Genomic DNA, 72,089 nt, shown 5'->3' on the forward strand with positions numbered 1-72,089 from the left:
ATTTACTGCAATGCTTTTTTCCCCTTAGTTGGTCAGATCAAAAGTGGATGTTACTTACTTGTTCTGATTACATTTTCCAGTGAAAATTCTTATGTTGGTCATGGTCACATTCTAAAAAGTAGAATCTGTGATTCTGAATGACAGTATCCACACGGTGCGGTGACTGACAGACTGATGTTCCTAAGGTTGTATTCACCTTATTTTCCATGACAACAAGGGCGGCGCCATTACGCTCATTTTGTCATCTTACTTCCGGCTGAGCGGGACTTCAACTTCCGGCTGAAAGGATCTACGCTAGTTTCTAGCATAATTCTATAGTTGTAACGGTACAATATGTTAAGTATTATATGCTCAGTTAGGGGCTGACATAACAATTGGATTAAGAGGATAGAACAATTTAACCAACGGTGTTACGAACACAATGTAGGCTAAAGCGATCGGAATGTTGTGGTGTACTTTACGATTTACACGTGGAGCACCTGAGGCAATGGCGGAGGGCGCTAAACTTGAAGTGCTCACCCAAGCGCTGTGTGTTCGTACCGTGTGTGTTATGTGTGTTCGTACCATTTTATGGACGGGGAGCAGACTGACGAACGAACACCCTTACCCCGAGTAAAGGCTCGGCTACGATGTTCTGGTAGCTAAAGAAGTCCCGCCGGGTGCTGAACAGGTTGTCAGATTCAGGTAAGCTACCTAACTGTTGTTACCTAACTTACCTATCTATGTGCTTGTTAGCCTAACGTTAGATGAAGTCCGTTCTATGAATACATTTAAGATTAGTAACGAGCCGTTCACAAAATACAACGAATCTTGCATGATTACCATTGGCTACCTATATGTCATATTTCTTATATTTCGTTTACTTTGTTATATGGACCTAAGGGTCTGAAATAAAGAATGAATGAATATTCACGATACTACAATATATTATGGTACATTACAGTCTTACAATAGCTCACATTATTCCTGTAAGGAGGCCAGCTAGCTACATCTCTTATTCAGATATTGATATTGACCTACATAGAGTTAGGAGATTGTGTGTATACTGTCTCGTTTTTAATGCATCTCTCTTTTTCACACTATTCTAAGTATGAGTGCCATCATAAATTAATTAATTCTCATGATCTATTTTAAGTACTAATGTAATAATGTTTATGGTTATTATTATTTCCATAGATGCATTGATGAGTCAGTGTTGCAGTGGACAACTGTGAGGATGATCACAGCCACACGCCCCAGACCTGTGATGCAGACACACAATGGGAGGATCCATCCGTCTCTGACCCAACTACACTTCAAAATCTCAACTCAACCTGAAGCCACCTACATCTGAAATGGGAACACAATGCGTTGAGGCAGTGCCATAGTACATAACTCTGCTGAGAAACGACCACCTTTGTCAGCTCTACACAGGGTCGACATTGATGCAGTCCCGAGCACCTTACCAGTTGCCGAGCACCTTACCAGTTCACACACCAGCAGCTTTCAGCTACACACTTGGTATCAGCTCCTGATGACTCTGATGAAGCTGCGTCTTAAAGGGTTAGTTCACCCAAAAATGAAAACTCTGTCAGTAATTACTCACCCTCATGTTGTTCCAACCCCGTAAGACCTTCGTTCATCTTCGAAACACAAATTAAGATATTTTTGATTAAACTGAGAGCTGTCTCACTCCTCCATTTTTTTTTTTTTGTGTTCCGAAGATGAACGGAGGTCTTACGGGGTTGGAACAACATGAGGGTGAGTAATTACTGACAGAATTTTCATTTTTGGGTGAACTATCCCTTTAATTTATTGCAGGGTGATCTTGCTGAAAGGTTTGGTGTTTCTCAGTCCATTGTAAGCAAGGTGATTTCGTGTTTGCGTGACATCATGGAGGAGAAGTGTTTCAGAGAGCAGTTTCCAAACACAACATGTAGAGCACAATATATCAAAATATCGCAAATGTATATATTGCAATATGCATAATTTTTTTTTTTTTGCTTTAAGCTTTAATCAGTTTATATAATTCATACAGTGAAATTATACAGCAGTGTTTTACTTTTACATTTGATTATTCAGTTTCTGTTGTTAAATAGACCTAATGTAGGATAACCTGAACCCTGTGGTTTACACTGATGTAAAAATAACACATCTTATATACAGTAAAACACTGATGTTCACTTTCACAAGTTGAAGGGATGTTTTCTTGTTACAAAAAGAATGTGAAACACATATGTAGGTTATATAATTTTAAATCTAATTTAAGTTAATTTTATATACTTTAAGCATTATCATATCGCATATTGAATATCGCATTGTTTAATGAGTTATCGCATATCGCATTTTTTTTCAATAACTTAATAACTTCGTCCAGGCAATGAAGTAATGGCAGACAGGCTTCACCATTACCGATCTCCTCTATGAAAGGAAGGTGAAACTTGTCCTCCTTGTGAATCTTGTAAAACAGATGTTACCTGTTGTGAATGTAGTTATTTTTATAAACCTTTACAATGTGCCCAGATGTTACCTGTTAAGAAGTTTTTTTATAAACCTTTACAATGTGCCCAGATGTTACCTGTTATGAAGTTTTTTTATAAACCTTTACAATGTGACCAGATTTTACCTGTCAGTTATTTATTATAAAACAATATAATGTGAGCTCTGTAGATTCCCCTTAAAACTTAAATGAATTAAGTATTATAGTTAGAAGGAATAAGTCACGTCAAGTTTGCAAATGAATACCATCTTGGTTTATTACTTATGAAATTTAAATGGTAAAATGTTTCTATACATGAAGGTCAGTAGAAGGTGTCTCTAGCTTCCTGAAAACATCAAAAACTTCTTACAACTGATTTTACTCAACTTTAATCGTTCATATAACCAATTACCTAATCTCCTATCCTTAACCCTAAATATTCTAATTCCTTATTATTTACAAATATTTTTTTATTGCTGCTCCATCAACTCCTTCTGACAGGAGGACGTAGTTAAATATTCCCATAGGTTAACGTTACCTCTGGCAACGTTAACAATGACGATGGATGAGACAATGTGAGACGAACTGATAGCTACGAAGTTTTCTCCGTGCTCCCAATTTAAAACATTTACGGTATTAACGTTATTAGTCATTTTGATAAAGTTTTGGCTAACTATAAACAATCTTCTAACGACTGAAATAGCTACCGGATGTGCCGTGTCAGTTTAGCGGAAGTCGAATGACAAAATGCGGAAGCGCGAAGTTTTAAAAGTGGGCGGGGCGGAATAAGGTGAATAGAGCTGGTAAGTCCCGCCGACCCGCCCCTTCCGCTAATCCCCCTGGACCTCTAGGTTGAAAAATCGTCAATGCAATGAATGGGAGAAAATAATTATTTTCTGGTCCCGTTTGAATTTTGCCATGAATGTGAACATATGTTGTCTGTGAATTTTTTATATAACTTTTCTTGTAAAGAATGCTACAATTTAGCGGGTAGAAGTTTGATACGGTTAGACTTTGTGTGAGAGCACTTTGTGGACTACAACTCTTCGCTGCTTTCGACGCGTTTGAAACGTCAACACCACTAGCACACGGACACTAGCTCACGGATCCCGCTAAACATGGCTGTGGCTTTGGTGCACTTCACCGTCTTTTTAAGGGAGAGAACAAAATCGTTGAGGTTGGTGAAAACCACGGGTAAGTCTAAATCAACTTTATGGGGTGACGTCACATAGGCGACATGTAGTCTTTCTCGTTATTTCTTTTCCACAACTGCTAGCCGAAGAATCATACCATATACTGTCAAACTCGTAACATGAAAAGTTATATAAAAAATTCACAGACAACATATGTTCACTTCACATTCATGGCACAATTCAAACGGGACCAGAAAATAATTATTTTCTCCCATTCACTTGCATTGGCGATTTTTCAACCTAGAGGTCCAGTGGGGTTTTACGGATGGGCGGGACTTACCAGACTAACTTACTACAGCTGGAATTTTGCCAATACAATTATTGTATTAAACAATTATTTGTTTAGAATTTTTCATCCTCAAAGCTTGTAGTAGGTTTCTATGAGTAAGACTGACTTACTACTGGTGAAATTGTTCAAATTTTGAAAAATAAAAAATTAAAATTAAAATGTATGTATAGTACAGAATTATTTGTAGAGAAAATACAGTAATTCACCTAAAGGGTTTTTTCCATGTTCCAATGGTTGTAGTACATTCCTAGTGACCAGACAGACTGAGATTTTGCATTATCCACCTGTAGTAAGTCAGGCTGGTCACTAGGAGCATACTACAACCTTTGAAACCGTTTTGGTGAAATAGTTCTCTTACGAGAGGTTCTCTCGTATTGCGTAAGTAGCTTACGCATCGGGAAAGTCTTCTTTCTTCGAGATCTGAAGCCAAAAAATTATCCTTAATTTTGTATTCATTGTCAACGCAGTGCAGCAGCCGACAGACCTAGGCAGGCTGTATAAGCGTGCTCATTGGCTGCTCGGCTGCAACTGCTTAAGCCTATCGGTGAGCGCTCTGAACGCGGCAACCAATGAGGGCGCTTCGCGCCCTCCACACCCTTCTAACCGTCAGAATGGGCGTGGCCAGCGTGTATATATTCAGCGCTCACAGGCTAAAATTCTGATTTTCTTGTCTTCAGCGACGCTCTTCGCATCGCTGGATCTTGAGAGCCGCCGCCGTTGAAACCAGCGACCAGCAAGCTTAGGACAGCGCCTGAGGAAGCCGGCCGTCTTCGCCGCCTTCAGCCATCCGTGCCTGCTACGCTATCCGGCGACATATCCTTTACATTATTACTGTTTCTGTGTGTACTAACCTCTCCCTCGAGCTCTCTCTCGCCCTCTCCCTCCCGGCCGCTCAACCGCCGGCTCTCGCCCGCGCCGCCGCCGCGTCAGGAGATGAGGCGAATGTGATAGATACCCGTACTCTCCCTCTGTTCGAGCCGTGCAACTTCGCCGCTCACAAGGGATGGCAGAAGCGGACGGTCTCGGAGCGAGTTTCCTCACCCTCTGTTCGAGCCGCGCAAACTGAGCCGCTCACGAGGGATGGCAGGAGCGGACGGTCTCGGAGCGAGTTTCCTCTCCCTCTGTTCGAGCCGCGCTAACTGCGCCGCTCACAAGGGATGGCAGGAGCGGACGGTCTTGGAGCTCTCTTTACGTTACAAGAAAGCTACTCCGTCCTCGCGCGTCACTCACCGGTGAAAGGGGAACAGAGTGTTTTCGTCCCGCCGTGGCCTGGACTATAACCTCCATTTCTCAGTCCCCTCTTAAGTCAGGCGACTGGAATTGTTACCATTGCAGTATACGAGCCTGTTATAAATACACGCTCGCCTGCAAGCAAACGCCGTCACAAGACATGATGACGCTAACCGAGTACTAATGTATTCTCCCCTGTGGCTCAGTGGCGGAATCCTAGACTGTCAAGCTAGAGACCGGGGTTCGATCCCCGCTCTCGCGGCAGTTAAAGTTTATGCTGTTCGCTTCTCCGAGCTCGCGGCCAATTTTTCTTACATACAGAAAACAAGCCCGCTCTCTCCCTCGTTGGGCCGCGCAGATTGCGCCGTTCAAGGGATGACAAAGCGGACGGTCACGAGCAGCGTTCAGCGTGCGCGCCTCACTCACCGGCGAAAAGAGAAGAGAGTGTGTTAGTCTCGCTACGGCTGGACAACCGCCAATCCTCACACATTTCTCAGTCCCCTCTTAAGTTCAGGCGACTGGAAATATTACTATTGCAGTAAACGAGCCTGTTTTAAACACACGCACGCCTGCAAACAAACGCCGACGCGACACATGAGGTCGCGCTTACTGAAAGCTTATGTGTTTTCCCCTGTGGCTCAGTGGCAGAATCATACGCTTTCATGCGAGAGATCCGCGTTCGATCCCAGCTCTCGGGGAAGTTAAAAATTTATGCTGCTTGCTTCTCCGAGCTCGCGGCCAGTCTTTCTTACTTACAGAAAGCGAACCCGCCTCTCGCACCACACCTTCTCAGGGTGCTCGAGTATTTTTGAGCGTTTAAACACGAGAGAAGAAAAGACGGTTAAATCCCGCAGCCCTGCGGCTGGACCACCGTCGAAGCTTAACGCTCTGTCAGTCCCCGTTGCCACGGCTACTGCAGCTGTTTACCCCGCAGTCAACGAGCCGGTATCTACCCGCTCGCCTGCGCGCATCCGCCGTTCTCACGGCAACCCAGAAAAATTTCAAAAGAGCATATGTCTGGTTGCACGGCTGACGCCGTATGTGTTTCTAGTACAGTGAATGTGCCCACGTTCTGTGCTCACCCCTGTACACAAGCACTATACATCCCGTGTCTCTCACAGAGCCCACTCCCATGAAGCAGGCAAAAGCCGCTTTAGTGTTAAAAGTAGGTCACGTGTCCACTTCTCCGTGCCCACACCTACTCACTGCCCGCTCTGTCACACGGCCTCGCACGACCGGTCATGTTTTAAATGTAAGTCCTGTGCCCGCCCTCGAGCGCTCACACATACTAACTACATTTTCGCCCCGACGCCGACATCGCGCGTCGCGCCTCACCCTATATGTTCCCCGTCCAAAGCCACCGGGACACTGTGTGTAAAACGGCCAGCTATCGCTACGTGCGACCCGCCGTATCTAACCACAAAGAGCGCGCGCGCCGCGCCCGCCCCTGAATGTATGTCCTGTGCCCGCCCTCGAGCGCTCACACATACTAACGAACATTTTCGCCCCCGACGCCGCCATCGCGCGTCGCGCCTCACACTTTATGTTCCCCGTCTAAAGCCACCGGGACACTGTGTGTAAAACGGCCAGCTATCGCTGCGTGCGATCCGCCGTATCTAAGCACCAAGAGCGCGCGCGCCGCGCCCGCCCCTCCGTTTCGAGCTCTCGAGCCCGCGATGCGCGGCGATCGGAGCCCGGAGGCCATTCTGCACCTGGCTGCACACGCAAAATCGTGGGAAACTATTCCAGGCGCATCAGAACGGGTGCTAAGCACAGTAAAACAGGGCTATACTCTGCAGTTCGCTCGCCGCCCTCCGCGCTTTCAAGTGCGTATCGAGACCAGAGTGAATGGGGAAGTAGCACATCTACTTCGAGCAGAAATAGCTACACTTCTGTGCAAAAGGGCTATAGAACCGGTTTCCCCTTCCATGAGCGAGTTGGGCTTTTACAGCCGTTATTTCCTCGTTCCCAAGAAGGACGGAGCTCTCAGACCAATTTTGGATCTGAGACGTTTGAACAAGGCTCTTATGAGAAGACCGTTCAAAATGCTCACAACCAGACAAATTCTCGCGCAAATTCGCCCGAGGGACTGGTTTATATCTCTCGATCTAAAAGACGCGTGCTTTTCAGATCCTGATAATACCCCGTCACAGGCCATTCTTGAGATTCGCCTTCGACGGTCAGGTATATCAGTACACGGCCCGCCTGTCGACACAGCGCGCGCGCTGCATTCGATGCCTGGCCGCGTCCCTCCGGCCGGGCAGCACCGTACCTCTCAAAATATTTCAGAGGTTACTAGGTTGTATGGCCTCAGCCGCAGCAGTGCTTCGGCTGGGTCTTTTACGAATGCGCCCGCTACAACGCTGGCTGAATGCCCGAGTGCCTCACAGAGCATGGGCTTCCGGCGGTATCCGCATCAGAGTGACTCAGAGCTGCGTTTCAGCTCTGAAGCCCTGGTTAGCGGCCGACTGGTACCAGCGGGGAGTGACAATGGGAGCTATCTCACACCGCAAAGTTATCTCGACGGACGCTTCCACCTCAGGCTGGGGCGCTCTGTTCGAGGGCAAACCGGCTTTTGGCCTGTGGTCAGACCGGGAAAAATGCCTCCACATAAACTGTTTGGAGATGATAGCGGTCGAGAACGCGCTCAGGCGCTTCCTCCCATTCATACAGGATCACCATGTGCTAGTCCGCTCGGACGACATGTCCGTGGTATCCTATGTGAACCGACAGGGCGGTGTCAGATCCAGGAACCTGTGCAGGCTGACAGAACGCCTCCTCGTGTGGGCTTACCGCTCGCTGCGCTCGCTGAGAGCCGCGCACGTGCCGGGCCACCTGAATGTCGGTCCAGACAGACTGTCCAGGGACAACATTCCCCCGGGAGAATGGTCTCTGCACCCCCAGACAGTCCAGTTTCTCTGGCGCCTATTCGGCAGAGCGGAAATCGACCTCTTTGCGTCGAAAGACAATGCTCAATGCCCGAAGTTTTATTCGAAGAGCGAGGACGCGCTGTCCCAGACATGGCCCAGCCTCCCGCTGTATGCTTTTCCTCCGATCTCCCTGTTGCCACAGGTCATTTCGAGGATCAGAGAAACGCACCACTCAGTGCTGCTTATAGCCCCGCGTTGGGAAAACCAAACTTGGTACCCAGAGCTAGTGAGGCTGTCGCACTCACCCCCATGGCCGATCCCGGTGAGAAAGGATCTCCTCTCCCAAGCCGCTGGATCGATCTGGCATCCCCATCCAGAGCGCTGGTCGCTGCATGCATGGGCGATCAACGGATACCCGTTGACCTGTCAGAAGGGGTCGTGAACACGATCACGCAGTCTAGAGCCCCCTCCACGAGACGGCTCTACGCGTCTAAATGGTCGGTGTTTTCTAAATGGTGCGCTACTCAAAACCTGGATCCGCGCGCATGCGGGGTCCCGCGGGTGCTCTCCTTCCTGCAAGAGCTGTTGGAAAAGGGCAGATCCCCTTCCACGCTCAAAGTATATGTGGCCGCTATTACAGCGTTCGCTGAGACGACGCTCGGCCGGGCAATGGGAAGGAATGAGCTCATTATCCGCTTCCTCAGAGGAGCTAGACGGATGAACCCCCCGCGGCCCCCCTCGGTTCCCTCGTGGGATCTGTCCTTGGTCCTGGCGGCCCTAAAGGCTTTTCCCTTTGAACCACTTGAATCCGCGGATCTAAAGTATCTGTCGCTTAAAACCGTTTTTCTGATAGCTCTGTCTTCAGTCAAACGAGTGGGTGATTGGCACGCGCTATCTGTTAGCCCTGCATGTCTCGAGTTCGGGCCGAATGACTCGAAAGTCATTCTCAGACCGAGACACGGTTACATCCCCAAAGCGATTGGAACCCCGTTTAGGGCACAAGTTATTTCCCTCTCGGCTCTGCCAGCATCCGATAGTGGGGACAGTGATAACCTCCTATGCCCTGTCCGGGCGCTGAGAGTTTACATCACGCGCTCCGCCGCTTTCAGGCGTTCAGAGCAGCTCTTTGTTTCCTTCGGCGGACGCACCAAAGGTCTTGCCGCCTCGAAGCAGAGCTTGTCCAGGTGGATAGTGGACGCGATAGCAGCAGCTTATGCCTCCAAACACCTGCAGTGCCCTCTGGGCATCAGAGCCCATTCCACTAGAGGCATGGCCTCGTCGTGGGCCTGGTCCAGCGGAATTTCTATCCACGACATTTGTATGGCGGCGGGCTGGGCCTCCCCGTCTACATTCGTGAGGTTTTATAACCTGGAAGTTCCTGCCCTACAGGCAAAAATATTGTCGGTATAAGTGACATGTATGCTCTGCCCAGCTCCCGTGTGCAGACTACGTTCATATGCTGGCGCTATTCTGGTAACTACTCAGGGTGAAGTGTTTGACTCAGACCGGCTGATCCGTTCTGTTTCCTATTTCCCGTTACGCGCTGTTATCGGTGCTGGCCCGCGCTGCTGGCCGCCCGCATTTATTTCTGCCGCACGGGAATTTTTCTCTTCATGTGAGACCGACTATGTCGTTTTCTCCTACCCTTATGAGTGCTTATGTACTGTATGGGCTCGCTCCGCCGGCCCTACTGTTTGTACTGCTATGTTTATAGACCGGCCGCGCCGCTCTATTTCATATGCTGCATGAAGTGCATGTACTACGCTAGCCCGTCTCTCCGACCGGCCACATTTCCCAGCAGAGTGTTTTCCCCGGTTCCCCTGGGATTCATGGGCTGGATGCTCGGCGCACACGGCGTTGACAAAGGGTTCCCGATGCGTAAGCTACTTACGCAATACGAGAGAACCTCTCGTAAGAGAACGTACTCGGTTACTAACGTAACCTCGGTTCTCTCTAGAAGAGGGAACGAGTATTGCGTAACCTGCCGTGTCGCGCCACGAGCTTTTGCGCTTCAGACTGCGAAAACCAGAATTTTAGCCTGTGAGCGCTGAATATATACACGCTGGCCACGCCCATTCTGACGGTTAGAAGGGTGTGGAGGGCGCGAAGCGCCCTCATTGGTTGCCGCGTTCAGAGCGCTCACCGATAGGCTTAAGCAGTTGCAGCCGAGCAGCCAATGAGCACGCTTATACAGCCTGCCTAGGTCTGTCGGCTGCTGCACTGCGTTGACAATGAATACAAAATTAAGGATAATTTTTTGGCTTCAGATCTCGAAGAAAGAAGACTTTCCCGATGCGTAAGCTACTTACGCAATACTCGTTCCCTCTTCTAGAGAGAACCGAGGTTACGTTAGTAACCGAGTACGTTATTTTTTATAAAAAATATTTGTTTACTGTAAATACATTAAGGGAGGTATTGTCAATATTTCACCAGTAGTAAGTCAGTCTGGTCACTGGGGACGTATTACAGCCATTGGAACATGAAAAAACCTGTAGTAAGTCAATCTGGTTACCAGGAACGTATACAACCTATGAAAAAAAAAAAAAAAAAAAAACCTTTTGGTGAAATACAGTAATTTTATTCTAAAAATAATTGTTTACTGCACATACATTAAGGCAGGTATTGGCAAAATTTCACCTATAGTAAGTCAATCTGGTCAAACTCGTGTTGTGGCTTAATTTCTTGATTTCGTTGTGTTGTGACTTATTTTTTTTGTGTTGTGAACTTATGTTTGATTTTAAAATTTCGTTGTGTTATGCACTATTGGGCCAACGTAAATATGATGCTACACAATAAAAAAAATTTGCTAAAATGCTTTGGTACTGTAGTTCTAATGTTGTATGCATTGCATCTATTTCAGTAAAGCGTACTTGAAGTCCACTGTAGTGTAAGTGTAGAAAAATTGCAGTTCAGATTTGACTTTAATTGCATTCGCCGCAGGGCAAATATAGTTCAGTGTAATGCAGCTGCAATTTAGGGCACAACATTTTATAGTTCAGTGAAATACAAGTTTAGATCGATACAATACATAACTGAAGTTCTGTCAAATGCTGCAAATGATTTTTATAATGCACCTGCAGTTTAACAGCTGCAAACATAGACTGCAGTTAATTATGTATAATCTGAGTAAAACGTTATGGTTTGCTATTGCTGTGATCTCATGTGAGTGACTGGTTGTCCTAACCTTGTGCCAGTAATCAGAAATGTTGTTACAAGAGGGAGGGAAATTGATTAAAAATGATGAGGGCTTTCATGGTGACTTTAATGACTCCAATAAGGTAAATGTTGCAATTTTCATGTGCCAGCTTTAAATAAAATGTAAAAACTGTGTAAAGTAAAAAAGGGTGGCAAATTAAACTTTACCTTTTTTTTATTTTTTTGTAATGTGGTAATTTCAACACAGTAGGCTATTAGGCTACTGCAGTTTCCATTTTTACAGTGTAAGTGTGATCATTAAGACGCTGTATTAATGCAGTTTTCACTTTTACAATGTTTTAGTGTGGTTAAAAAAAATGCTGTGTCCAAGACAAGTTACCACACTGTGTGTTAAATGTGTAAGCCTGAATCATTAGGCACTGGTTTTACACAATGAGTAAATCGTCACACTTCTAAGCCGAAGGTTTACCCGGAATTAGCCATATTTAGAATATTATGCCGTAAGTGAACGTAATCAATTACAACACAACTGTCGAAACCATTAGTTGTGCTGTTCTGAATCCATTTCGATGACGAACCTCGACACAACGCTCTGACGTTCCAACCGCTCAGGAGCTGTGGCATGCTGTCTCCATGGAAACCTGTTTAGTTGGTGCAGTGCGTTTGCGTGGTTTGAATATTCCTGCTTGCTAGCACATCAACAATATAAAAGACGTAGCTTTTATGAAATGATCCGTTTACCATTTGAGCTAGATTTACAGAGGATTACTTGAGATGAGTATTAAATAGGCTAAATGCACGGCTTTCTGGAGAGGAGCTTTTTCGACAGGCCTTTTTTCCCTCCCAACTTTGTTGTCGTGTCATTAGCGAGCTAACGGAGGCAGGTGAACAGGTATGTGCGACCGGGTTAAACTGCGAATGTAGTTCACGCTATACGTTGATGTTAGTGCGATCTTACATTTAGCACCCATCATGAATATCAGGCATCTCTTCTTCATATGACAACAGCCATATCTGAATTGTTTTCCCATCAGCGGGGGGAGGATTTTATTATTGATCATCAGCACGCGCTGACCACAAGCATTCGACGTCTCGAGCTGCTCCAGTTGGAAAACGCACATCAAATCCATCTTTTCCTCGGAAAGTTAGCAACACTTTTATCGCAGGAATCCCTTACAATGTGCCGTCAGCGCACGCGCGTCTACTGAAAGCGCGTGTAGAAACTGCACAAACAATTGAACACCACGCAAATAAATTAGTGCTAGATCAAGCTTTGCTACCAGTGGGACGCGTTTGTCGTGGGAGGACCATCCTCTCTTCATCAAAGAAATCACATCAGTCATTTACTGTCAAGGAGCCACAATTATGACAGGACTTTGACATCCGCGTCTGACACATTGACGAAGACACTTAGGACAGATGTTTGTCAGGAAAATGACACCGAGTCAGTCCAGTTTATTTGGAGAAATAGATGACCTGCAGGACCTTACTTTCATCGAGAGACCCATACGCAGGAGCCTGAAGGTATGTAACGTTATAATAGCCTACCATTTTCTTCTGTCAATAAATGACTGCATTTTAAACTATTTGTTTCGTATAATATTCATTGGCTGCAAACAATACCGTGATAATTAGACATGTAATGATTCAACACTTATGTCTAACAGTGGTGTTTTTTTTGACGCTGCAGATGATGTCCTTAGGGAAAGGCAAAAACAGAAGACATTCACGCTATTTGACGTTTTCGCTTATTTTGTTGCGCGCGCCACGACCTTTCGACATTTCGACATTATCGCGTCGTACACTCTATTATCTTTATTTGAAGTAGTAACTGTACTAGCATCCTTTGGGGTGGACGGGGGTTGCCCACTTCAGTCTGCTGAGTGACGCAGTTTCTGTCAGCTGTCCGCATCACTGCTTCGCCTCCTCGTTCTCGCCACTGCGGAATAGAGGATTTCCACTTCAAACCATAACGTTATTCCCATTACTACCTCAAATCCTTTCATGTACAGCGGTAGCAGCGTATAGTTGTGTGAACGTCGTGTTGTGGGTCTCTGTAATCATGTACCCGACAGCAGTGAAGTTAAGCATGGATACTCCCTCATCTCTCAGCATCACGTATGCGGGAATAATGCAACGCCTACAGAGGGGGCGGGTGTTTTCTGTCCCTTATCTTTTTTTAATGGGGAGGTTCCAAAGAAAAGCATCGTGGCTCTGAGAGCCCTAAAGTAATAGACTAGGCACCTACACATGGCTCCCGTCCCCCACACTATCTCTTCCCACGCAGTCCCTCATGCCTCGCATCCTGCCTCCCTGCAAGCCTCCTCACATATTTGGCTGAGTCATCTATAATGGAATCTCGCCCAATTCCTGGCCATTCTTTATTTAAGATACACTACTTTTGAGAATCTTCGCCTTTGCTGTAATGGAGATGCTCAACATTTCATGCTAATAACTTTTATTTCCTTCTTTATTAAAGCGCTGTGTGTTTGGTAAAGTGCAGATCTTGTTTCCCCCATTTGCAGACTGCAGAAGAGATTGACAAGCTCACTGTGGATGAAGATCTGAATGACATAGAGCGAGCAGTCTACCTTCTCAGGTAAAATATGACCCATTTGTGGCACTGGTACTATAATAAATTCTTTTTTTTATGGCTTGGTTTGTTGGTTTTGATTTGTAATTGCTATCTCAGCAATCAGCACCCCTAAAAATGTGTAAATACACTTTTACGTAACCATTTTACATCATTAAAATGTATGAAAGAGGTGGGGTTTAATTAAAAATATTAAACACATGCACGGATTAATTGTTCACTATACGATCATTAAGAATTTTCATTTCATACCATCTTTAAAGTTCATTATATATTATCCATCCTTCTAGTCTCAGTTGATCTCTGTTCCAGTGATTTTCTTTATTTTATTATCACTATTATTACTGACTGATATACAATTTACTGACAACCAGTTGCAATTTTTATTTATTAAAACAAGTTATCTCTTGAGAAAGATTCAAACTTGCAACCTCTCAAGCCACATCATCTCATGCTTAGTTAGGGATACGTTTATTCACTATTCCATGTTTTGCATCATTAGTCAAGTCTCTGGAACCCAGATTGTCTAAGTCAGTTGTGCTCAGTGCTCTTTCTTTCCACTTGACACTTGGTTGGAAACGGTTTACCTGTGCCAGCATTGTTGGCTACAACTGTTTAGCCAAATCTTTATCCTGGGTAAGCTGACCGCACAACAACAACTCAATGCTTGCTGACTGGCACAGAACATCCAGCTCAGTGGGTCAGGGCAGGTAGTGTCATCGCCGCTGTACTAGTCTTATGAATAATGGATCCCTTGAATGGTCTCTCATTGATATCTAGGCAGAGCTAACTAACGGCATGCTCATCTCGAAGGACTTTGGGGAGTCACCACTCTTAAGTTTCCATGTTACTGTCACTCAGATGCAGGTTTAGCAGTGATATGGTGTTATCTGATCATTAAAGTTGAATGGGTCTGGTGCTGATTACTGGGGAAACGGAGTTAAAATTTGATCAGATTTTCCCAGAATCATCTAGATCTTACAATATCATGAATTTATAGTTAGCAAATGGACATGCTCGGTCAAACTTTGTCTTGTGAAGTTGTAGTCAAGACAATTTTAAGAATATTCCAAGCTGTTTACAAAATTCCAAACAAATATTATATCAGAGGAGACCATTTCAATGACTAGATTGTAATTGTCTGCTTGTGTTGCTCTTATACCGGTTTATCAGCATTACGAGAAATGTTTAGACAGCATAAACTATCATGTTTAGACTAGAGGTCCTTGAAAATATATATTCATCTTGATATTGATATCTTTGTACATTTGCATTAATGCTTTTGGCAGTCATTTTTATCTTAAGCGACTAAATTCCTAGTTTCAGTCCCTGCATTCCCTGGAAATCAAACATATGACCTTGATGTTGCTATAGCCATGCTTTATGAATGCTGAGTTAGTATAGTTATTATAAAGACAAATTTTCACTACAGGAGCCTAGTTGGAGCACCATTGTTTTTGAAATGTGATTTATGGAGTCAACTTCTGGATCAAAGTCTAACTGCCATGTTCACCAGTTCATTATATATATACATATACTGTATATATATTGGTTTCTCGGTACTAGAGCAACATAGCAGTAGTTGACCTGTAATCTGGTTACATGATGTATGCCTCCATTTTATGCAGAGATGAAAACTAAAACGCTTGGACCAAATATCCAAAACTCTTTCATGTTAGGCTTTTTGACCCAAAACTCAGACACTTCCCTCTTTTGGAAGATCTGATATTGTCCCTCTTTAACCTAAAAAACTCTACATTACACCTTGCCTGTGCTAATTAAATGCCAGAGTCGGTCCACAGCCACGACTCCCTCGGGTGGCAAACTAGTTCTGAGAACAGTTTAATTGCCCCTGTTCGTTGTCATTTGGCACGTAAAAGCAGGCTGCCAGAGCATCTGTAAGATGACAGGGAAGAGAGTCAGTGTTTGTTAAGAAATGGATGAATGGTTAAAAGAAGAGGTGTTTCTGGTGTGTAGACACCTCATAGATTATGGTTACACAAACATGGTGCCATCTTAGTGAGGCATTTTTAGCATTTTGCAAACTTTAGGATGTTTATTTTGTATTGTATAAACCAATATCATATTTCAGTGTATCAACACAGTTGATGCACTTAATTCATTAATAGCGTCTAGTTGTTTGTCTTCTGTGACAACAATGTAATTGTTTGCTTGAATAATCCACCTTGATAATCAAGTAAATGCTGAGTCAACTGTCAGGCTAACATGAGGCCTAATGTCATGATATTGTTATTAATCTCACTGTCGTACACAATGCTTTTATATTTTAAATGCCTTGCATACTGTCAGGTTAACTTCAGTAGCATAAAATGTTATGTTATTTAATTTTTGTATTTAATTTTGAGTTTTGATCAAAGTAATTTTTAAGCATTAAGGAGCAGTCACATTAGCAGTATTTCAGCGAAATTTTGCAGACAAGAAAAATCCATTGTCACACAGAACACACTTTCAAACCAAGCAGCTGTCTGTTGGTCAGTGCTGCGAATTTGCATGACCAACTTGAACACGAGTGAAATCTGCATGGGGAACTTTTTCACCCTCAAGCAGAACTTCTAAACTAAAGGTGAACTTGTTATCATTTACAAGAGGCACATTTGGAAAAAGAATATTGTATGTAGTTAAAGTTTGCATATTATTGGGCATAATACACAAATATGTATACTCTATGCTGCAACAATATGAGAGATCATAAAACTCTGGAATTGTGCATTTCAGTGACAGTTTGAGTAATAGGTAAACACTTTGAAAGTCTAGGTTCTGCTGACCCGCTTTAAGGTACAGTGAGTGAGAGATTTTTTCATTCTGGTGTGCTGATGTCAGGAGCAGCATCGCATGCGTCAATGCTCTTTCTGAGAGTCATACTGATGACTCTGCAGGGTTTTAGGACATGATTTTTGTTGTTTGTCAGGAGTCAGGACTTGTTACTTCTTAGGGCATTGTATATTCCAAAGGTTTGGTTACCATGGCCCTGTTAGCACTGCTGGTAGAACTACACTATCGGGTTCTAAAAGCATTTTTTGTGTATGTATGTGAATTGGTCAATCTTCAAAACATTGATACTCCAGGTACAAGAGTATTATGGAATGAAGGATGTGCACAATTGAAAAGAAAGTGTTATTCTTTTGAAATTATTTTGTAGGGAATGAAATGTTTGTTCACAGCCAGACTGCACACAGCTTGTGTTCTTCACTTTTTTCCCCCAGCATCATCATTGGCCCTGTTGGGGTTGGAAGGATTAGAGAGGCTGCCAGTTGTAAACTAATTGCTAAGTGGGCTTTGTTTAGGTTTCATTACAGTCCTGCTGGCTCAACAATCAACTGCCGACTCATTTCTTTTGGTGGGGGAGAAATCAAACAGTGTGTCACTTTTTGCCACTGTGTTGTCTGCTCGAGCTCTTTCGTACGGATGGACATGGTTAAAAAAAAAAAATGTTGTCAATGCTTATGCGTTCTCTCGCAAATGTTTTGTGTTTCCCCGAGGAACTTTGCCTTCCCTTGCAAAAACGGTAGCGTTCCGCTGAGAAACTTTGTGTTCGCTCACAAAGAGCTCAAAAGGTTTACGAGTGAGTGAAGTTTCTCGGGGGAATGCAAAACGTTTTTCGAGAGAATGCAAAAGCATTTACTTTTTTCTCATATTTCTTTCCACCACTATTTAGGGGCTTCGTACTTCGCTCTCTCCCAACTACGTGAGCTCAGCTAGGGTTTGAAGTGAACTGTTTCACAGTTTCCTTTCCAAAATAGGCCTTTCTAAACATATTTTGTCATATAACCACCCCATAGGAAAGGAAGATTGTAAAATGAGATAATTCAATTATTTCTCCTAGCTAGCAAAGATATTAAATGGAGAGTGAATGGAGATATTTTTGGTTTTTATATTTTCTTCTTAGAAATCTACCAATGTAATCTCACATTTGTCTCCTCCTCTAGGAATTCAGATTTGCCAAACTCTGATAAGCAGTCAGAGATTTTTTGATAAGAATTCAAACATTCCTCACCAGATTCTTCCTAAATCAAATTATCCAAGCCAGTGATATTTCTTTATTTATTTTGCTCTATTCATTCAATTTTATAGCTCCATTGAGTATGTTAACAATTACCTCATTTGTTTCTATTTTTCTATTCATTTTAGAAGAAACATATCAGAGATCTCCATTAACTCTCTTGAGCTATGAAAAAGGAACTTCTAAATTCATTAAATGTTCTTCTGGGTTTAGGCCATTGGATATCATTCACTCACCAGGGAAATCTAATTACAAATGCGAGCGTAGCTCTTTTTACTTTCTGACCACTTTCCAGCTAGGACCTGTCCGGAACAAACAGAGACTCGAGGCTCACGGCAGTGGGATTGTGTTTCCAAACCATTCAGCACCTGGTCTTTAACTGGTTATCTCTTTCATCCTCCTGTAGATACCAGCTGCTTCTCTCTATGCGTGGTACCTCTGTCGTTTAGTGTATAAACACAGGCATTGCTAAGGTGCTGCACATTATTGACCATATTCAAGAAGTGCACAAAGCATGACCACATTACTCCCTTCTTAGACAAACTTGGCAGCAGGTCAGGCTGGTTTCTTGGTTATTAAATAACCCTCTGCCAACAAAGGACACAGAAGGACAACTTATCCCTGAAAAAGTAATGAATACCTGTTTATAGTTCATTATTTAGAACAACAGCACACACAAGAGACTGATAGACATGAGAGTGTTCAGACAGAGAAGGACGTCTGGGGGGTTCAGCTGGACTAAGCTTCAGAGGGTTCTGCTTCAATGGTAGAAACAACTACAGCACAATGGTTCTGACATGTGGGCATTTTCTTCACCTTTATGGCTACATCACTTGCACATTTCATCTAAAATAAAATGGCAAAATTGTTTAAAAAGAAAATTGAAGGTGCACTAAAAATGGTTATTTTCATGGCTATGTTGTGCTCTCTTTTCTTCCTAATCAACCAAATGTTTTTGAAACTTACTGACATGTATTGGTGAAAAGGTTTATTAGCGCATTTTGAATTGTTAGAATGATAATGGTGGCCACTATGAGGGGGCGAACCGCCTTATTTAGAATAAAGTAGCTTATTTTTAATGTATTTTTTTTATTTTTAAGCTACTGATATGGCTGGAGTATTCATCCCATGTGACTGTACATAATTTCTGTCAAAAGTATTCATGAGAGGTCTAAAACTAGGTCTAAAGTGGGTAAAATGATTTTGTGCACCCTTGAAGAGTTTTTGGTCAACTCTTTTAAAGTACCTTTAAAGAAGCTCTTCATATTGACTGCTGGAGACAAGATAATGGACCTAAAAGGAAAAATCACAAGTTTTATCACTCAGTGAAGCTTCAATGCTGGGCACAGCAGTAGTTCACTGGCACTTAAAGCATTTACATCAGAGGCATTTAGCAGACACTCCAATGCTGAGCAACATACAAAAATGGCTTTGGTTTCACATCAAAGACCATTGTGATCAACAGATGGCAAGCACGCAACTCGGAGCATCATTTGCTACAGTAGGTAAGAAGTGCTTGCTGAACAAATGAAACCAAGTTTGAACCAGTACAAAGAAAGCTCATATACATGCAATAAAACTAGTGAAAACAAGTAATAAAAACTCAGTGAGTGTTTTAGCGCAATTTTCTGACGTCATGGGATCACAACACTAACGCCGCCTTCACACTGGCAGTTGAAATCAGCTCCGATACGGCAGCGAAACGACCGGAAGTCATTCATTTCCTATGGAGATTCGCAGACCGCATGCGAATGGGTCCGAACCAGGTGCAAACGAGTGCGGTGCGAAAAAAATCGTGTCCGTTGGCCATCCGGATGCGTTAAAAAAATTGAACTCTTGCGAAAGGCCACGGACGGTTTCTACATAGATATAATATACATAGACGCCCTATTGGCCGCTTTGGAACGTTGCTGCGATACGTCAACGCGTCCGCCATTTTGTGGAGGGCAAGACTGCGCTGTAATCAAATGCAAGTAAACTGCTGAGCTGCGGTTTTTCTGTATAAAAACCAAAAAAAATTACATTTATCAACCGATTTCGGTGGTTTGTATGTGGTGTACAAAAAAAGTTCCATCTGTAGTTAGTTAAACTCTCGATAGATAGACTTATATATATATATATTTTTTTTAATAAGGAATGGCCAAAGCTCTGGCTTGTCATGTATTTAGCTTTTCATTCTTGGATAAGAATTGTGAACACCCCCATACTGAGATATAATTTAATTTTCACATTAAATTAAATAAAGTTTTCTTATTGTGGGAAAAGCATATTCTGTCATTGACCCGATTTTAGCAATAACAAAGATAACTGATGGATCATTTAGCCTATGGTAATATGATATGGTACAACTACAGTGCAATGCAAATAGTAAATATAAGATAAAGTGAGAGGTAGGCTAATAGTAAATAGTTTAGTCAATAAAATAAACAAACAGTATACAGTAAATAAAATAGTAATGAAAAGTAATATCATAAGTACTAATATAATAATAATAATAATAATATATTGATAATAGCATATAGTTTATGTATACTATAATAATAGCAGTAGAATATGAAATATCAATTACAGAATATAGACAATAAAAAATAATAGGTTAAATAGTTACTATGAATAGTAAAATAATTTGACAGCATAACTATAATAGATTGATAATTGTAAGTGGTATATTATTATAATAACAATAATAAATAATGTAAATTTATACATTTTAAAATATTATTACATAGGCTATATAAAATAAAATGACGCAACCCTGTCTCTTTTTGTTAAATTTCAGTTTTTAAAAGGTATAAGAAGCTATACAAATCAAGAAATAAAGTAAACGATCCAGTCAAACATACAGCAGGCTACACTGTTATAATAGCCTAAATATATTAAGTTATGAAACTTCACTTTGCCCTCAGCCAAAACAATCTGCCAAGGAACAAATTATAGATTAATGAAACCAAAGATCGCCCGTTAGATAAACACAAGACGAATTATTCTCACTAGACTGACAGCGACGAACGTCAGAACTCAGAAGCGGTGTACGACATGCACTATAGCCGAGGCAAGGCTGTTCTCGGCGGGGTACATGAGCGCTGAACGCCCGCGGGGATCGCTGGATCTCACAACTCCGAAACCGTCAGATAACATTTTTAAAAAGGCGCTATCTTTATAAATAAACCACAGATTTGAGCTTTAAACAACTACATTGTCGACTGAAAAACTCTTAAAACTACATTTCGTGACACAATAACAGTAGTATTTTTAAATTTCGTGGCCTTTCTCCTCTGATAATAAAAATAGTAAATGAAATGCAACCAGAAACAAATTTTCAGTTTTGCTTGAGAAAGGTAATTCCCTGAGACCTGTTTTCAATTGTGTGGCGATTTGTAAAGCCCCAAGCAGCACAAGAAATAGGCATTTTTCTCAATTCTCGTTATGAGAGGTATGGGAAAGTTGCCCTCCGCAGTATGGCGGCGCCGTTGACGTACGATCCAGCGGCCAATAGGGCGTCTATGTATATTATGTCTATGGGTTTCTATCCGAAAATCCCAACGGAAGTTAGCGTTGCTATGGTACTGATAAACAAACCTGGATTCTTAACTTTAAATAAAATAAATAATGATTTTATAACGATTAGTTGTCATGTCATTTTTTTATTTTCATGATGTTTTAACGTTATTAGGGCAGTTAATACAATTAAATAATTCAATATTTAAATATACTCGCTTCCGAGGCTTCCGACCACTGATCTATATAATGACATATATATAATGTCATTCTATTCACCTTATTTTTAACGGAAATACGGACGCAGCCAGTTGACGGTATTTTGTGCGAGACTTCCGGTCACTGGCGCGCTGATCACTTTTCACCATATCGGTTAATTAAACAAGTGTTCCTAACAACTAACTCATCGTCATGGCTTCGGGGAAGACCGGGATTGTTTGTGCAGTTAGAGGTTGTCATAAACTGATACAAAAGAAAGGTTTACTTGGAGCAGGAGTGTTTTAATCATCGAAATCATTTACATTTTAATCAGGCGCCCTACGACCAGAGACACACTGGCTGCGTGGCGTTTCTGTTGCGTGGCGTTTTACATGTCTTTGCACACCAGTAACGTGTCTGACGCGGCACTGCTAGGTGACATATGATAAGCCTCATTCATTGGTGATTATATTCGACATAATGGGGAGAGAGTTGTGGAAGGCCTTTAATGTTAAACATATATATAGCAGCAAAGACAACGTCGGCAGTATTGACGGCAAAACAGGCTACAGAATATTTCGTTCTGTATTGACAGGTGCAATATTAGAAAATCGATTTTTTTTCATTGCATTTATATCTGCATTTGTCAAAACCTAAAATTTCAAACATCAAAATGTAATTTATTAATATGTATTCATGTAAAATTAAATACAAAGATCTTTTCCTATTCTATTTTGTCTGGAAACGCTTCCAAAACGCTTGCGTGTCGCGTGAAAAATAGGCGTCGATTCTATTTATAGCATGCACGCGTTTTCCGCGCCTGTGAGACGCGCGTGTCACGCAGGCAGTGTGCACGTTCTAACCTGTTAACATGGGAGCCGAAATAAAAACGGACACGCAGTGTGTCGCCGGCCTGAGGAATCCCTTCGCCTGTGGTTAAAAGCTTTACATTTGAAGAAACCATCGAAACGACCGTATGTTTGTTCTTTTCATTTCGTGAGCACCTATAGAAGACCACCCGATACCAGAAAAGTGGCTGGGCTATGAAGTCTCAATAAAAACCATGATAAAAACTCCAAGGAGAAACAAAATCATTATAGTAACCCCTGTATAAAATCTAGTGATCATGGCATAATGGCATGATCATGGCATTTATTTTGTATGATTTACAACTATTTATAGCCATCTACTTATTGCTATCCATCCTATGCTTTGGTTGCATTCTTATGGCATTATTAATACATTTGACATGACAAAATACCTCCATATTAGTCCAGCGTTGGCTCGACTATGTTTAGGGCGGGGCTGAAGGAGCCGGTGAAGTTTTGGCACTCTGCCAGCTAGATGCATGAGTGTTTTCAACCAGGTCCGGTACCCTAACTGAGTGAGGCGGGGCTTTAGTTCTTTGTAGTATTCATCTGCTACGGCATGTGTAACATTTTTCTATCAACTCTGCATAATCCTTCGCGATCGATATGTTATTTAGCCCAGGGAAGCGAGGAAACGGAAGTGCCGCACAAAAACCGGATATTGGACCCATGTTTACTTCCGCGTTCGAAAATAAGGTGGATATAGATCAGTGCTTCCGACGCTTTTCACCGTTGTGTACGACGTCCGCTGGGGGCGTATTGCGTATTACGGAGCTGATTTCAACTGCCAGTGTGAAGGCGGCGTAAGAGATAGTAAATCTTTTCCTGGATTTTTTTTTGTGCGTTCCCGAGATTAGACCTTCCTTAACATAATGCCGAAAACCCGAAGTCTCTAGGTGGTCTGGTTGAGGAGTAGATAGAAGTACAAGTTTGGTGCGCACAGACAGAACAGAAATCATGAGTTAACAATCGCAATTTTGTCCGGTGGAAAATTGCGCTAAAAAGCAATCAGAAGTTTACAAAAATATCCAAAAACCACTAGAAAAATGTTTGAAATTTTGTTGACTTTTTGTTGACTTTTTGAAATTTTGTTGTGTACTTACTGAATCCCAAATGTACATTACTGTCATTAATTACTCACCCTCATGTCGTTCCAAACCCGTAAGACCTTCGTTCATCTTCAGAACACAAATTAAGACATTTTTGATTAAATCCGAGAGGTTTTTTAACCAGCCATAACCAGCAGCGTCATTGCAACTTTCAAGGCCCAGAAAGGTATTAAAGACATCGTTAAAATAGTCCATGTGATACAGAGGTTAAACATTAATGTTAGAAGTGCGACAAGAATACTTTTGTGCTTCCAGGTTCTACGTCAGAACACTGGCTCATTATTGGCCAGCTCCTGCATCAGCATCACTCGCATACATCATGGTGCTCATGTGAACAGCGTCGGCCAATAATGAGTCTCATTGGATTGCTTTCCATCTGCTGTGAAGGTCTCTCATTCATGAAAATCCACGCTCATTCATGGCGTCATCAAGCAACGCATTTTAGTCTTAGTCTTGACCCTGCATATGAAGATTGGGATTGAATAATTGTCCTTAAATAAAAAAAAAAAAAATTCTCTAATTTCCCTATTTATGCAGCCAGCAAGGAAACCCGTGAAAAATCTTGGTTACCATGGTTACCCATTGTTCCAAAGGGGAAAATATCTTGTAGATTTTTGGAAGAAAACATTGCAAAAAGTTTGTGTGGACAAGGAGATTTACACTTTTAAATAATGCCAAAATAAACGTGACTTTCTGATGAATTAGAAATTTAGTAATACCTCTACAAAAATGAGTCAATAAGGGCCTCATTTTTAATTGTACAATTACAAAATAATTTTCAGCAGCATTCAACACACCTGGGCCCGTATTCATAAAGATTTTAAGAATCCTCTAAGAAAACTCTTAATTTAGCTTAAAAACTTTTACGTAGGAGTCTTAGCTTAAAAGCGATTCGGGACCGATCTAAGAGCAACTCTGAGTAAGGAAAAGACAAAAACTTTCATCTTAGTAAGGAGGCGGGGTTGACCCCATTGCTATGTATGACACAATCTTTTGAAGACTGTGATTGGTTGGTTGTCCAAGAAGGAAAAAAAAAAGTGATTTTAAGTATAGGGTCTATTCTAAGCCTTTCCAATTTTTCCTATTTGATCATTCTCTCTCTCTCTCTCTCTCTCTCTCTCTCTCACACACACACACACACACACACACACACACACACACACACACACACACACACACACACACACACACACACACACACACATTATATATGTGTATATAAATCCTTTTTTTTTATTTACCATGCTGTTAATTTCCTATAAGGTATTTGATTGGCTTAGAATGATAAAAAATGTTCCACTCTTTCCAATTACACTGATTGCTGGCATGTCTATTTAAGTGGTGGTTTGAATGTTGGTTTTAATGTTTTAAACATGGAATTTTCCCAGTTGCCAAATATCGTAATGTAGTGATTACTTTCATTTCTGGCGCTATGGCATTTCTGCGCTGTGTCGGAGATGTTAGCGCGTCTCTAATAAGATCAGTCACAAACATGATCCCTGCACGATCTAATCTATAGCGTCTTATTAACTCACTGTTATCCATTGTCTGCAACACATTTCTTCTCCCTCTTCGTCTTTCTGCCATTTTCTCCGCTGCTAAAGAAACTCTTAAGCCTCTTAAAAGTCCTCGTCCGTGCTCCTAACAATTTTGACCTTAAGACCTCTTTTAAGGGTTAAGATGCTTTCTGAATTACTTTTTTCTTTACTAGGATTTTTTCTTTAATTTTAAAAGTAAACGCCCACATTTCTAAGAATTTTCTTAGAATTTTGTCACTAGGAGTATTCATAAAGATTCTAAGAATCCTCTCAGAAAACTCTTAATTTAGCTTAAAAACTTTTATGTAGGAGTCTTAGCTTAAGAGCGATTCGGGACTGATCTGAGAGCAACTCTGAATAAGGAAAATACAAAAACTTTTATCTTAGTGAGGAGGCGGGGTTGACCCCGTTGCTATGTATGACACAATCTTCTGAAGACTGTGATTGGTTGGTTGTCCAAGAAAAAAAAAAAGTGATTTTAAGTATAGGGTCTATTCTAAGCCTCCACTTTGAACTTACATGCGTAATTTTTCCTATTTGACCGTTCTCACACACACACATTATATATATAAATCCTTATTTTATTAACCATGCTGTTAATTTCCTATAAGGTATTTGCTTGACTTAGAATGATAAAAATTGTTCCACTCTTTCCAATTAGGCCTACACTGATTGTTGGCATGTCTATTTAAGTGGTGGTTTGAATGTTGGTTTTAATGTATCAAACATGGAATTTTCCCAGTTGCCAAATATCGTAATGTAGTGATTACTTTCATTTCTGGCGCTATGGCATTTCTGCGCTGTGTTGGAGATATTATCGTGTCTCTAAAAAGATCTGTCACAAACATGATCCCTGCATGATCTAATCTAAAGCGTCTTACTAACTCACTGTCATCCATTGTCTACAACACATTTCTTCTCCTTCTTCGTCTTTCTGCCATTTTCTCCTCTGCTAAAGAAACTCTTAAGCCTCTTAAAAGTCCTCGTCCGTACTCCTAACAATTTTGACCTTAAGACCTCTTTTAAGGGTTAAGATGCTTTCTGAATTACTTTTTTCTTTACTAGGATTTTTTCTTTAAATTTAAGAGTAAACGCCCACATTTCTAAGAATTCTCTTAGAATTTTGTCACTAGGAGCTACTCTTTGCATTAAGATTCTTTATGAATACGGGCCCAGACCTTTTTGGATTTTCTAAGTTTTGGTTACCTGGACTTTCAATGGTGGGACTGAAAAGTCTCAGGTTTCATTAAAAGTTTTGAAGTTTTTGGGGGTTTAGAATGACATGAGGGTGAGTAAATGATGACAGAATTTTCTTTTTTGCTGAACTAAAGAATTGCAGCAAGCAAAGCAACATTATTACAAACATCATAATATATATCTTAAGAAATTTCAGAACTTCTTAAAAGGTTTTTGTGAATCTGGCCTAGTGGCCTATGCTTTTTTTTCCTGATCCAGTTGAATAAAAGAAGCTAAACAATACAAGCAATTGAGCATCAAGACTGTAGAATCTCACACCTGAACAAGTACATGTCTGACTTTGCTTTGCATATTTTAAGTAAATATATATGTAGTACATAAATGACTTCTGTTATACAGCAGAACTACAACAATTTAATCGTTTTGATATGTGACAAAGCTGGTAGCTTTAGGCCATCATCTGTTGTTATTTATATCATCAGCCATATTTCTATGTTGTTCAGTTCTGGTGAGGATGTCCAACGGGCCAGTGTGATCATAAACCTGCCATTCCTGGTGCGTCAGAACCCAGCAGAGACCTTCCGCAGGGTGGTGCCAAAAGTCAGGGTAGGCCAAACCATGTTTCTTTCATTGATTTTTGGATTTGAGATCCTATGACTTCTTGATATGTACTGTTTGTGAATGATCATACAAAGCTCCCTCTTCTACTTCCATCAGGAAGTGCTTCATGTAGCTGGGGCGGATATGCAGCTTGCCGCAGCAGGATCTTTCCTGACCGTCCTCCAAGATGACATTGTCCTCATCCAGACACACACCCACTCAATCTTGCAGATAGTTCTACTAAATCTTGACCACAGGGACACAGGTTGTCATTCTTTAAGAAAGCTTGTAAAGCTCCTGTAGAAAAGCATATATTGCACATTTGATTATTTTTAGATTTTCTTTTTAATTGACTGCTTGAATCCTTGAAAGTCTTGTGATTGGAAGATGATTTAACGTACACTACTGTTCATAAAATGGGGTCAGTAAGATAGTTTTTTGTAAAGAAATGAACACTTTTATTCAACAAGAATGCATTAAATTGACCAAAAATGATAGTAAAGACATTTATAATGTTAAAATATTTCAGATTCAAATAAATGCTAATGCGCACCTGTTCATTTAACATTATAATAATAAGAGTTAATCAGCATATTAGAATGATTTCTGATCATGTGACAATAAAGACTGCAGTAATGGCTGGTGAAAATTCAGCTTTGCCATCACAATAAATTACATTTTAAAATATATTCAAATAAAAAATCATTATTAAAAATTGTAATACTATTTAGTATTTTTGCTCATATGCAACCTCGGTGAGCATACGAGACTGCTTTCAAAAGCCTAAAAAAATTCTTACTGACCCCAAACTTTTGAATGGCAGGGTATGCGAGAGTAAAATATGCACGTTTCTGTATATCATGGACACTGATAGATACTTCATCTTTATTTTTAATAGTGGTCAGCAATGCTTGGTTGGAGACTTTGTTGTCAGCAATCGATGCTTTACCAAAGGAAACTATCAGGCAAGAGGTAATGACAACTGCATTATTTCTCCTGCCTATCATTTCTAAACCTATGGGATATGTCTTAGGGATCAGCTGTTAGTGTGAATTAAAATTAAGTTTGCTTTGGTTGGTTGTTTGCACAGATTCTGAGTCCTCTATTGTCGAAACATCAGCTCTCGCAGTCTGTCCCGGCACGTCTGGCCAGCTGTCGCATTTTAGGAAAAGTTGTTGGCAAGTTTGAGTCATCAATGTGAGTTCTACAGTTGAAACACCACTTGTCCAATCAAAAAAGATGACAGAAACAAACTGTTTTTATAAAACTCCTAATATAGAATAATTTTCTTCATAAAGTAAAGATACACTTAGCTACACTTTGTTGCTTGTTTGCTGACTACCATGTCTACCATGGCTTCTCTCTGCAGAGTGAAGAAGGACCTTTTGCCATTGATCAGGTCGCTATGCCAGGATGTAGAGTACGAGGTGCGCGCCTGCATGTGTCGCCAGCTGGAGAACATCACCAGGGGAATTGGGTAAAAAGATAAAAAGCAGAGAGACATTTTGTTATTTGAATATCTAATGCTGCTTAAGGCTGATTTATACTTCTGCGTCGGACCTACGCCGGAGCCTCTACGCTGTAGGCAACGCGTTGGTTTTCATTTATACTTCTGCGTCGTTGTCCGCGTTGACGCGCGCAGAGGGAGAATGTGAAACCCGAGGGAGCGGTCCTAGCAGACCAATCACAGCGCTTGCGTCCGCATAGAGTTGACGCGTTGTTACATTTTTGGAGAGGTGCCCGTCAGGGTACGCCGAAGGGTACGCGCACTACACACAGCCTACGACGTAGCTACGGCGTAAGTTCGACTCAGAAGTATAAATTGGGCTTAAGTCTGAATGGCTTACTCCTGTATGGAAGAGTCCTGACCTTGATTCACAGACATTAGATAGAACACTATGCAGAAAAACACAGTATATTGTATAATATCGAGTAAAGTGTATATGATTTTAGATAAGTTAAAGAAATTCTTCATTTCCTTCCATTTTATTAACAACTTTATTGTTTGTGCTGCTCCTTCCGAATTTGAGAGATTTTCACTGACATGTTTAAACCTAGGGATGCAAGTCTTTCACAATGTGACAGACTGATGCGTAGACTTAAGCACTTTTTTTGTTAAACTAAAGTTTAGGAAGAAGTCTAACGTTTTATGCAAGCTTCACTGATTTGTTCTGTCCTAGACTGGACCACACTAAGGTTGAAGTGCTCCCTGAACTGGTTGAGCTGGCCCAAGACGAAGCCAGTACTGTGAGACTTGCAGCTTTCGACACCATCATCAACCTCTTAGAGATGTTTGACAGTGGTAAGCCACTTACAGCCCTTCTTGAATTAGTTTGATTCTTATGTTAGTTATTTTATTAAAATGACAATTCATGTAAATTCTTTAATTGATATTTTAATAAAAATGTACTCTTCATACTGTATGTGGATCAATATATTGTTAGTTATTGTTTGTTTTAATATATGAAACTAATTTTTTAAAGGATATTACCAATGTTTATATCAGCTTTTCTGCTGTGGAAGTCAGACAATCTGAAATACAGTTAAATTACAGAGAAACGGAGAGGTGTCACACTTGGGTGAAAGCGTTTGCACTTCCTGTTGTTTCACAGAGTACTGTTTGAAACACATGCTGTGTACCTGCTCATATCATCAGACGCAGCTCCTTTTTATTTCCGTATCTTAAGCACTTTGTTTTGCATGCTGGGACATCAGAATCAGATACGGGCAAGTGGCTCTTTTGTGTTGAAACATGTCTCACACTCTTTCTCTGTCAACATCTCACCCTCCCTTTTTTTCTATCACCCTCTTTCACAGATGACAGGACTTGTGTCATATTTCCCTTGGTGAAGGCATTCTGTGAAAAATGTTTCAAAGGAGATGAAGCAGTGCTGGCCTCCTTGTCCTTCCAGTATGGAAAGCTTTGTCACGGGCTTTCAGGTCAGTGTCAGTTTTCTTTTTAAGTCTTTCTGATATATTTTAGGATTACAGTCATGGATTCTTGTACCTTTTTTTTTAACAGAGTCTTTTACTGATGAGCAACACCTCTGGTTTCTGGAGTTTTATAAGAAGCTGTGTTGCCTGGGTCTGCAGCATGAAAATGGGCATTGTGAGAGCCAACCCTACCCACTGGAGCTAGAGAACAAATACGCCCTAGTGCGCAGGAATTGTGCCTACAACTTTCCTGTGAGTTTCCCTGCCTTACATCCATAACTGTTTCGGCTTGAAGTCTTTAAAGGTGAAATGTGTTTAAAGTACTTTGTACTATCCCAAGTATATTTGCAGAGCCATTTCAAGAGTGTAAACACTGTTGCTCTGTGGTGCTTTTAAAACAAAAAGTAAAAGTATGCACTTTAAAAGTTAGATTTGAGTCAGACTAAAGCAATAAATTGTATTTTTAAAATGTCATGTAGGCACTCAAATCATAACAATCTAATTTTTGCGATGTCGGATTAATACACCTACTGTAGATGATCCAATTGTAGCTTGGCTTCATCCAACATGTAAACAGGTTAATTCAGAATACGGGTGGTTTTGGTATTGAGCACTTTCTCAGAAAGACCAAGAAGGTATGCGGTGTGTATTTAATCCTTCAAATATTCAGTCCAGGAAATTCCCTGCAGTTTATTGTAAGTCTTAATGAATGCTTTTTAAAAGTTCTAAGGTCGCTTGACTTTTAAAACGTTTTTAGAATATTTGAATGATTTGAAAGCCTTTTGACCAATGAATATCTTGCACAATCATCTATTTTTAACATCTGTCAGTGGAGGCAAAGACTTCTGGAATAGCTCAATAGCTCATTTGAGGAAATCAGACCTCTGACTGCTCCATCATCAATGTCTGAAGTGCTCCTTTGTTGTTAGTGTGGTTATATATAGCAGCAGTCACTCAGAATACGTTTGCAGTCTGAGATGAAGGTGACTGGAAGTTATGTCTAAGAAACTCATTTTAAATAATTCAGAGTGGTTATCATTAAAGGACCAGTTCACCCAAAAATTTTAATTCTATATTCATTTACACAAAAGTCTGATAAAAGTGTCATAAAAGTAGTCTTTATGACTTGGACATAATATATAAGTTATTCACTGATGGTGTTTCCTTCCAGTGGGCTGCAACTGGATCATTTACTCATTGATTCATTGAATTCAAAAAGAACGATTTTGTCACCGTTCATCATGTATCGCTACTGAAAGCGTTAATATCAAGATTTTCATTGAATGACAAATAAAATTTTATTCTGCTCCCTTTTTATGATTTTTTATAATACTTTTATGGTGTTTCTATTTTGTCGTTTTGGGGCTTGACAGCCCCAGTTTTGATTCACTTTCAATATATTGAAAAAGAATTGCCAGTCATTTTTATTTTTGTAAAATGTTCTATTCTATTGTTCCAAAGTTTGGGGTTAGTAAATTTTTTTTTAATGTTTTTCCCACCAAGGCTGCATTTATTTGATCACAAATGCAGTAGTACTGTGAAATATTATTACAATTTAAGAAAAAGTTTTCTATTTGAATATATTTTAAAATGTAATTTGGTGTACTTGTATTTAAAATGTAACTATGATGGCAAAGATGAATTTTCAGCATCATTACTCCAGTCTTCAGTGTCACATTCTAATTGATGTTGATGTCTTATTATTATAAATTTTGAAAACATTTATTCTGCGTAATATTTTTGTGTAAACAACATTTTTTTTTCGTGATACATTTTTTTCAGGGTTTAAAATGACAGCATATATTTTAAAATTGTAAAATATTTTCTGTAACAATGTAAAAGTCATCAACTTATTGAATCTTTGCTGAAAAACATTTTTAGTTTCTTTAAAAAAAATCATAATGACCCCAAACTTTTGAACATTAGTATATGTTTTTAAGGTTACTTTCTTGAGCAATTCATGAGCATATTGTTGTGTGACTCGATTTCTTCTCTATTTATTTGCAGGCCATAGTGTTATTTGCAGATCCAAACCACTTCCTGTCTGAATTATATCGTACCTTCTCAAGTCTCTGTCATGATCCTGAGATTTCAGTACGAAGGACGGCAGCTGGTGGTTTCCATGAGGTACACATTTTCTCTCATTTTTGTCATGGTACACAATGAGCTTCACATTTTGACAAGTAGCAATGCCTCTGTTCAGAATGCACAGTACCATCTTCTCTAATTCCTCTGCATTAGGTGGTCAAATTGCTGGGCCCAAATGTGCATTACGTACACAAAGAGCTAATCACTTTGCTGCAGGATGATTCATTAGAGGTGAGTCCTGAAAAAAGGTTTGTGTGTATGTGTGTGTTTGTTTATTAAAAAAAGCTTTCAGGTGTCTGTAACAGCTTCAGTCAGCACAGTAATTTCTTCGGCACATCGTGTTGTGCAAGAACTTTCTTCACGGAAAGATTCAATCTTTCTCAGGACCTTTTTCCTCATTCAGAGTGTTTCTCTACTGACTGCTGAGTTCACATGAACAAATAGCCATCTGACCTTTAAAAACCTCCTGCTCGCAAGGCCAACTGTGCTTATGTAACCTTTTTATTTGGATGCCCATTAGTTAGAAAAGATACACCCTTTTGGAGTGTGTGAAGCAGGTTATTTGGTTTCATCCTTTATAATGTATTAACAAAAATGAACTACTTGTAGACCTTAAAGGTGAAGTGTGTCATTTCTGCACCACTAGCATTACTAAATGGAATTGCAAAAATAATTACAGGTTTCCCAAACACTTCCTCCTTATGTAATTTGTCACACCATTGACTGCTCAAACAAATAGAGCAGTGTTTTGATTTTGCTCATTTGAATTATTTGATATTTGAAAACGATTTCAGCGTTGAAAGCTGCACACATCTCTTTTAACACCAGACTACCAAAAATTCATGATATGCGCCAGACATGCAATGCCTACGTGTGCGTGTGTGTGTGTGTGTTTGGGGGCGCATGCTCAAGTGTGTAAGCCTTTGCGGAGGTTGCATGCAACTGTGTAGGATGAATGAATGCATTGCACCTCCCTAGCTGAGGCTAGGAGTGTGGTATTGTTTATTCTGTCATGATCCTCTGAGCGGTGTTAGTCACACACTGCATTAGCATCCGCTATAGTGCAAAGCTCCCTGAGCCATCAGACGTACAGTAGTGATTTTCATGATTAATGATGATGGAAACCGAACATTATAGACTATCTATTAAAGTCAGTGATCTCACACCAGCTTATCTCTAATTTTAGAATAGCTTCCTGGAGTTGCTAGAAATGTGTTTCTGAAACATCTGATGATGAGAAGGCTTTGTTGATTTTGTTGCTTTTGAATCTGCAGGTACTGGATGCTCTGTTGAACAATCTTCAGGAGACTTTAGAGCTGGCCACTTCTAGAGGGGAGGGAGCAGGACCTGAGAGCAAGGTACCAGCTAAGTGTGCTTTACTTTTTGATGCTTTTAGGCAGCATTATCTTTTGTGTGATCTGTTAGCATTTTAGCTTGGCCTGAAATGTTTATGGTCCTAGCAGTAATAAATCAATAAAAAAAAGTAAAAAAAAAAGTTATGTTGGAGCTGACATGTAGCACAGTTGCGCTCCGGACGACCCGAGTTCCAGTACTGGCTCGTGGCCCTTTCCCGATCCCATCCCTCTTCACTTCCTGTCAGGACAAAAATGGCAAAAATAAATATAAAATAATAATAATAAATAATTATTATAATTATATGAAATATTCTTTTTTTATTTAAAAATTATGATTATTATTTCTTTTAATTATGTTAAGTTATTTTTTCTTTTGTGCAAAATGGCAAATCACCAGTACCACACACACGATTCAGTGCCACTCATTCTGCCACTCCACTTCAAAGACAGCATGATCAGCTGCTAGCTCAAACTAAAATTATTTATGAATCCTTTCTCATCCTATTCATTCTACCTCTCTTTCTCTTGCTTTCCCTCACTCTTTTTTTCCCCAACGTCTCGTCAATAATTACAGGGAGCGTGGGCTGCTATGGCGTGTCTTAAAATGAATTGTTACCCATGAAACATGCATTTGAATGCATATAAAAATACAGTAAAAACAGGAATATTGTGAAGTATTATTACAATGGAAAATAGCTGTTTTCTACTTTTAATATATTTTACAGTGTAACATTTCTGTGATTGCAAAGCTGAAATTTCAGCATTATTACACCAGTCTTCAGTGTCACATGATCCTTCAGAAATCATTCTAATATGCTGATTTGGTGCTCAAGAAACATACTTTCTTACTGTTATCAATGTTAAAATAGTTGTGCCGTGTAATGTTTTTGTGGATACTGTTATGCTTTATAACTGTGATTAAAAAAGACCCCCAAACTTTTGAACTGAAGTGTATTTTTCACACTCGCCCTTACAGCAGGTGAACATACCGGACTTGGTGCCTGCTTTGGTGGCGGCGGAACAGAAAGAGGCATCCTCGCTGCACTGGCGGGGTCATGAGAAACTCCTGCAGTGCTACTCCTGTCTGCCCCGTGTCATCTCCGGAGACCAGATCTACTTCCGCTTCTTTCAGAGAATGTTCAACATCATCACTACGACTGTAAACTTCTTACACGCACACTCCTCCCTGTACATCCTGTCAATTGTAATTGTGTTTCATCTGTCCTTCTGTTTACGCTGTTCTAGAATGTTCTGCCAGTCCAGCGAGAAGCTGTCAGGACATTATGTGTGTTCTTGCGCTATAACCGCAAACAGGAACAGCGGCAAGAGATAATCAGCAAAATAAAGCAAGGTAAAAAGCAAAAAGCAAGATCTGCTTATTTTTGTGAATGAGATTCAGCAATTGTAGTTGGTCAGGACTGTTTTTTCTTCTGAACTTAAGAGCTTGCTCAAGGTAGAAGCTACTGGAACAGGCTGCGCTATCTGGACCTGTGTGAGATTACAATAGATCTCTTCTCCAAGTCGTATTTTTGCAAACATTTCCTTATTCCAGCGCTTGAGTTGGTCAGTGACCCCGTTGCCAACGTCAGGTGAACAGCTCACATTTTTTTTACATCTGTTATTGCGTCCTTTTTTACTGTGCCATGAATTTGAATTGCTTATTTGAATGCTTTAAAGTACTACTGCTTATTGTTTGTTTTATGTATCAAAAAAAATAAACATTCTGGCAGGTACAAACTCTGTTATATGTTACCCAAACTGAGATCCACCATCAGACCAACAGACAAACATCTACTTCAGCAGCTGGAGTTCTGTGTGCGGAAATTGTTGTGCCGTGAGAAGGATAAAGATGTAGTGGGAACTTTGCGTAAGGTGAGGCTCTCATTACTAAAGTGCGGCGGTCACATTAGCAAAGTTTCTGCAAAACTGAATGGGCAATAAAGGTTTATTGTCAATAGTGTAGCATCACTTTCAAACCAAGCAGCTTTCTGTTGGTCAATGCGGCAAATTCATTTGATCAACTTGAATCCGCAAAATCTTTCGAAATTTTAGATTGTGTGGATTTTGAGTAAAATTACAGGATTTCACTAATGAAAATGTGCTGAATAACAGTAAATGTGACTGCGCCTTATTATATACTGCACATATTAAGTATCATTTCATTAATTAGAAGTAATTACATTTTTTTAAACTGTATTATTATGTTTTCTTAGACAGTTCTGGAGCTGGACAAAATGGACATTACAGAGCCGGTATAGTTGTTCTGACATTTTTTATACACCTCAACACCTATTCTTTCTTTGAACACTAGTGTTGAAATAACTCTTCATATTTATAGTATCATAAAAGGCATGAAAGAGAGCTCTTGGACCAAAAAAAGGAGAAGGAGGAGAATCTTTTACTTGAAATGGTGAGAGATTTACCCTTTTTTAAATCCTTTTATGAAGACAAGCTATCCCAGCAAGCATTTTTGCGTTTAAAAGACGCCTAATGGCCGTCCAAACACAGCCCAGACGTCTAGGCTAAAACAAGGTAAAATTTGGGCTGTTCATGAAAATGTAATAGATGTCTAAACCATAGCGCAAGAATAGACTAGTCATCAATTAGATAACAAAGAAATGAAACACCTTGTACACCTTGCAAAAATGACATGTAACCAAATTCAAGGTTATTTTGGCTAGAAGTAGGTTACTCATAGCCGGACTATATAGTCTATAGTTAACCTAGATGGTGAAATGACTGCTATTGCTTGCTTGGATGCTAGTTATGGTTTCTTCAGTATGGTTTTGTCAGTTTTAACTCTTGACTGATCCGGCCTGAAAAGCCCATGTAAATATGCAAAGTCAAGTGTATTTATTTTCTCAGAATAAAGACAAAAATGAATTTTTAAATGTTGCTACTGTGTGCAACTTGTGGTTTTGTATCATTCAATAACAACCAATAGGAACTACTAGAAAGACAGCAGAGTGAGGCAAAGCTAACTGGAGATAAACAGTCTGAGAAGAAACGTGAGTAACTCTTTTAAACATTGGATGTTTTTCTAGCATACTACTGTAGATCTACTGTATGAATGCTCACTTTTTGGTTTGTAATGCAGAACGAGACAGCAAGTCAGGCCTGTCTGGTAGTAAAGGAATGTCAGCATCTACATCAGGAGCAACATCATCCACTTCTACTGGTTAGCATCCTCCTCTGATGCACAATAATGTTAATGGAGTTATTCAAATAAATAGCAGAATTTTTTTTGAACATATACACTGTTTTTAAAAGTTTGGGATCAGTAAGATTTTTTTTTTTTTAAAGAAATTAATACATCTGTTCAGCAATGATGCATTGAAAAGTTACAGTAAAGATGTTTATATTACAAAAAAATCACAAAATTACATATAAATGCTGTTTGATTTCTGAATGATCATGTGACCCTGAAGACTAGATTAATGGCTACTGAAAATGTAGCTTTACCATCACAGGAATAAATAAAATTTTAAAATATTAAAATACAAGACAGTTATTTTTAAATTGTAATAATATTTCACAGTTTTACTGGTTTTACTGTATTTCTGATCAAATAAAAGCATCCTTGGTGAGCATAAGACACTTCCTTCAAAAATAAAGTTAAAAACTTTTGAACGGTAGTGTACATAAACATGCAGGAAACTACTGCAATAATTTTATTTAACATTACAAATGACATAAAAAAGTAAACATTTTCTAAAAATTTCAGATTTGGAAGGTGTTTTTTTTTCCCCAACACTGATAACATTGATAATGTTTTCAGGTAAGGAGATGCGGAGGGCCAAACTAGCTCGCAGTCGTTCCCTCAGTGGCCATCCTACGACAACCAAGATGACAAACCCAGACAAAACCTTGTACGTAGCATACTCATCTTGTGTTGCTATTGCAGTGGGTTACACCAGCTGAGTTCTGTCTGGGTTTTGAAATTTGATCATGAATTTACCATGACCCATCACCCATCACCAGTAGTTTCCTTGCTGTACAAAATGTATTTATATTCACAATTTTCTCTTTAGAAAAGTGAAGGATTCAGGAAGTTGCCCTGGATCGGGAAAGAGTCCTATGCTACCATTAAATGGTAACTAATAGTATTTCATCCTTTTTAATGACGTATGCTCCTTGCCTTCAAATTTCTGTTATTCACCTGCTCTCGTTTGTTTTCCAGACGATAACCTTCGACCGCACCACTTCAATGTTGCTTCTTCAATCTCCTCCACCCCATCATCCTCCTCCATGCCCGTCCTGATCCGCAGCAACACGAGCAGCTCTGTGGATCACCGGAGTAATGGGAATAAAGACACACAGTCTAGGAAGCTCTCTGTGTACGTCTTTAATCACATTATTAATCATATAACATCGTTGGTGAAATCGCTGGCTATTTTATGATTGTAAACTGGAATGATTCAGCCAATGTGAGCTTAACTCTTTGATGTTGTTTTTCTGTTTTTGTCTGACAGACAGCGGAAGTCGAATTCATTTGGAATGCAGTCTGGGAGAGAGTGATTACCACTTTGCCTTCTGACTTAAAAGCCCCTTTCTATAAGACTTTTCATTCTGCAGCAGCAGCAGTGTCCCTCCATTTTGATGTGTCCATTCTCTTCTATACCAGAAACGGCTTAAGATGTGCTGGGGCATCATTTAAGGTCTGCATTGATCCATCTATGCCTTATTTCTCACAAAAACTCACACCATACATCATAACATGATAAACCGAGAGTTGAGGAGTAATTGAATGTATTTAATTTACTGCCTCATTATTTTGTTTCTTGTATGATAGCATGCTTTGCAAATTCTCTGTTTTATATTTTTGAAGTGGCTAAGAGAAAAAGAAGCACTATGTATTTTTATGATTGAAGAGTTTTGGAACTCTCCATCCCATCCCACCAATGAGATTGTGCCTGGTGCTGCCCAGCACCTGATTGATTAACGCCAACATCTTAGTACCCAATGAATAAAATTCATGTTGAATATGACGTGCTTTAATGAGTTGTGTTTGAACAGCCTGTTGAAGTGCTAATACAAATACAATGCTGATACTGACAAAGCACATCTCCGGAAGCAGAAACAAAAAACGTATTTGTCACATGTAGCATTATACTGTGTGTGGGTAACTCCATCACACTATCAATAAATCTCCTAAATCAACCATTCAAGAAAACACTATACATTTACAGTTATTTTCTTAGTAGACATTGTGTTGTGTCTATATTATATTGATATTTTGGTTTTAAAACATCAAAAACACTACTCACTACTGTTATATTACACAAATACATTTTAAATTCGAAGTTGGTTATTCAAGCAAAACAAGTGGTTAGGATTTGATACAGTCTAGTTTCTTACTGTAATTACACCATAGTTTCTGGTCACCGTGATTTTGCCAAGTAAGACACGTTCCTGGATCATATTTTGTTGATCCTGGAACAACATTCCTGTCCGAAAATTCTAACTCTATCCTGACCCCTAAAACTAACCCTAGCCATAACTTGGCTAGGAAAATGACAGGTGAATAATACTGATGTACAAGCACATAACCCTGGCTGTAAGCCTAAACTTGACAAACTGTAAACTTGTCCCTCAAATCTGATTGGTTGATTGGAATGTTGTTCCAGGAACATGTACTTGGTGAAATCACATACACCAGTAGTTTCTTTATACATATTTAGTTCTTAGTTGGGTCGACAACACGTCCTATGTAGAGGATGGCTTTTGTGGCCTCATGGTAAACGATGAAAATGAAGGGTCGGTTGAAAGTGAGCCTGGGAGGAAGTGGGCTCGTAAAGAGATTGGTGGAGGCGTCGGACACTGAGCCTCCAGTCTCATCCACTTCCATGGTGACCTTCTGTACCACCTGGAATCAAGCGGAATTGGTCAATGCATGCTGGTATATCACTTCTTTTACTACCATTCCATAGAATTGATATGCACATTAGATTTCAGAAATAAACCAGATTCGTTTAAATTATACAAATACAAAAATGTCAAAGAATTTTGTTTTATAATATTATAACATTGTAAAAGTTTGGGGTCAGTAAGATTTTTTTTTAGAAAAATGAATTTATACTTTCAGCAGGACCATGTGACACTGAGACTGCAGTAATAGCATCTGAAAATTGAGCTTTGCCTTCACAGGAATAAAATACATAAATTCCATAATTTAAATTGTAATTTCACAATATTACTCTTTTACTGTATTTTCGATCAAATGAATGCAGCATTGGTGAGCATTAAAGACTCATTTCAAAAACAGTTAAAAAAATCTTACTAACCCCAATCTTTTGGACAGTAGTGTACAGTATATATGCACACACATACACCCTCCTGGTTATGTCAATACTAGTTCAAATCATGGTTCCATTAATAAATGAATTGACATGGTTTTTAACAGTCTCCTTGTATTGTTAGAAAAATCTCACACCTCTGACAGTTTCAGGCTTTCATCGCTGCTGATTCCAGAGAGATCTGCAGTACTCCCAAAGATCTCTTTAATGCCCAGACTGGGCAGACTCATACTTAGTGAGTTGGACTGCTTCAGTGAAAATCTGGGCAACTGAATCTCCAGCTTCCTGAGGAGAGAGATAAAATTGATCTTTTAGAGATCAAAATAAATGTCTTGAAATTGCATGTTTCTACAGAGTGACTAGAATCTGTCAAGCATGTCATATGATTGCTCGCTTTGGCTGCTCAGCATGAGTTTGATGGAAATTTGAGTCATAAAAAAAAACAAAAAAAAAAACATTACTTTGCGAAAATGTGAGAGACTGATTACATGACTCACGTCTTTTTCAGCTTTGCAACCCATCCGCGGAACACTTCACCAGTCATGGATTCGTCAACATAGGTGTAGTCCACATCTTCATCTGGAAGAAGGACAAGCATGGCAATGCCATCCTCACAGGGCAGTTTCAGAATGCCAACCTTTAATATGGGGTCATAGGCCAGGTAGTATTTTCCTGAATGGAGCATCATGGGCACTTGCACAATGTTGTACTTGTTCACAAAGAAACGATCCTCTTGGGTGAAGGTAACGTTGAAGGGTTTCAGCCAATAACCTGTTAAAGATTGAGAGGATCATTTTCAAAGCTTATTGCACTGCTCTCTGAAAAAGTTGAATAGACATTCAGCAGTCAAATGCAAGCTGATTGTTTTGTACATTGTAATTAGCGATGCAACAATATTAAAATTTTGGCCGATAACCAATAATTCCTTAAATTTGAAAGCTGATAACAGATATATTGGCCAGTAATTCTAAATCCAAATTTTTGAGCCTGATTATAAAAACAAAAGTCTCACCAATATAAGCCATGTCCCAAGCACACAATTTAGTGTTCTCATCATCATTTTATGCAGCCCATAAGACCTTACATGTTGCACTTAACTATTTTCCTTTTTTATTTAAGTGATTCCAATCATATTTCAAGCAATTCAAAACCATCATGGCGAACAGTGCGCATCTGAAGTGTCTCCAGCTGAAGGAAAAATCCATTATTTATCGGCTTTATAATATCTGCCAAATTTTCTTTGGGCAGATAACAATCACATTAAAAATGAACATAAATCAGTCGATACCGATATGGTGGCCGATACATTGTGCATCCCTAATTGTAATGGACTATTTTTCTTAGCAGAAGATAATATATAACTACTTGGAATAGTAAGATAAAATATAAATTATGACATTAATCATTTGTTTTTCACTTACCTGTGAAAAAAGTTGCACTGATTAACATCGCCATGCTTTGTGGATCTACATTCTCCACCACGTCTTTGACTTTGTCCCCCGTTTTGGTTCTTACATAACTATCGATACTCCCTTTGGCCAACTGTCCATTGGCATAATTCACATTTTGAACATCTGCATCATAAAACTGCTTAACCTGTTTGCTGAAGCTGTCATCTGCCTTGACGTCCTGCTTCACGAAGAGGCCAGTGGCCTGGATTTGAGCAGTCGTCTCCCTCAGCTGCTTGAGTAGGGTCTGAACTCTTTCCGGCTCTCCTTCTTTCTCCATGGAGGCCACACCAATACCCTGTAGCAGCTCAGTGCGAGCAGCCCCACCAGCCCCAGCTGCTAATGTGGCTAAAGCTAAGGTAGCCCCGAGGGTTGAAACGGCTACATTATCATCACTTGAGCTAGCAATCTTGCTGTAAAGACGGGTAGCAAAGTCGGCATTCATTCGGGCAAGCTCTTCAACATCTGTGGTTTGCCCAAGAACTGACACAGCAAGGAGAGCTGCTCTGACCAAGAGGGAGAAGATGTCCATCTTCATGTTGCTCTGGTGAAAAACAGGCATTTTTATTTTTCATAATGAACAAAAAATAGCTACATTATATAGGTCTCATACAATTAACACTGTAAAACCTGACATATGAAATAATAGTCAGAACAACCTTTTTTTTTATGAAAGTTTATTGAACCTTTAGGCAACATTTTAAAACAAATCTAAAAAAAGGTTTGGATATTTTGATGTATCAGGATTATATGGCTCATACAGCATGATAGAGTGAGAATAGGGAATATGGAAACACCCGAGGAGGAAAGAAAAAAAAATTATTCAGAGGCCCAGACAGCAAAAAATATGCAATTTGGTGCAGATGTTATTTATATGGCCAAAAAGTTAGATACAATTCTGATAGCTTGTAATGTAAATAAATGAGATATTTACAACAATATAGAGTACTACTAACATAAAATGCATATCAATCAATTGTCACGATATCTACCAATAATAGGCTATGTCTTAGTAAGATATTAAATGCTTAGTTTTATGATCAAAGCTCTGCAGTTTTAATTTTAGGGGGCAAAATAATGCAATGAAATTCTGTATAACCGTTAATTCCCGCTATGTTCTGATCATGTTGATCATTTAAAGGGCTTAGAAATGTGATACAGTATGTTATATAGGGCTAAGAGACAATTACCTATATGTATGATTAATAAAAAAGAAAAGAAAAGTGAATTGGAAAACACCAAACTGACTGTCATTGTTTTGTCAAGGTAACGTTACTGATCAATAGGCATGAACTTTGAACATTTGATAGGTCACAACTAGTAAACGAACAGCAATTTGCTATTGATTGGTTCATTTATGTCTCATTGCAATGACATGGCCGTTTCGTTGTAAAAAAATCTCAAGTACTAAGATGTTTTTGTGGTTTGCGAAACCAAATGGCAGATGTATCTTACTTTTAAAGGCTGATAAACATGCAGACCTTTATCTAAAGATTGTAGTAAAGTAATCTGTCATAATCTCCAATCTGTCAATTTACTGTCATTCTCATCACAGCCAAATTAAAAAAAATAAGACAAATAAAACAGCTAAACAAAACAGCATCGTTTAAATTTGGATACAAGATGTGGAAATTTAAATTAAAGTTAGTGAACAGTCGTGATGATTACAGTGTGTTGACAGCGCAGTTACTTCAAGGGTTCTTTTTCGCATACATACTGCGCTAACATAGCAACACTGTTACTAAACATAATGGAAATGTTACATAATTCAATACAGTGTTCGAATTCGCGTGCATTAGATTCTACAGAGATGCAATCATAAAATAAAATCATGCAATCAAAATATGGCGGAGGCCATAATACTTACAGATGTTTGATTCGACGTCAGTGCCTAATATCCTTGTTAAATGACTACAGACAGGTCTGTTTTTAAATCATTCACTGCAAACACAGTAGATAAATTGTCTAAAACTAACCGTTCACATGATGTCGCTATCAATAACAAACAGAACGTACGGAGATTACGCAACATCCGCCCTTTGCGCATTCTTGATGATGTACGTAGTTTACGCATGTCTCACATTCATCGCACATGAGCAACATAAACAAAAATTATTGTTATTTTGCAGTCTTTATTTCCTAACCAGTCAAATTTATTTTTGCTTTGTGTCATTTTTTTTCTAGCTATTTGACAACTGAGTGGTAACATAATAATAATATTAACAATAATGTTAATATTTATACCTACCTATATTAACGAATGTATTCCAGTATAAAATGATTACGACGATCCAATTTGAATACCTTTCTATATAAAATCGTTATGCTGTTCACGAAAAAAACAAAAGATGTCTAGGAAAATTAAAGTTGTTTGGCTGCATTGTCTTTTGTGTTATCTGCATTGTGGGGTTTTTGTGTGTGTGTGTGTCTTTTTTTTACAGTCTATGGTCTTGAGGCATTATACGAAAAAGTAAATATATTACTTTCAAAGATTTATATTTGAGCAACATATGGAAATATACCCCTGCACACTTTGCAAAAAATAAATAAATTATTGGTCATCCTGTTTACCTTACCAGCGCGCTCTGCCAGCGCTGAGAAAAGGAACATAAACAGTAACACGTGACAATAGAGTGGCGCAGCAGGTATGACGTCAGAAACTGGAAGACTCGCCCAACGTTCCTCCGAGATTTTCCTATGGAGTTTATAATGTCCCCCCCGGCAAAACCTGACGATAATTTGACGTTTCTAGTTGATTATTAAAAACGTACGTTTTCAAAAATGAACATAACTGCTTCAAAATTCGCGTTTTCGCTATGGGTTTGTGTAATTTGTGTAAAGTATCGTAAAATAATGTTTACCACATGATTTATTATACACAATAATGTGTATATTATTAACCTTTATTAACCACAAACCGAAGATCTCGAAGGAACCCTCGGCGAATTAGTTTTCCGGATTCTAATGTCATACCTGGCTTCAGGCTAGCTATTGCGGTTGATTGAGTCGTCACTCGTCAATGATTTTTTAATCCAAGATGGAGAGAACGCTGTTCATCGGATGCGTACCTCGGTGGCGGACTGCAAGATAAGTGCAGTGCAATCTCTTTAGTTCAGGGGATTTGGGTTGGAGCAGTATACTTGTGCCTGAAAGTTAAGCATCTTAGCTTGCCTTGAAGTGCATAGCCTACTTGTAATGCAGTAGGCCTATAGGCATTGTCTCAACTTTATTTCTTATAATTAAGACTTTATTTTAAAATTCTGGCTTTAACTTGTCAGATGTCTGTCTTTCTGCATATGCAAGATAGCTGATATATATATAATTTTTTTTATAAACACACCAAATATAATAAATAAAGTAGCAATTGTAAAAAATAAAGTCACAATTATAAGTATTAAAAAAACACTATGGGTTTAATACATTGCAAAACAGTGAGATTTATATAAAACATCAGTGCTGCAGTAATGCATTCAGAAGCCATTGTTAGCACCGATAAGTTATCTGGGGGAAAACAAAGAAATACAAATTCAGCCCCATTGGCTCAGTCCATGTAAGTCTCCAAAGTAATATACGAATGATTGACTAGTAGTAAAACTGAATAGACCTAAATGAAACAAATAAAGTAAGTGAGCGAAAGAGAAAAAAGATCCTTGTTGGATCCCAAAAGGCATTTTATAGTTTATGGATGGTAATACCTCCTTAGTAATGGAATAAAGGCCTATAATTGAACCCTTTTCAGATTAACTTGAAACGTGATTATCATTAGGATGAACAAAATAATATTCATTACAGGGTATAGGCACAGGGATGCTTGTCTTCCATTACCATCTTTGTTTATAGCCATGTTTAACAGTGTTTCTAACATATTAATCCCAATTTAACTTGCAAGTCGTCAGTCACTGGAATTTCCCCCTTTTTTAGAATTGCAAAATTAGATTTTACATGAAGTGATTGATTGATTATTGGCTGTTGAGTTGATACAAATCAGTCCTGTTCCCCAGCATTTTATAATGCATTTTACATATACTATTTTCCTTTTGTATGGCACAAGGATTACATTGCAATTAAGTGCCTTTTAACTGAGATCACATTTTCAGCATCCAATATGATGTTTTTCTGTTCCAGTTCATTCTTCATTTTTTTCCCTCTTTGTGCAAATCAAGTAAAGAGTCAAAGGCTACAATGCAGAGCTGGATCTGCCTTTCCAAGGCTGCCATTGTTGAATGGCTGGATAAGTCTCAATATCCAATGTCTCTAGCTCTACCTGGCGACAGGGATCTCCTTAATGGGCACGTTCTCTTGTGCTTGCTGGCTGGTGCTTGGTACATCTATGTTGGGATCATCATCTACCTGGTAGCACTTGCCCAGGTTCTTGATGATGTTGAAGTTATAACGTGCAGTGTCTGCAATGCTGTTCTCCAGAAGCCAGCCATCAGACCTAGAGTCAGGGTCCCCTAACCTCAGCACATTTTCCATGGCTGTCTGAAGATAACGCACTCCTGTCAGCACAGACACCTATAGAGAAATGAGGGGGAAAAAAGAAAAGAAAATGAGTAGACCACAAGTGACCAACCCACATTGAAGATACTGGGTATATTAGATGGTAATCAAACAATCAGTTCTCATAACCAAAGTGTCGGATGCAGGAGAAATGGGCAGGAATAAAGATCTGAGTGACTTTTACAAAGGCCAAATTGTTATGTCAAGACGACTGGGTCAGATGATCTCTGAAATGGCAAGGCTTGTGGGTTGCTTCCGGTCAGCAGTGGTGAAAATTTTCCAATAGTGGTCTGAGAAGGGACAAACCACAAACCAGCAACAGGGTGTTGGGTAGGCTCATTGATGCATGAGGGCAATGAAGGCTATCCCATCTGGTCCAGGCAAACAGAAGGTCTACTTTGGCACAAGTCACACAAGATTTTGATGATGGTTATGGGAAGAATGTGTCAACACACACTGTGCATCACACTCTTCTGCGTATGGGGCTGTGTAGCCGCAGACCAATAAGAGTGTCTATGATGACCCCTGTCCACTGCCAAAAGCATCGGAACTGAACCTTGGAGCAGTGGAAGAAGTTCGCCTTTTCACCCGTTTTCATGTGGATGTCTGTGTACATGTGCGCCGATTACCTGGGGAAGTGATGGCACCAGGATGTACTGTGGGACGACAATAAGCCGGTGGAGGAAGTGTGTGATGCTTCCGGCCATTCATGTGGACTTAAATTTGACACATGCCACCTATACCTAAACATTGTTGCAGACCAAGTGGCCTCTTTCAGCAGGATAATGCACTGCCACACTGCACACATTGTTCAGGAATGGTTTGAGGAAAACTACAAAGAGTTCAAGGTGTTGATCTGGCCTCTTTGAGCATCTGTGGGATGTCCTGGACCTATACAAGTTCGATCCATGGCGGCTCCACCTCACACCCTACAGAACTTGAAGGATCTGCTGCTAACGTCTTGGTGCCAGATACCACAGGACACCTTCAGCGGGTCGGCACTGTTTTGGCAGCATGTGGAGGACCAACCGCTTATTAAGCAGGTGGTCATAATGTTTTGACTCATTGGTGTGAGTGTATTTATATTATATTTTAAGATAGAAGTCTCTTATGCTCACTTGATCAAAAATACAGTAAAACAGTAGCATTGATAAATATTATTACAGTTTAAAATAAGTGTTCCATTTTAATATATTTCAAAATGAAATGTATTCTTGTGATTCAGCAAAGCTGAATTCTCAGCATCATTACTCCAGTCTTTATTGTCACATGATTTATTTTAAATAGACATCTTTTGTAACATTATAAATGTCTTTATTCTCACTTTTGATCAATTTATTGCGTCCTTGCTGAATAAACATATTCATTTCTTTTTTCTTTTAATCTTACCCCAAAGTTTTGAATGGAAGTGTATCACGCTTTCCACAAAAATATTAAGCAGCTCCACTGTTCACTTCAACATTGATAATAATAAGGAGCACCAAATCAGCATAGTATGATTTCTGAAGGATCATGTGACACTGAAGTTTGGAGTAATGATGCTAAAAATTCAGCTTTGCCATCACAAGAATAAATTACATTATAAAATATTAAAATAGAAAAAAGTTATTTTAAATTTCACAGTCTTAAGGCCCGTTCACATCAAGGACGATAACTATAAAGATAACGATAAAGATATAATTCTAAAAATCGTTCTCCATATTAAAGAATAACAGAGTTCACACCACAACTATAACGATAAAGATATGAGGAACGATATCGTTGGGATCACTTTCAGAACGATTTTTTTCCAGCTGTCAAACGATAAAACACTGACAGCCAATCAGAATCCATTCTAGCAGGTCATCCATTTTCGCTACTTTGAAACCGCAGCGCGGGTGCGCGCGTGCTTATAATAAAATAAAAATAAAAAAGACCGTTATTGTTCGTTGGTGTAGACGCATATATAGTTATCATTATCGTTATCTTTATAGTGATCGTGCTTGGTGTGAACGGGCCTTTACTGTTTGTACAAGTATCTTTTATTCAATTATTCCAACTTTTGACCAGAAGTGTATAGAATATGGAATTTAATTTAGTCAGATCAATATCACACACCTCAAAAAGCCAGATGATGAGAACGATTAAGCCAATGGACTGCATTATCTGTGTGTAGTGCTCAAGCAGAGCCTGTCTGCAACCCCTTCGGTTCAGGTTCAGCTCCTCCTTCTGATAGTCATAATGATAGTGCGCTGAGTTGTTGGTGATTTGATGCTGAATACAGGGCCGAGGAGAATGCAGACCACAGCAGCTGAACGGCACCCCGTTGATCAGATACTTCCCTTCCACGTTACTCCGCAGCCTCCTGAAGAAGAGAAGAGTGCATTAAATGATGTATGGAGGCATACACAGATGAATAAGAGTAAAGAAATGTTTTGATGATGAAGGTTGATGCATTGCTCTGAAATATTAGTGTGCATTGAAATGCATATAATCCTCAGCTTTATTTCAACTTTCTGCATCATCTGGGATAGTTAAACCAAAATGAAAATGACATATGTCATCATTTACTCACCTAAATGTTGTTCCAAACCTGTATGAGTTTTTTCTTCTGTGGAACATATTTGGAAATTGTCCACACAATGAAATTCAATGGGGTTCAATGTTATTTTGGACCCCACTACCTTTTATTGTAGAGACAAAAACAGTCAAAACATTCTTTAATTTTGTCTTCTGCAGAGAAAAGAAAGTCATACAGGTTTGGAATTACATGAAGGTGAGTAAATGATGACAGAATATTCATTGTTGAGTGAACAATGCCTTTAACCCCTTAACATTAAAGTGCATTGACTAAAATTGACTTACTCCACCACTTCGCTATTGGTCATATCCAGGTAGCGGTTACTAATCCACTGAATGTGAAACCAGTCCCGATACCCTCCATTGCCGCAGCACTGAAACTGCATTTGCAGCATGTCCATTGTGCGTTTAATGTAGCAGCGACCCGGCGTGTCCGTGTCCTTATAGTAGCGCATGGCGTCACGAAGGCCTAAAAACAGCGACTCTTCCAGATCGTTGCGCATGCTATAGCACATCAGGGCGCCCACGAGGATGCAGAACGTAAAGAAAAAGGTACATATGATGTAAGGCAGCATCAGCAACTTCCATCGCAGAAACTTGGTGGTGTCCACACAGTCATAGCAGATCTTGCCCCCCAGGAAGTTGATCGCACAGGCAGTCAAGCCAACACAGATAAGCATGTTTGGCACCGAGTCGATCTCTTTTGACATCAGCTCCCGCCTCTTCTCGATCTCCACCTTTAAGAATAAGCCCAGGCTGAAGAGCGTGACTCCCGTGACCACAGACACCCAATTCAGCACCCATAAAACCTGGGCCAGTTTGTCTCTCCTTGTCTTCGTAAATGTCACTTTTAAAACTGCCATTGTCAATGTAAAGTGTTACTTTTACCGTCTCAGCAGTACATTTTTACATCCATGTGTGAAGCTCATTTTATTTACATTGATATAACGTACTGGGTAAATGGGAGAGAACAGGGAACATGTTCCACAGGGAGGAGGGGAGTGAACTGGGAGAGAAGGCCAAGAGGGCCACATAAGCAGCTTAGAGTAGGTATTTTTACACTCCTGGATGGCGGCCTTGGCTGCATAATAGTGCAGGTACTGAAATCAAGATGAAAATGTAAGAAATTAATCAACAGACACTTTACATGTAAAAATGGCTATTTAATATACATATCTGTAAAAATACTATATATACTAATATTCTGATACCATATTCTTGTAAATACTACAGGATTATTTCTGAGTTTAATGTAATGTGCAAGCTTATTGTTGTTCAGTAAGTTTAGAAATTGCATATTGAAAATTACTGAATTAATTACAGCTTAAATTCAGTCATACTCGATACACAATATCGATAGACAGATTGACAGACAGACAGACAGACAGATAGATAGATAGATAGATAGATAGATAGATAGATAGATAGATAGATAGATAGATAGATAGATAGATAGATAGATAGATCATTACAGTAGCTATTTCAAAAGAACATTAAAAAAATAATAATGGCTTGAATAATAGCTACTGTCTTTTCCATATCCCTATCCCTCTTTAACCTACCTGCTCAGATCTCATATAGGTGCATAAGGGCTTGTAATCCATAAACCTTGATTGTAGGTGTTGTCATATTCCCTTTTTTGCATATTTCTGGTAAGGTATACAGAAGAGGTGAGAAGCGTGTTTAGAGTGACTTCCGTCCAGACTCACTTTGACCTCCACATAATCCATTGATCCCTAGGATTTAACAGAACACCTCCAAGCCATCTGGGCCAATCCCAAGTGAATACCCCCCCCCCCCCAACCCCCCATGCTATCAATAATAAATAATAATATATGTAGGCATATTTATTAATATGTGAAATAACCCCCACCAACCCAAAACATGGGTCAGTTCAAGGACAAACTCCCTAATTTTTTTAGATTTGGGGTAGAACCTATAACTGGTATGTTTATGTATATTCAGACTGGTATTTGACAGTATAGCCTACTGGACAAATTAGTTTTTGACATGTAGCCTATAGCAATGGTTAGGCTATGTCAAAGATTGGGAAAAAATTGTGTTGGTCAGCTTAGAGATAAAATGAAGTTGCAGAACGTAAGAATGATGCTAAACACATCTGACAGCAGGTATTGTATATGAATCTGATTCCATTACCCCCGATTGTCTATAAAATGTGTAAAATAAACCGTCAGAAGCAAAGTAAAAAAAAAAGAAGGTCCATGTCCAGTGCTGAACTGAATATTAAATATAGCACAATTTTTGCATTTTGCAGCGTTCGATATTTTTCATATCTAAACAATGTTTGTTAACATTTAATATTTAAAATAGCTTAGGCAACGATGACAACACTGCAATCAAAAAGTAAAGAGTGCAGTGCATGCAGTGGTGACATTAGTCGTCCAATAATATGATGCCGACATTCACCGTCATGCGCAATAGCGGAATGCAGTCGCCGGAACGATGGCCGTCGATAATTTTCTCTTTGGCCAGTGCATCCTTTATTTTTTAGCTTTTATTTTCGGTTTTATCGCCGTTGTGCCTCTCTCTGAAAACGGCGATGACTTTCAGGGGAAATGCCTGCTGTTTACTGAGGGAATGTGGCAAAACGAGAACATGACGATGGGGAAACAGCGCTTTATAGTTGAAGAATGGGGACCCGAGTCGTCCTGCCGCTTCATCACTTTCGTGGGCATCGTGTCTCTCATCCTCTCGGCCGTACAGGCGTGGCGGACCTTTTTCTTCCTCTGCAAAGGCCACGACTAGTAAGCACTTACATCAAATTGATTATGAAATCACCCCAACGTTTCAAGCAGTAAATGATGTTCTGTTCTGTCCTCATCTCTTTGCAGCTCTCTTTTGCATGCCTTCCTGAATCTCCTCCTGTCCCTCTTGGTGGTTTTTATAGTGTTTGTGGCCGGTACTATCTCCAGTGTTGGCTTCAGTGGATGGTGTGATGCTGTCACTGAAAATGGGGCGATGCCGAGCAGGTAGACGGGTTTTAACCATTTTGAACTAGTTAGAATTAAGCAATATCACACAAGCAGAAGTGCTGCATTGCAGATCATGGCTGGCTGACTGTCTACAATGTATGTATACTGTGTACTGTATATATAAGATATATATAATAAATATTGGCATGGCTATGATTGTAAATAGTTCCAGAATATAGTCACTTTCTATATTACTTCTGCTTTAAATTTGGTTCATTTCTCTTTGGCAGTTGTGAGGATCTGCAAGACACAGATTTAGAGCTCGGTGTTGACAACTCCTCCTTTTATGACCAGTTTGCCATTGCACAGGTAAACATTCATCCACAAGTAATATAAAATCTACATTCACAAGCTGAGATTTTAAAGTATGTATTTCAAAATATCCACAATATGTGATATGTAAATATTTTCTTCTTTCCACAGTTTGGCCTGTGGTCGGCCTGGTTATGCTGGCTGGGTCTAACAGTGATAGCCTTCCTGAAGGTTTACCATAACCACCGACAACAGGAGCTGCTAGACGGTCTAGTTCAAGAGAAGGAGCTCCTGCTAGGTCATCCTTTACAGAGGAGTTCTTATACGTACAACAGGAACGCAATGATTTAAACATACTGTGCATATCTCACTTAGTCCATTTACACTGCATGAGCTAGTTTCTGAGAGCAGAATTAAGCCCTCAAGATAAAATGTATTTTTGTATAAAACCTCTTTCAAACATTATATATGAGTCTTAGTTAATAGATTCTTTAACTCAAATTATGTTAATTAAATAAATGTTCATGGGACACAAGGCTGAATCCAGAGCTCATATTCATTCTCATATTGCTCATATTCACTCTTATTTTATGGTATAGGACATAATGAAGACTGCCTGTGAGATATTGTTCTATCTCATGCATTAGGAGACTCAGTAAAGCGTAAATGAGGACCCTCTCTTTGAGCAGATGTCAGTGCTTTACAAGTTCACTCTTGTGAATTGTAAAGTCGACTGCAAATAGAAACTGTACTGCCTTTACTGTACATGGGAATATAATCAGAAATAAAATTGAATAATGGCTCTTAATGTGGCTTTATTCTTTAAAGGGATAGTTCACCCAAAAATGAAAATTTTGTCAGTAATTACTCACCCTCATGTTGTTCCAACCCCGTAAGACCTTCGTTCATCTTCGGAACACAAATTAAGATATTTTTGATTAAATCTGAGCGCTGTCTCACTCCTCCATAGACTTCTAAGGGACTGAAACTTGCTGGCCCAGAAAAGTTATTAAAGAGATCGTTAATGTAGTCCAAGTGACTACAGTGGCTTAATCTTAAGTTTATCAAGCGACGAGAATACTTTTTGCGCGCTAAAAACAATAAAAAATAACGATTGTCCGACGCTGGTCATGTGTGTGACGCGCTGCGCAAAAACACTACGTTAACTCACTCGAGGCCCAGAGAGAAGGAAATGAATAGTGGAATAAAGTCGCTATTTTTGTTTGTTTTTAGCGCGCAAAAAGTATTCTCGTCGCTTGATAAACTTAAGATTAAGCCACTGTGGTCACTTGGACTATATTAACGATCTCTTTAATAACTTTTCTGGGCCAGCAAGTTTCAGTCCCTTAGAAGTCTATGGAGGAGTGAGACAGCTCTCAGATTTAATCAAAAATATCTTAATTTGTGTTCCGAAGATGAACGAAGGTCTTACGGGGTTGGAACAACATGTGGGTGAGTAATTACTGACATAATTTTTATTTTTGGGTGAACTATCCCTTTAACCTATAGGACCAGAGTTTATCCTCACTTGTATACAGTCTTTTACATGTAGCCAACACACATTAGATTGACAAAATATTCGATTGCTTCTCCCTTATTATTGCTGGTCCCTTACATTATAACTTATTTATGTGAAACCTAAAATTTATTGTGGTAGTAATAATAATCAGCAAAACTATTTATAATTTTTTTTTCTTTTTTTTCCTGATTATTATGTAAAGCTGGTCTGGCTTCAAGGCATGTGCTAGTGCAACTTACCATTCATCACACCATGCATATGGATTTGCAGTTTCATTGTCTCTATCTCCACCAAGTGGCTGAAAAATAAAACTGCTACACATACAGCTAAAGGTACAAAACAGCCCTATTGACGCATCTCGAAAATAACACTAACTGCTTTATTTTACATTTTGAGATATTTATTTAGCATAACCTTGATTCAAAAAGGTTAAGAACCTCTGATGTAGTATATTGTCCATGCTCATTTTCTCAATTTTTACATTTAGATTATTTGATGACCTTTACCCTCATAACGCTCACTTCAAACGTTTTTAAAAACAGCAATAATTGAAATGTAATCTTTAGCAAATACCAAAATGAATATAAATTTTTCATACTGTACATTATAAATGTTGTGATGTTTAAATGAACCTTTAGCATTTAAAACAGATCAGTTTAGCTCTTAGTTTTTTACTTTTATATGGACGAAATTGCATAGATTTGAACATTTTAATAACGGCCATGTTTTTATAACATCGGATGTGACATTAAAATGTAGACAGAAAAAAAAACATTTCATACTGCAGTTAGGTTTTTTTAACGGAGTTGTGTAATTCCTTGCATGAATTTACTGTTTTTTTTTATGTTTAATTGTCTATTTGTGTTGTTTGTAAAGTGTAATAGTGGCAAATGAGTTTCCCCTTATTGGGATCAATAAAGTTTTTTAATCTAATCTAAACCTAACTTGACAGAATATTTCAACCATTTCCTAACATGAACCCTCAGTTAAAACTTCCTGATGATTCAGCAAAATGATACGTTGTTGTATACATGTGCAATTTTCAAATAAAATAATTTCAACAAAACACTCAAATTTATAAAACTTTATAAAGAAAGGGACATACAGTATATTCTATTACTTAGAAATGCATATGCTTCCTCTATAGCCTATAAGTTCTGAACAAACTTGCGACAGTGATTATGTGAAGTTGATCGTTTTCAGAGAACATGGGTTGTCGGTAACAAACTGGATCTTTAATTTACACATGAAAGAGCTGTTTTGATACAGATCTGTCACAAAGGCTAAAAATGTCACCAATCCTCTCAGACAATAAGAATGTGGAGGAGCGATGGTTCAGTTCAGTACGACGACATTCCACTTATCTCCCTCCCATTTCTCTATACTGTCTTAATGATGACTTCATAGATATAGCATTTGTGTCATCTGAGACCAGTTTTTACCAGTTTGCAGTTTCCTGATATGGTTGCTTAGCAGCCAAAGAAAACTATACAAATGTTCTATGTTGTGATTGTTTCCTACTATAGTTTATAGCATCCGATTTTCTGTTCAAAACTAAATCAATGTTTGGTAAATTTGAACAGCAGGTCAGCCATGGTCTTCAGGACACTCCAATGGTGGGCTAAGGCTACTGGAGACAAGTTTCATTGAACTATTATGTGAGTTAATCTTATAGGAGATTGAAGATATCACACATTACATGCACTTTAGGTAATACTTGGCCTGCAAACACCTCACTCCTGTGAGCCTTCAAAAAACAAACAAAGAAATGCGATCTGATGCTAACACCGGAACTAGCTCTACTTCACAAGCAAGTTTAGCCAAAACATGCTCTTTGAAAAAAGGGTTATATAGAAACTTCAAGGGTTCTGTCAGGCGCTTCAAATATAGTACATATAGGGGTTTTATCCATTTTATGGATTTAGTTAATTCATTTAGTGTTACTTTTAATTGAATTTGAATTACATTTTATGAATTCAACAGTTTGTAAGCATACTTTTTCATTAGAAAAAATGAAATAACCTATTAAATATGAAAGTATTATGCAGTAATTTAAGACATTTCTATTTAAATAGAACCTTTTTGACATGCAAGGCTTTTTTTAAATTCAAGAACCCTAACCACCTTTTTCTCTATTAGAGTGGGACAACACTGTGTGCTTCAATTACTTGCAAGTTTTTAGGTAGAGATTTTATAGATCAATTTCTTCTACTGGTTTATACTTAAGATGTCATTGTAATTTTGCACATAGCTTCATAGAACTCGTTGTTCATTCATATTTCAGATTGTGAATTAATAGTCTATGTATTTATACTTATGTTTTTGAAACATTTAGTATGATTTAAAAATGCCCTCTTATGTTATATGACCCTCCATCACATCTATTCTTCTGAACGCATAGGAATGTTAGCAGATAGGCTAGTTTCACTGTGACCTCAAAGAACAGGTCTGCCGTGTCAACAACAGCCTCTGATTAGACTCAGCATGTTAAAAGATGACATCTTTACAAGTATATCCTGTAGAATGGCATTCATTTGTCTTTTTGAATCCAGAGTGAATCATTTCTTGAAGAATACAGTGACATCAGCTTTAAACTTTTAGAGTCTTAAACATTAAGGCGATTGTTATTTTAAGTCTACTCATATTTCTCAATAGTATATTTTTGTACTCTCATATTGATTTTTTTTCTCTCTTATTTTCAATATGATGATATGCATTTGTCAAGCAATTTGAAACGTGTTCCAATGCTGTTTTAAATGCATTTATTCCATATTATATTCTCAAGCTGAATAGATCTAAATGTGTTCTCTCAGTTATATACTAATTGATCATACTATTTAATCATCTGGTAATGTTAAGCAAGAGGCTGAACTAATACATTGTACAAAGCAACAATAATCTTCTTGGTTTTTAACAGCGGCTGGCAACCAGTGTAATGGTGCATTACCGCAACAGTCGTAAGTCATCATATGTTTTTTATATAATTAGTCAGTTATATATATATATATATTATATATATATATATATATATATATTGCAGAAAATAGTTGAGTCTTGGGGTCACAAAAAAATGTATATTATTTTTTACATCACCACAAGAATATATTATTTTTTACATCACCACAAGATGTTCAGGAGGGTTTTAATAAAAATCCTCTGCTTTCATCCAAAAATAAACTCCAGCATATTCAGTTGTCAGACACGACTGGAACTTCAAATGGGATGGGGTTCTATGGTCAGATGAAACTAAAAAAAAAAGAGCTTCTTAATTGGCAGCAAACCCAATGTGATGGGTTTGGTGCACACAGGGATAAAAAAGTATACCCCATGTGCACAATTAAATATACTGCTGGATCTTTAATGTTGTGAGCCTATTTTCTGTTGGAGGTCCCGGACATCTTGTTCAGATACATGGTATCATGGATTCTGACAAATACCAACAGATAAAAAAATTTAAACTTGACAGCCTTTGCTAGAAATCTTATAATGGGCAGTGGTTGGATCCAAAACAGATGTCAAAATCAACACAAAAATGGGTCACAAAACACAAAATGAAGGTTCTGCCATGACCATTCCAGTCCCCTGATCTGAACCCTAAATGGAGAGTGTATCAACATGGACTTGGAAATTTGAAGGATCGAGAGATTCTGTATGAAGGAATGGTTTCTTATTTTATATATATATATATATATATATATATATATATATATATATATATATATAATTTGTTACATTTATATAGCGCTTTTTCTGGGTCCTAAAAGCGCTTCACATATGGAAGGGGGGAATCTCCTCAACCACCACCAATGTGCAGCATCCACCTGGATGATGCGACGGCAGCCATATTGCGCCAGAACGCCCACCACACACCAGCTTACTGGTGGAAAGGAGACAGTGATGAAGCCAATCAGTATATATGGGGATGATTAGGAGGCCATGATGGACAGAGGCCAAGGGGCTGATTTGGCCAGGATGCCGGGGTTACACCCCTATATATATAATTAAATTGTATTTTCAGGACAATTGATCCCCAATTGTAATTTAATATAGTAAATTACTCTTTTGCTTTGATTTGCACTGACTATAAATTAATTTTGAGTTAATTAAAGGCAGAACAACAATGCTACTATAAAATTGCATTAATAGTACAATAATATGCATAGGCTATATTAATATTTTCTTCATGTTACAGTAAGTTACAGTTTATATCTCTTCTCCAGTGACTGCTGGTTGAAGACCTTGGTTGAAAACAGTGTAAACTCATTTGACATGCATGTAGCCTATGTTTTTTTTTAAACTCCTCACTCATTAAGTGAATGAAGTAAATCATTTATTTATGAGTAAATAAGCACAGTGGAGACACTCAGATCAGTAAATTGGTTAATTTAAACTCGAAAACTGTGCAAAAAGAGTGGTTTTCTCATAAGGAAAGGCGTGTTCATAACCGGTCAAGCAAGCAGGTTTAGGGAGAACTAACCCACGCATGGTAAGAACCTCTCTGACGAGTCCAACCAGCAGGATCATCATTCCACGCCGCCCTGAGTGAGAAACCCCATCCTTTTGCTCTCTATAAAAGCATCGTGTTTTCGGAAAGAGATGTGCAGTTTGTCTGTGCGAAGAAGATCTCTTAAAAACGGAGAATGTCGGTTTCAAATGTTTGTTTTTTTCCAAGCAGGTTTCGAAGATGCCGGATCTATGGCGTTCACTCTACACTGATTTTCCTCGGTGACCTGTGGCTTCCTCTTTGGCCGAGTGGTTCTCAACAGTTCAACAGTTCTTTTGAAAATTGTGAAATGTTCAGGACCACTTGATCAGACGAAGGGAAATTTCACCGTTGAGTCGTCTTTGTTACTTTGTTAAAATCAGGTTTGTTGATGAATTCACTGTGATGACATGCGTTGTTGGCCTAGCTCTCTCTCTCTCTCTCTCTCTCTCTCTCTCTCTCTCTCTCTCTCTCTCTCTCTCTGATTTGTGTGAAATATCTGATTGTATGGCTTTACATTTAATCTTTTGTATTTTGATTGAAAATAATAAACCTAATTTAAAATAAAACCTTTACTCTTTCTTATTTTGATACAAACAGGACAGCTTTAGTGTTTACCTTTGGCACTTTTAGTAGCAATTAGGCTAGATGTAGTTTTTGCACTAACGGTAGGCTACATCTTATTTTTAATGGGTTTGAGGTAAGTTTGTGTTTTGTTTTACTTTTAATTAAACGCGTTAGAGTTTACGCGTTAAACCACATTTTTCAAATTTTGACAGTCCGTTGATGCAGTGAGATCCAGGCAGACGAGTAATGATTGTCAGACATCAAATTTTAATAGGTAGGCTAATAACAACTTTTATTAAAATGTAAAATTACAGAGAGAAACAAATGAATCAAGTAAATTTTTAAAATTGTAAGCTTGTAGTTTCAAGATGAGATAGACATATTAGGCTAATAAGTATTTTATCTAACAGAAGTTTGTGAAGATTATACAGTATAGAGAAAGAACGGCCCAAAGGAAGACGTTTGAAGAATACAAGGAGAGCAAATCGTGAAGAAGCAGCAGCAGAAGCAGCAGCAGCAGCAGCCCTGAGTCTTCTGAAATTAAACATTTTATATGCATTGACTACGTTAAACTACTAGTAGGCCTACCTATTGAAGTTCTTTTGTAGCCTACTTGCAATCATTTAATGACTCAAGATAAACTATGCAGGTCTTCTTATGGCCCTTAAGGCACACGGAATAACTTAAGCAATTGGAAAATCAAACATATCAGAGTAGGCTTTATGCTAGACTATAAATAAATAAAAGCAATTACATAAAATAATGATCATAGCCTACATAAGGAATATAACGACTAATGATAAATAAATTAATAATAATGACTACAATTCATAAAGTAAACATTAATAGGATTCCTAAAAATGAAAAAATAAACTAATACATTTATTACATTATTTAATAAATTAATGAATAAATTTGAATACAAAGAATTTTGAATATACCAATAATCAACTCTAATAATTAATTTTAAAGGAAAATATCAGATAACTAAATAAGTAAACCCACTTTCTGCACAGTTTTCGAGTTTACTCAGGTTTGTTGACGTTCAGAAACGACTTTAAGAGTTTCGAGCAGATATTCATCAGGTGGCCATTAATGGGAACATGGCCAGATAACATAGTTATGAAAACAGCTGAATTCCCCTGGGATACAGGGCATGTGTGACTCCAAGGACCACTGGACATGATACAAATTAATTCAACTTGGATTATAAAGATCTGACCCCCATAATCCCATACAATAAAAAGCGAACACAGAACGTTCCCCTGGTATTTCCGTTTTTTTTTTTTTTTTTTTTTTTTAACGTTAGGGGAATGTTCTTTTTATGTTTTATTTTTTTGTAAACATAAAATAACGTTCTCAGAACATTGCAATGAGGTTATTTTTGAATAACCTAAAATAACTTATACAGAACGTTCCCTAATGTTATGGCAACCATAAAACAACGTTCCCAGAACGTTGCAGGGAGATTATACTTTTAGATAACATAAAATAACTTATACAGAACGTTACTTAATGTTTTTTTTTTTGCAACCATGAAATAACGTTCCCAAAACATTTTTTATTAATTTTCAAACGTTATTTTAAAAAAACGTTAGGAGAGCGTTCTTTTTAGGTTTTATTTTTTGTATAAAATAACGTTCCCAGAACATTGCAGAGAGGTTATTTTTATACAACCTAAAATAATTTATACAGAACATTCCCTAATGTTTTATATATATAGCCTATATATATAGCAATAAGAATTTATAATTCATTTGAATAATTACAAACTACTTCTCAGAACTGGTAGACATTGATTGATGTTTAATGCAATGAAATAAATGCAGAATCCACAGTTTAAACGTGTTAATGATCAGATATGGATAACAGAATGTTATAAATCTGACTTTTCGTAGTTGAAAATATTAAACTATGTGATTAAGCAACGTGAAAATACAACCATAAATCCATTCCTTTAGTGCGGGTGTGAAACGTGCACGTGCGTGACTTTCCACCCAAACCAGTTCAGCGGAAACCCCGCCCTGCAGCCGATTCTTAAGATCGTATTGGTCACGTTAATCACAGTAATGAATGCCTACACCAAACACTCATCCCTAAACCTACCCTTAACCAATGAAATTAGCTGCAGGGCGTGATTTCTGCTGAAGTGGTTTGGGCTAGAAAAAAATAGAAAAAGAAAATTCACGCCCAGCACATGCTTTCTCCAATTTTACAGTGCTAAATCATGCAGTTCGTCATCTGATGATTGCAACATGACTGGAATCAGTTGTAAGAGTGTACACAGACCAAACACTGCATAATATCCATCTGTATTATATCAAATTTATGAGGGGACACTTACAGGTGAAAGGCAACTGACCTGTGCTAGTTTGCACTTTGTACGCAATACTGTGCTAAAGTGAATCCTGACCAATCAGTTGTAGGTTGAGGAGACAGAAAGGTGTGAATGTCTGCTGGGAAAATACAACAAACCAAATGAACTTAGTGGCGATCACTTCATGGTGCACAATATATCCATCCAATAGTAGACGAACCAGCAGAAGCAATTCATTATGTCAGTCTTGATGCTTGCAGTGCATTCCCATTTGAGAACGTTTGCCAAAGTGGCCAAACGGTTGATGGCGATTTCAAATTCTCCACAGATTCAATCTGTTGACCACAAAGTTCAAAACCACAAGACTGAACAATACCTTCGTTCTTGTTGAGGAAAGAGTTTTTGAGGCCATTGAAGAAAGATGAATTGGATGAGTCTGGCTCCCAAATGCACATCTCATTAGAAAAGAAGATGAGGAAACAGGTAAGATGTTTACAATCGCATACATTAAAATAGTGAACCATTTTTGGGAGAAAAGTTTATCTTCAGATTGGCTTGTTGCGATAATCAGTGTTACACTGACTTTTTTTTATTAGTTTATCTGTTATAACAAGCAATAATAATGTCAGCTGCACGCAGAGGTGGAAGTAACGAATTACAACTACTCGCGTTACTGTAATTAAGTCGTTTTTTTGGGTACTTGTACTTTTTTGAGTATATTTTTAAATCTGTAATTTTACTTGTACTCAAGTACATATTAAACTAAGTAATCTACTTCGCTACTTGTAAAATCACATTTCGTTACTGAGTACAATTTGAATTGATATTCAAATCTTTGACCGGCATTTCGGTAGCCAATAAAAATATTCGATCGGAAACGGACCAATAAAACCCCTGATATTTGGACTGAATTAAGCAGCCGCAGTCGCATCAGGTTTTGGAGAGCTGATCATAAGTGAAGGAGGCGAGGAGCTCAGAGTGATTAATGGCTGGACTGAAAGTTTGGAGAAACTACAATCTACATAGTAGTATTGTCAAAATATCTATATTTTGATACATATCAATATTGAAATATCTGTCAATACTCATTTTGGCTTATACACCGATACGAAACCAGCTGCGCGTTCTCATTCTCTCATCTCAACGACAGCGAGAGCGAGTTTGACACACCCGCCTCCTCTCAGCGCGGGATTGCAGGTAGGCCTATTACGCATAATTTTATTAATACCTGCAAGTTTCTATGGCATATTTTAATGGCAAATGTCACGAGTGCAATATTATAACGCGAGGGCACATTCATGTAATCGCAGAAAACTGGACGCGAGCTCGAATGAACTGGACTCGGATATTGAGTGTGCGCTCTCGGACTGTGTCATATCATGTGCAATCGCGATTCGCGAATCTCTCCAAGTGGTTCTCACTGCAGACTCAAATGACGTCCAGCTCCAATCTCTCCATGCTCTTGAATTAAACGTTGTCAAAAGTTATGAAAAATCTAGTCTTTTTTGCAAATTAAATTCAGTTTGAAATCAAGCTTCCTTGTGCTGTGTGTGAGCTATTGCAACAGTTAACGTTACCCTATTGTAAAGACAAATACACTGAGTGAGTAAATATTGAAGTTAGATTATTGTAATGGTTATTGATCAATGTTTAAATATGTAAGCAAAAGCCTAAATTAAAATATCACTGTATAAAGTGGACGTGAATTAAACTTTTCCATTCAAATAGATTACTGTTACAATGAGTGTTGTTCTTTCAATGCTTGAAAATAATGATTGCCTTGACAAAATGGATGGACAAAAATGTAGATATTAAAATATTTAGTATGTGGTAGTTTTCCCGATGGTATTAAAAATTATAGGCTAGGTCTACTGAATACTGACATATTTCAAGGTGTCATATATTGAAGTTAGAAATTCCAGTATCATGACCACTTATTAATGTCCTTCGACAATAAGGTAAAAGCATGTTAAAAGTAGCTATTTTCTACATAAATCTATGATTTGGTTATATATTTAATGGTAATACATTAACTATCGCCAGCTAAAAAGTAACGAGTAACTAGTACTCAGAGTAGTTTTTGAGAAGAGTAATTTGTACTTCTACTTAAGTACTTTTTTGACACCAGTACTTTTACTTGTAATTGAGTATTATTTCAGCAATGTAACGGTACTTGTACTTGAGTACAAATTTTCAGTACTCTTTCCACCTCTGGCTGCACGTTCTCGCTTTCTTCTCTCCAACGGCGAATTGACACAAACCCGCCAAAATGAGTGGCTTAATGTGCTTAAACAGTAAAATACACACAAAATTATTTCAAAATGCCTGTAAGTAGTTAAACACAGTCAGTTTTGGAACGTAAAAAGTTGAGAAAGATAAGCATGTTCTTGTGTAACAGTATATTTGATCCGTGCATAAACTCTTAAAGTGACAGCAGTCTAATATTCCCTCTGCTGTCTGCCATGTCTCTGCTCCTGACTGAATATAGATTTTGTAACTTTAATTGTAAGCATTAATCTGTATTTAATTTTTACAATGAAGACTATCCAGTGTTATTTTACATTTGATTACTTTAATTTCTGTAGTATTTCTTACCTGAAAACGAACATATTCTTAGACTCACCTGAAAAACTTCAAGTTGTGTATATTTCATATCTCTCTTTATTCTATTGCATTTATTTATGCTGAACAAGAAATGTTGGCATCGGAATTGGCAAAGAAAATTGCAATTGGTGCATCTCGAAATATTACTTTTATTATTTTATTATTATCAGGACCCGCAAATATTACCACATATATACATCATATTCAACATTATATATAGAAGTTTAATGTATTGTCACTGAAACTGTATATACAAAATGACTAAACACACTGTATTATGCATGCCAGGTCAGTAGTTGGCGATGTCACTTTATCAAGAAACACCACAGAAACATGTATGTGCATGATGTCACCGTTTCCACACATTCACGTTTTTGTTGTTTACACGTAGATGGTGAAGGCATCATTTTCAAAACCTTGCACTTTGAAACCCTTTTTCAAAAGCTTGGGTTTTCAGGCCCCCAAAATGCCGTCGTCGTGTGAATGAAAGGCCAAAACGCATAAAAAGTTTTCAGTTGCATATTGTATACTGTTAGCTATACATCTCCAAGTCAGTGGTGGGATTTGGGAAAAGTGCAGAAAAAGAATTTTTGCCACAATACACTGCACATAACACTGAACTCGAAAATTAAGATATTGGAACAAGAAATTCTTCAGCAAAGCTACAATAACAAAGGAGGCAGATTATTATTCTTTTACAGTAACAGGAGAAGGAAACTCTTGTGAGAACAAGATAAATTAAGCTACAATGAAATGGATGCTCCAATTGCATTCTTTTTTGGACTAGAGAAAAGTGCAAGAGAGCAAGTAACCATAAACTGAAACTTTCTAATGGCAATGAAACTACTGATCAACGAGAAATGATAGTTTCTGATATTTCCTTTTATGAGAAACTCTTTCAGTCAGAATATTGTGTTGAATCAGCAGTTGAAGAACTATACTTCTAGATCTTCCACAGTTGTCAGTGAAAGAGAAGATTGAGCCAGGAGGGATTTCTGACTTTTTCTGAGCTTTCAAGTGCTATGCAGGAGCTAAACAGTGGCAAATCATCTGGATTTGATGGTCTTTCTGAGTTTTAAAAAAGCTCTTAAAATGTGCTTGGACAAGTTTTGTATAACGTTTTCTAGAGTCCTTTAACCAAGGTATCCCACCCTTGACTTCTCAAACAGTGGTGCTGTCATTATTATACCCAAAAAGGGGGATCTTGGATACTTAAAGAATTGGCGTCCTGTGTCATTATTGTGTACTGACTGACTTTAAAATACTGTCAAAAGCTATAACCAATAGGTTGAAGAAATGTACTGCAACTATAATTCATAACGATCAGTCATACTGTATCACCAAAAGGAACATTTTCGTCAACCTATTTTTGTTGAGAGACATTATTGCAGTTGCCAAAAACCATCAAATTGATATTGGACTCTTATCAAGACAAACCTTTTGACAGAGTGGGCCATTTATACTTACTAAAGACTTTGAAGGCCTTTGGCTTTGGTCCACAATTTGTCTCTTGTATTAAACTGTTATATAGTGAAACATCTAGTATGCTTAGAATGAATGGTTGCCTGAAGGCCCTGTGCAGTCACGAGAGGCATACAGCAAAAATGCGTCTTTCAGGACTTTTATATTCAGTATCTTTTGAAACTTTAATGTCATCTTTAAGGAAACGATCGATGGACTTGGTGTTCCAATGTTTCCAGAAATCCCACCTGTAAAACTCACAGCATATGCAGATGATTTAACTGTATTTATTAGAAACATTAGAGGTGTATCTATGTCTTGTTTTGTTTTGTTTTTGTTCTTGTTATCTCACAACAGGTGGAGACAAAGACATTTGCAGTGGTTGAATTTTCAGATGATAATTCTGTAGAAACAAGGCAGTTGATAAAAAAACAATGCAATGCCTGACAAGCATAAGTGGAGGTGGTTCTTGCAGAAGAAAATTTGGCAAAAAACAGATAAAACCCTGCATTACCTACATTTCTTATGAAACTTATTTAAACATAACATGACAAAATTTGTAAAATGTAACTGAATTATAGATTAATATCTTACCCTCATGTTCTTTTTCTCTATCTTTTTTATTTTAGTTTTAGTTTTCAGCTCACTCTTTCTCATTTGTATTCGGATGACATTGAACATATTGTTAATACATTTTGTATATTGTATACAAAGTTGTATGTCATAAACATGTCATCTCGGAATTTTTCCAAAAAAAAAAAAAAAAAAAGTAGACTGTGGAGCATATCCCAGTCGGGTAACTTTAACTTTGTCACAAATGTGTACACATTTAAGGGAACTGATTCCATAATTTTCAATTTCTCCTTAGACTAACGCACAAAAGTCTTGAAGAAATTACAAGAGTTCTGTGAGAACCAGCAAGAAATCCTTACAATGCAGAGAAGAATACTGGCTGCTGTGACTGTGCCAGAGGTAGAGAAATTTTGGAAAATGGGACTTGTCAAACTGTAGAAGAGCTTAAATAAACAGTTTGACACAACATTAGAAAATAAAGAGAACAGGACAAAGATGGTAAGAAATATAGCAATTAAGCTGTCAATGTTTATTTACAATAAAATGCTCACTCAGTTATGGCATCATTTTGAACCGTAGTATTGTTACATTGTGAGTTTACTTAAGTTCATATGGTTTTATGGTAGATAACTGTCATCTTGTTTATATATATTTTGGGTGAACTACCTATATGCTCCACTGGGGCACAAATCCAGGTGCAGCTGTACACACTGTTGCGTAAGGTGGCCACCAATGAAGTCCTGAGTGCCTATAGTCTGAAAAACAAAACTAGCCTTCCAAGACCTCAGGATTTGCTCTATTATATAGGAAAGTTTTACTCTAGCTTACAATAAATAATTTTTAATATATTTATAAAATATATATAAAAAGTAACTGTTTTGCATATTACATTGTAGAATGAAATACTTTGTATGCTTCCAAAACAATTGGATAGTAATCTAACTTTAAATGTATATACAATGCACAATTACAATGCAGAGATGATTTGATATTTTACCAGAAATTATTTCATTCCATTTCTGGTCCTCATCCTTGACATTACTTTGATATTCCTGGCTTGCTTCTTGTATATTTTCCTTTAACAAGGCAAAGTTCTCAGTTGGTTGATCTAAAAAGTTTTTTTTTAAAGAGCACCCAATGATGCTTCAAAAGAAAGAAAGAAAAAAATCTGGCTATAGGCTACACTGTATTATCAATACAATAAAAGAATGGTTACAGGTGAAGTAGTGGGATGAAATGAAAATAATTCATTAAACTCATTTGAGAATGAGAAGGAGAAGGAGAGGGAGAGAGAGGCGGAGGAGAGGAGAGGAGAGGAGAGGAGGGAGGCGGAGACACCGTCGCAGCTTTGAATTGATCCACATGGTTAACGCTTATTTTGTTTGGATGTGCTCGCGAGTCTGGAGTAAGCACGAGCAAAAGACGGAGATGGTTAAACATACGCGGAAGCATCTGAAAGACAACATCATTTTAAAAATTACAATTTATTCTGATGCCTGTCACATGGTTTAATTTTTATTTTGGTAATTAGAAATTGACTTTAAACCCCAGATGAAAACAATATCCCATGGCTTTACGTGATTCAACACAAAATGCATGGAATATACAGCAGAGGGAAACACCTGTGGAACTTGACAGTCTCCTTTTGGATACCGATACAATATTTGGACTGACCAGTCATTATCTGAAGAGAAAACAGAAGGTAATAACTCCTTGTCCGTTTGCATGTTTCGTTAACTTCATAGCCTAGCTAAGAAGCCTTTATATAGGCTAGCTGTCAAATATCACAGCCAAGATGCTTAGCTTAGCTACCTTTTAAACGAAAACATGCAAAAATATAGGCCTATATTTCAGCACCATGACCAGCGCCCTCGAAAAGACCCATAAATGTGAGTCTACTGTAACCACAGTCTATAATGTCATGTTTTACATCTCACAGACATGTAAACCACTTTCTTAACAACAGTGAAGGGGTAAACACAAAGAAACGCACGTATACTCAAAATGTAGTCTAAAATAAGCCTCTTAACATTTCTAGACCAGTTCACGCATTTTTTAGGAGTAAAATATTTGTTATATTCAACTCCACCAAGAAATAAACTTCCATAATCGACTGTTTTATGGATATGCCATTGCAGATAATGGCCATGTGGTGGCGCTAAAGTAATAGTAAATAGCTGACCACCACACTGAAATTACACAACATGATGGTGTGCCTAGCGCGCGCTCATACAGTGCATAAACGCACACAAAATAAATTGTGACAGAAAAGAGAAAAATTATACCGAAAACTATTTAAGTGCCAGTAGGCTATAGGCTACTGGTAATTGCAATATACACTGAATATAACATAAAATAAATTGATTTTCAGAAAGACATTAGGAAACATTGACTTCTTGTGCACACAGCGAATAAACTCGTGAGAATGAACCACGATTCGTGGCAAGTTCTCATGACGGTCCCATTAACACCTGAGTTTCTTTAAGTTTAGGAAAATTAGGAATGCGATTTGAGAGTTTTTCTAAAGTAGGCAATTTTACTCAGCTATGGAATTTATTGCAGTAATATATAATACATACATACGTCTATACTAGTACCACCGTATTATGCATTAAAACAGGTTACATGTCTCCCCTACTCACAAGAGAAGGATGCGCTTTCAATATGAATCAGATTCAGGAGCGCGCTGTGTGAGCTGCGATTCTGCTCCGCCCCCCAGTGACTCAATATCAGTCTAACTGATCCCTGAGTTTAATTCATTTATCGTCAACATGGGATTGAGAAGAGCGCCAACTTGCAAGACTGGAAAACCTAAACTTTAGAAAAACTAAACTTTAGAGTTATAAATTACAGTTAACATCAATGAAATGGATAATTTACAAATCTCTCAGTGAGTCAGACTCTGTTTGACACGCGGGGACATTTAAAGCCAGAAACATGCACTCTCATTATTGGGTTCAAGGTGGAGGACGCAGCCCAGATTTCAGGAGGTTCACGGTGAGATAATAGCATGATGCAACTTTTCAGAATGTTTTTTATTTTGTTTTGAAGTTCTTAACATTTGATTCATGAAAGCATGCATTGATTCATGAAATATTCTAATGTTCATTCATAATGTGTATCCTACTGGGGCAAAAATGCTTAAACTAGGAAACTTAGTTTGGTGGTCTTAGCTGATCTTTGAATTGTCTTTATTGTCCACCGGACTGGAAATTTGTCTTTTGCTCACCAACACATGTTAAACCAACTACTGAGAAACTAATAAGCAATAAAACAATACAAAGACAATTGGTCACATTACATAAAAGTATAGTTCATGTCACTTTCTGTTACTTTACTAATCACTGGCAGAGTTAATCATTTTAATGGCATTTGGGATGAAGGACTTCTTGAAAACATTTTTATTTGCCAGAGGAGCTCAAACTGGGTGAAGAGAGGATGGGATTGGGAGGTATCTGCCAGAATACTCCTCACATTCTTCCTTGCCCTTATGTGAAAAGTTGTGTTAAGGACTTCTGGGGCGTACCAACTATTTTACTTGCCATTGATACAATTCTAGAAAGTTTATTCTTAAACCTACAAGTGACCTTAAGGAGATGAAAGGTTAGAACACTCTCAACAATAGATTTCTACACAAGTCTTAAAATATGCTGACTAACACCAAGGCCGCTGAGTTGTCTGAGAAGATAGTCGCCGTGACCATCTTTTGAAACCGTGCTCTGTATTTCCAGAGAAACTCACCTGAAGTCCAAAATTGTACCAAGATATATAAAGTTTTCTATAGGCCAACTAAGTCCATGTCGTCAGGATATTTAAATTATCTAAAGGTTTTCTCGTTGATCATAAATAATTTAGGCCTGGCCAGGTTGATCTGATGGCCGGTTTTAGAAGGCCTTGGGCATTTTTCAGCTGGTCAGGCTGGGAGAACAACTATCTTAAGTCCAGTGGCCAGTTGCATAAACGGCATAGACCTTTACTTACATAAAAAGGTAGACAGCCTATATGATTATTACAAAAATATTTTTGGGCTGGTTTAACCTGTTTTTTAACCTGGACAATGTTTTTGTGAGGACCATATTACAGTCTTACAGTATTTTTCCTGTTTTTTACACACTGAAAAAAATCAACAAGTTATGACAACATATGTTTATAAATTGCTTTAACTCATCAAAATAAGTTAAGCAAATTTCAACTTTTTTTTAATATAAGTTATACAAGATTCAACTAAAATTTTAAAGTAAGTTTAATGCAATTTAAGTTGAAATGACTTAACGCTGCAGTCTGTGACTTTCTTTGTGTTCAAAATTTACTAAATTTATATAATAAGCGAGTACATCATGAATCTATTTTCTAAACTGTGTTTTTTGTCTTATCCTGAATCACTACGGTATGCTTATAATATGTTTTTATATAAGGACCATTTTAGACGGGTACTAGCGGTGTAGTCCAGTACCTGCGTGTCTCATCATAGACAAAAACAGAGAGAAGTCGCTCCGACTACAATGTTCTTCCACAAGACGCATGCAGTTCTGTTTATTACCCGCTAGAGCCCCAAAAGTTACAGACTGCAGCTTTGAACATCCAAGTTGATTGTACTTAAAAAATAAGGCAGGAACTTTTTTTCAGTTCAGTATGCAGTTTATTCCATCAAACTCTTTTCATTCATCTCTCAGTTTGAATTCTTTTCTGCTCTTTTCTCACACAAGGTCGTTGAGGTATCAGCAAGCAGTGAATCAGTGCAGAGTCCAGCACTCAATCCCAGGAAAAGGATTCACTCGGCAGAAGAAGTGCAATGCGGCAGCCGGCCAAACCCGGAGGGTGCCGGTTCAGTGTCCGTAACGGAGTTAAGTTATTCCGAGGACAAGCACGGGAGGGAAAGCCTGTGTCAGCGATGTCAAATCATCGCGAACCAACTGAACAGGCAGGCGCGTGAGCTGGCCGAGCCAGGAACTCTGAAGGTTTGTGCATTCAACTAAACCGTTAAAGCGATTCGTCTCAGGGCCTGTTACACCATGAAGACAGTGACAGTGGTGTAGAAATAATTGTTTTAACCTTTGCAGACTAAACTGTAATTGAAGGCAATAAAAGTTCTAACAATTCCCACTGCAGTCAGATTAAGTCATTTAGGAGAGTTAAAAAACATTTAAAAATAAAAAAATAAAACAAATTTACTCACCCTCATTTTGTTGCAAACCTGTTTGACTTTTCCTCTTTAGTGGAACACGAAAGAAGATGTTCAGCAGACTGGCAGTCTTAGTCTCCTCTCACTTTTATTGTAAGGAAAAAATATGAAAAAGAAAATGAATGGTGACAGAGACTGACATTCTCCCTAACAACTCCTTTGTGTTCAACAGAAGAAAGAAATGGCTGCAGAACAACATGATAGGAAATGCTGAAATATTTTTTAATTTTAGATGAACTATCACTTAAAAAAGCCTAGAATTTCCTTATCAGATTTTGACACACACACACACACACACACACACACACACACACACACACACACACACACACACACACACACACACACACACACACACACACACACACACACACACACACACACACACACACACACACACACACACACAACCTTTCACTGTCATTAGAGTAGTGAACTTTCTATTCATCAAAAGATCCTGATAATTCTTTTATCACAGTTTCCATAAAATATTAAGCAACTTTATTTTCTTAATTAAGCAACAACTATTTTCAACATTGTTAAAAATAAGAAATGTTTCTTGAGCAGCAAACCAGCATATTTGACTGATTTCTGAAGGATCATCTGACACTGAAGACTGGAGTAATGATTCTGAAAATCCAGCTTTTAAATTGCACTTTAAAATATATTAAGATATAGAAAAGAGTTATTTTAAATTGTAATACTATATAATACTCTTTTAACCATTTTTGATTAAATAAATGGAGCCTTGGTAAGCATAAGAGACTTCTTACCAACCCCAAGTCCACATATAAATACAAAAACATCTCAAATATACAATATGCATATAAATGTAATTAATTATTTTGCATTGCAAGTTCAAAACACCATTTGACATGGACACCTTTGGACATATCGCTATCATTAGGGAAAATACTGAAGAAAAATCTTAGACTCGTCTGCCCACCGTGATTCCAAAATAGACAAAAAAAGTCAAAAAGATTAGTGTATTTGACATAGCCACCAGCATTCACACTGTCCACAATGATTATTTTAGATGATAGTGAGAAATATTACAGGTAAAACAAATTTCAATGACCAGTAGAACCGTCCAACTCAGCAGGATTTTATGGTCCCATTAATCTTGAGTGATGACACACTTCGAGTGGCTATATTCAAGAGAAGAACCGCTGAGATGAATGTAAGCAGTCATGCCTATCATTGATGATGAGCACTCTGATGATATTAGCTGTCCGGGCAGTGCATAAAGAGAAGGTTGCAGCCCACCATCGTGTTTCAATGAAGAAGCAGCTCAAACTAAACTGCAAGAAAGCTAGGTTTATGGCAGAAACTTTTAATGAAAATCTCCAGTGCCTTTGTGACTGGTAAACTTACAAAGCTAATAATTTAATATTAAATTGAAGCCTCTGAGCTCATTATCTGGAGTTGGAGATTAAACATTGTCATTGACTTTTAGATTTGACCTACTTGTTTCCTTTGTTATTTCTTACATTTCTTATGCAGTGACATCATTATTTATAGGTGTTTATATACAGTATATATTGTCTTGTTTCCATGCTTGTATACAGCAGCACTTGGTTGCTATTGTTCTTAGGAACAATGCATGTAAAAGGAGGTGTAGAAGTGATAGCATCTGAAAAGGAAGTTAAAGCAACCTAACTTTTACTACTCAATGAAAGTGTGATCCTGTTGGCTTGGTAATGCATTTCCTCAAATTGCCAGAGGCTGTGCATTCCTTCACGTTGACTGGGCATATAAAGTGTTGTTGGACCTCCTGTTTTTGAAGATTTGTCTTTTAAACTCCCGGATAACAGGGAATGTTCTCAGAACTTTGGCTAACATTCTGGCAAGGGTATGAACAAACATTATTCCAGTAACGTTAATAGAACATTCATTCAAAGTTATCAGGTCTTTAATAATGTTCTCAAAACGTTTGCACAAAAACATTATACATCATTTAATGAACTTTTTTCCTGAAACGTTATAGTTGTATATTCGTCTAACATTTTTTTGTTTCTGAAATTTTTAGAGAACATTCAAAAGTTACATTCCCATAATGTTTGGGAAATTATATAGAATGTTCTTTCATGTTCATGTTACCCTTAACATAGCCAAAAAACCAAAACAAAACAAAAAAAC

General features: G+C 38.4%; 5 protein-coding genes across 5 annotated transcripts in view; 3 read left to right on the forward strand and 2 right to left on the reverse strand.

The window, feature by feature from the left end:
* Positions 1–12,615: 12,615 nt before the first annotated feature.
* Positions 12,616–38,183, forward strand: ppp4r4 (protein phosphatase 4, regulatory subunit 4; the record flags this gene model as incomplete). The annotated part of the gene is made up of 25 exons (XM_081379171.1): positions 12,616–12,720; positions 13,722–13,795; positions 26,723–26,825; positions 26,937–27,084; positions 27,718–27,791; positions 27,910–28,016; positions 28,189–28,296; positions 29,000–29,121; positions 29,637–29,759; positions 29,842–30,005; positions 31,761–31,880; positions 31,995–32,072; positions 33,116–33,199; positions 34,173–34,355; positions 34,442–34,547; positions 34,638–34,785; positions 34,927–35,068; positions 35,410–35,448; positions 35,535–35,606; positions 36,141–36,204; positions 36,294–36,374; positions 36,975–37,065; positions 37,228–37,289; positions 37,377–37,533; positions 37,669–38,183. 25 exons carry the CDS (start codon positions 12,616–12,618, stop codon positions 37,712–37,714), a joined length of 2,601 nt encoding a protein of 866 aa, XP_081235297.1. The 3' UTR covers positions 37,715–38,183.
* Positions 38,175–43,013, reverse strand: serpina10a (serpin peptidase inhibitor, clade A (alpha-1 antiproteinase, antitrypsin), member 10a). Its single transcript, XM_081379172.1, has 5 exons — positions 42,808–43,013; positions 40,914–41,484; positions 39,990–40,263; positions 39,630–39,777; positions 38,175–39,062 (listed from the first exon to the last, which is right to left on the reverse strand). Exons 2-5 carry the CDS (start codon positions 41,476–41,478, stop codon positions 38,874–38,876), a joined length of 1,176 nt encoding a protein of 391 aa, XP_081235298.1. The 5' UTR covers positions 41,479–41,484; positions 42,808–43,013; the 3' UTR covers positions 38,175–38,873.
* Positions 43,014–44,014: 1,001 nt separating this feature from the next.
* On the reverse strand, positions 44,015–48,994 carry prph2lb (peripherin 2-like b). The gene is made up of 3 exons (XM_081379173.1): positions 48,285–48,994; positions 47,538–47,784; positions 44,015–45,455 (listed from the first exon to the last, which is right to left on the reverse strand). Exons 1-3 carry the CDS (start codon positions 48,860–48,862, stop codon positions 45,201–45,203), a joined length of 1,080 nt encoding a protein of 359 aa, XP_081235299.1. The 5' UTR covers positions 48,863–48,994; the 3' UTR covers positions 44,015–45,200.
* Positions 48,995–50,350: 1,356 nt separating this feature from the next.
* tmem179aa (transmembrane protein 179a-A) lies at positions 50,351–51,730 on the forward strand. Its single transcript, XM_081377907.1, has 4 exons — positions 50,351–50,764; positions 50,852–50,989; positions 51,223–51,301; positions 51,416–51,730. The coding sequence occupies exons 1-4, from the start codon at positions 50,463–50,465 to the stop codon at positions 51,593–51,595; spliced, it is 699 nt and encodes a 232-aa protein (XP_081234033.1). The 5' UTR covers positions 50,351–50,462; the 3' UTR covers positions 51,596–51,730.
* Positions 51,731–67,529: 15,799 nt separating this feature from the next.
* The window catches only part of kif26aa (kinesin family member 26Aa), a 65,166-nt gene continuing 60,606 nt past the window's right edge, over positions 67,530–72,089 (forward strand). The window contains exons 1-2 of the mRNA XM_081378983.1: positions 67,530–67,765; positions 69,475–69,726. Of these exons, the coding sequence (XP_081235109.1) occupies positions 67,706–67,765; positions 69,475–69,726 (312 nt within the window). The 5' untranslated portion in view covers positions 67,530–67,705. The remainder of the gene's footprint in view (positions 67,766–69,474; positions 69,727–72,089) is intronic.

Source organism: Scardinius erythrophthalmus, assembly GCF_964197995.2.
Source record: "Scardinius erythrophthalmus genome assembly, chromosome: 11".
In the NCBI taxonomy this organism is placed as follows: domain Eukaryota; kingdom Metazoa; phylum Chordata; class Actinopteri; order Cypriniformes; family Leuciscidae; genus Scardinius; species Scardinius erythrophthalmus.

Bases quoted from the DNA above. Each gene is read 5' to 3' on its own strand.
- tmem179aa (XM_081377907.1), top strand. From the start codon at position 50,463: ATGGCCGTCGATAATTTTCTCTTTGGCCAGTGCATCCTTTATTTTTTA. The intron at 50,990-51,222 runs GTAGACGGGTTT...TCTCTTTGGCAG, and splicing joins AATGGGGCGATGCCGAGCAG to TTGTGAGGATCTGCAAGACA. The intron at 51,302-51,415 runs GTAAACATTCAT...TTCTTTCCACAG, and splicing joins ACCAGTTTGCCATTGCACAG to TTTGGCCTGTGGTCGGCCTG.
- prph2lb (XM_081379173.1), bottom strand. From the start codon at position 48,862: ATGGCAGTTTTAAAAGTGACATTTACGAAGACAAGGAGAGACAAACTG. The intron at 47,785-48,284 runs GTAAGTCAATTT...TCTCTTCTTCAG, and splicing joins ACCAATAGCGAAGTGGTGGA to GAGGCTGCGGAGTAACGTGG. The intron at 45,456-47,537 runs GTGTGTGATATT...ATTTCTCTATAG, and splicing joins TCATCATCTGGCTTTTTGAG to GTGTCTGTGCTGACAGGAGT.
- serpina10a (XM_081379172.1), bottom strand. From the start codon at position 41,478: ATGAAGATGGACATCTTCTCCCTCTTGGTCAGAGCAGCTCTCCTTGCT. The intron at 40,264-40,913 runs GTAAGTGAAAAA...AATCTTTAACAG, and splicing joins CAGTGCAACTTTTTTCACAG to GTTATTGGCTGAAACCCTTC. The intron at 39,778-39,989 runs GTGAGTCATGTA...CTCTCTCCTCAG, and splicing joins GTTGCAAAGCTGAAAAAGAC to GAAGCTGGAGATTCAGTTGC.